General features: G+C 37.9%; 1 long non-coding RNA gene across 3 annotated transcripts; it reads left to right on the top strand.

The window, feature by feature from the left end:
• Window positions 1–35,146: 35,146 nt before the first annotated feature.
• Window positions 35,147–69,515, top strand: LOC125911693 (uncharacterized). 3 transcript variants are annotated; one of them, XR_007454413.1, is made up of 5 exons: window positions 35,147–35,250; window positions 39,003–39,095; window positions 66,543–66,785; window positions 66,882–67,197; window positions 69,272–69,515. It is a non-coding gene; the product is annotated as an uncharacterized LOC125911693 (long non-coding RNA). The 3 variants fall into 3 exon arrangements; XR_007454414.1 differs by lacking the exon at window positions 69,272–69,515 and having other exon boundaries at window positions 66,882–67,721; XR_007454412.1 differs by lacking the exons at window positions 66,543–66,785; window positions 66,882–67,197; window positions 69,272–69,515 and adding an exon at window positions 42,173–42,334.
• Window positions 69,516–72,089: the final 2,574 nt, after the last annotated feature.

Raw genomic sequence — 72,089 nt, 5'->3', positions numbered from 1 at the left:
AAAAAAAATATTAAATATAGATACCAGGAGAAGATGGTGGCGTAGGAGGACGCTGGGCTCACTGCGTCCTGCTGGTCACTTAGATTCCCCCTACACCTGCCTAAATAAGCCAGAAAACCGCCAGAAGACTAGCAGAACGGAGTCCCTGGAGCCAAGCGCAGACTACAAGCGTAGAGGCCTACGGAAGAGGGTAGGAAGGGCGGAGAGGCGGTGCTTGCTACACGGACTGGTGGGAGGGAGCCGGGTTGGAGGGGCAGCCCACAGGCCAAGCAGAGACCTTGAGTCTGGCGGGCAAAAGCGGAGCAGCCAGACGGAGTGTGTTTGGACAGTGAGCGGGACTTAACATCTGGAAGGTTATAAGTTAACAGCTCTGCTCGGAGAGCGGGAAGGCTGGAGGACAATGGGAGGGAGAGTTGTTGAGCCCCGGACGACATTGCTCAGTTTGGCAGGGAACAAAGGTGCTCGCCAGTGCCATCTCCCTCTCCCACCCCCCAGCCAAAATCCCAAAGGGAACCAGTTCCTGCCAGAGAACTTGCTTGCACCCCGCAAACACCGAACACTGTGCTTCTGTGGATCCATCCCTCCAGCGGCGGGTCTGATTCCCTCCCGCTGCCACAGGGCCCCTCCTGAAGCAGACCAGTGAAGGAGAAGTGAGCTAAGCCTGTCCCTCTTGCCCCCGTGCACCTTGCCCATCCACCCCAGCTAATACGCTGGATCCCAAGCACCATAAGCCTAGCAGTGTGCAAGTAGCCCAGATGGGCCACACCACCACACAGTGAATCCTGCCCCTAGGAAAGGGGAAGAGAAGGTACACTCCAGTATGACTGTGGCCCCAGTGGTGGGCTGGGGGCAGACATCAGGTCTGACTGTGGCCTCGCCCACCAACTCCAGTTATTCAAGACAGCACAGGGGAAGTGCCCCGCAGGTCCGCACCACTCCAAGGACTATCCAAAATGACCGAACAGAAGAATTCCCCTCAAAAGAATCTCCAGGAAATAACAACAGCTAATGAACTGATCAAAAAGGATTCAAAAAATATAACTGAAAGTGAATTTAGAATAATAGTCATAAAACTAATCGCTGGGCTTGAAAACAGTATAGAGGACAGCAGAGAATCTACTGCTACAGAGATTAAGGGACTAAGGAATAATCAGGAGGAGCTAAAAAAATCTATAAACGAGATGCAAAATAAAATGGAAACGACCACGGCTCGGATTGAAGAAGCAGAGGAGAGAATAGGTGAACTAGAAAATAAAATTATGGAAAAAGAGGAAGCTGAGAAAAAGAGAGATAAAAAAATCCAGGAGTATGAGGGGAAAATTAGAGAACTAAGTGATGCACTAAAGAGAAATAATATACGCATAATTGGTATTCCAGAGGAGGAAGAGAGAGGGAAAGGTGCTGAAGGTGTACTTGAAGAAATAATAGCTGAGAACTTCCCTGAACTGGAGAAGGAAAAAGGCATTGATATCCAAGAGGCACAGAGAACTCCCTTCAGACGTAACTTGAATCGATCTTCTGCATGACATATCATAGTGAAACTGGCAAAATACAAGGATAAAGAGAAAATTCTGAAAGCAGCTAGAGGTAAACGTGCCCTAACATATAAAGGGAGACCTACAAGACTTGTGACCAATCTCTCTTCTGAAACTTGGCAGGCAGGAAAGGAATGGCAGGAGATCTTCAATGTGATGAACAGAAAAAAATATGCAGCCAAGAATCCTTTATCCAGCAAGTCTGTCATTTAGAATAGAAGGAGAGATAAAGGTCTTCCCAAACACACAAAAACTGAAGGAATTCGTCACCACTAAACCAGCCTTACAAGAGATCCTAAGGGGGATTCTGGGAGACAAAGTACCAGAGACATCACTACAAGCATGAAACATACAGACATCACAATGATTCTAAACCCATATCTTTCTGTAATAACACTGAATGTAAATGGACTAAATGCACCAACTAAAAGACATAGGGTATCAGAATGGATAAAAAAACAAGACCCATCTATTTGCTGTCTACAAGAGACTCATTTTAGACCTGAGCACACCTTCAGATTGAGAGTGAGGGGATGGAGAACTATTTATCATGCTACTGGAGGCCAAAAGAAAGCTGGAGTAGCCATACTTATATCAGACAAACTAGACTTTAAATTAAAGGCTGTAACAAGAGATGAAGAAGGGCATTATATAATAATCACAGGGTGTATCCATCAGGAAGAGCTAACAATTATAAATGTTTATGCGCTGAATACCGGAGCCCCCAAATATATAAAACAATTACTCATAAACATAAGCAACCTTATTAGTAAGAATGTGGTAATTGCAGGGGACTTTAACACTCCACTTACAGAAATGGATAGATCATCTAGACACACGGTCAATAAAGAAACAAGGCTCCTGAAGGATACATTGGATCAGATGGACTTGACAGATATATTTAGAACCCTGCATCCCAAAGCAACAGAATATACTTTCTTCTAAGGTACACATGGAACATTCTCCAAGATAGATCACATACTGAGTCATAAAATAGCCCTTAATAAGTATACACATATTGAAATCATACCATGCATACTTTCAGACCACAATGCTATGAAGCTTGAAATCAACCACAGGAAAAAGTCTGGAAAACCTCCAAAGGAATGGAGGTTAAAGAACACCCTAGTAAAGAATGAATGGGTCAACCAGGCAATTAGAGAAGAAATTTAAAAATATATGGAAACAAAGGAAAATGAAAATACAACAATCCAAACGCTTTGGGATGCAGTGAAGGCAGTCCTGAAAGGAAAATACATTGCAATCCAGGCCTATCTCAAGAAACAAGAGAAATCCCAAATACAAAACCTAACAGCACACCTAAAGGAAATAGAAGCAGAACAGCAAAGACAGCCTAAACCCAGCAGAAGAAGAGAAATAATAAAGATCAGAGCAGAAATAAACAATATAGAATCTAAAAAAACTGTAGAGCAGATCAACAAAACCAAGAGTTGGTTTTTTGAAAAAATAAACAAAATTGACAAATCTCTAGCCAGGTTTCTCAGAAAGAAAAGGGAGATGACCCAAAGAGATAAAATCATGAATGAAAATGGAATTACTACAACCAACCCCTCAGAGATGCAAGCAATTATCAGGGAATACTATGAAAAATTATATGCCAACGAACTGGACAACCTGGAAGAAATGGAAAAATTCCTAAGCACCCACACTCTTCCAAAACTCAATCAGGAGGAAATAGAAAGCTTGAACATACCCATAACCAGCGAAGAAATTGAATCAGTCATCAAAAACCTCCCAACAAATAAGAGTCCAGGACCAGATGGCTTCCCAGGGGAGTTCCACCAGACGTTTAAAGCATAGATAATACCTATCCTTCTCAAGCTATTCCAAAAAATAGAAAGGGAAGGAAAACTTCCAGACTCACTCTATGAAGCCAGTATTACTTTGATTCCTAAACCAGACAGAGACCTAGTAAAAAAAGAGAACTTCAGGCCAATATCCCTGATGAATATGGATGCAAAAATTCTCAATAAGATATTAGCAAATCGAATTCAACAGCGTATAAAAAGAATTATTCACCATGATCAAGTGGGATTCATTCCTGGGATGCAGGGCTGGTTCAACATTCACAAATCAATTAATGTGATACATCACATTAATAAAAGAAAAGATAAGAACCATATGATCCTGTCAATCGATGCAGAAAAGGCATTTGACAAAATTCAGCACACTTTCTTAATAAAAATCCTTCAGAAAGTCGGGATAGAAGGAAAACTTAAACATCATAAAAGTCATTTATGAAAAGCCCACAGCTAACATCATCCTCAACGGGGAAAAACTGAGAGCTTTTTCCCTGAGATCAGGAACACGACAGGGATGCCCACTCTCACCGCTGTTGTTTAACATAGTGTTGGAAGTGCTAGCATCAACAATCAGACAACAAAAGGAAATCAAAGGCATCCAAATTGGCAAAGATGAAGTCAAGCTTTCGCTTTTTGCAGATGACATGATATTATACATGGAAAATCCGATAGACTCCACCAAAAGTCTGCTAGAACTGATACATGAATTCAGCAAAGTTGCAGGATACAAAATCAATGTATAGAAATCAGTCGCATTCTTATACACTAATAATGAAACAACAGAAAGACAAATGAAGAAACTGATCCCATTCACAATTGCACCAAGAAGCATAAAATACCTAGGGATAAATCTAACCAAAGATGTAAAAGATCTGTATGCTGAAAACGATACAAAGCTTATGAAGGAAATTGAAAAAGATATAAAGAAATGGAAAGACATTCCCTGCTCAAGGGTTGGAAGAATAAATATTGTTAAAATGTCAATACTACCCAAACCTATCTACACATTCAATGCAATCCCAATCCAAATTGCACCAGCATTCTTCTCAAAACTAGAACAAGCAATCCTAAAATTCATATGGAACCACAAAAGGCCCCGGATAGCCAAAGTAATTTTGAAGAAGAAGACCAAAGCAGGAGGCATCACAATCCCAGACTTTAGCCTCTACTACAAAGCTGTCATCATCAAGACAGCATGGTATTGGCACAAAAACAGACACATAGACCAATGGAATAGAATAGAAACCCCAGAACTAGACCCACAAACGTATGGCCAACTTATCTTTGACAAAGCAGGAAAGAACATCTAATGGAAAAAAGACAGTCTCTTTAACAAATGGTGCTGGGAGAACTGGACAGCAACATGCAGAAGATTGAAACTAGACCACTTTCTGACACTATTCACAAAAATAAACTCAAAATGGATAAAGGACCTGAATATGAGACAGGAAACCATCAAAACCCTAGAGGAGAAAGGAGGAAAAGACCTCTCTGACCTCAGCCGTAGCAATCTTTTACTTGACACATCCCCAAAGGCAAGGGAATTGGTGCAGCCACTCTGGAAAACACTGTGGAGCTTCCTCAAAAAATTAAAAATAGACCTACCCTATGACCCAGCGATAGCACTGCTAGGAATTTACCCAAGGGATACAGGAGTACTGATGCATAGGGGCACTTGTACCCCAGTGTTTATAGCAGCACTCTCAACAATAGCCAAATTATGGAAAGAGCCTAAATGTCCATCAACTGATGAATGGATAAAGAAATTGTGGTTTATATACACAATGGAGTACTGCGTGGCAATGAGAAAGAATGAAGTATGGCCCTTGGTAGCAACGTCGATGGAACTGGAGAGTGTGATGCTAAGTGAAATAAGCTATACAGAGAAAGACAGATACCGTATGTTTTCACTCTTATGTGGATTCTGAGAAACTTAACACAAACCCATGGGGGAGGGGAAGGAAAAAAAAAAAAAGAGGTTAGAGTGGGAGAGAGCCAAAGCATAAGAGACTCTTAAAAACTGAGAACAGGGGCGCCTGGGTGGCTCAGTCGGTTGGATGTCCATCTTCGGCTCAGGTCATGATCTCGCGGTCCGTGAGTTCGAGCCCCGCGTCGGGCTCTGTGCTGACAGCTCAGAGCCTGGAGCCTGTTTCAGATTCTGTGTCTCCCTCTCTCTCTGACCCTCCCCCGTTCATGCTCTGTTCTCTCTCTGTCTCAAAAATAAATAAACGTTAAAAAAAAAACTGAGAACAAACTGAGGGTTGATGGGGGGTGGGAAGGAGGAGAGGGTGGGTGATGGGTATTGAGGAGGGCACCTTTTGGGATGAGCACTGGGTGTTGTATGGAAACCAATTTGACAATAAATTTCATATATTGAAAAAAATATTAAATATATATATTCTACTGGTTCTGATTTTCTGAAAAACTCTGTTTAATAAAGGAGGAAACAAAATTTCTATTATTTGTATATAATATTTTCTATGTAGAAAACCTAAGAAATCTATTAATAAGGAATTTATGTTTACTGAATTTAAAATCAATATGCAGAAGTCACTTGCCTTTCTATATGCTAGCAACAACGCTGTTAGAAAAATGTAATATAAAAAGCACTAAGACACTGTTATAGGCTGAATTGTGTCACACAAGAGACATGATGAAATCCCATTCCCTGGTACTGGTGCACCTGACCTTATTTGGAAAAAGGGTCTTTCCAAATGTAATCAACTAAGAGGAATTCATTAGAATGGACTCTAATCCAATATGACTGGTGCCCTTATAAGAAGAGAAAAGAGGCACCTGGGTGGCTCAGTTGGTTGAGCATCTGATTTCTTTTTTTTTTTCTTTTCTCTTTTTTTTTTAAATTTTTTTTTAAGTTTTTTTTTTTATTTATTTTTGAGACAGAGAGAGACAGAGCATGAATGGGGGAGGGTCAGAGAGAGGGAGACACAGAATCTGAAACAGGCTCCAGGCTCTGAGCTCTCAGCACAGAGCCCAACACGGGGCTTGAACTCATGGACCGCGAGATCGTGACCTGAGCCGAAGTCGGCTGTTCAACCGACTGAGCCACCCAGGCGCCCCAGCATCTGATTTCAACTCAGGTCATGATCTCACAGTTTGTGAGTTCGAGCTCTGTATGCGGCTCTGCTGACAGCTCAGAGCCTGGAACCTGCTTCAGATTCTGTGTCTCCCTCTCTCTCTGTCCCTCCCCCGCTCATGCTCTGTCTCTCAAAAATAAATAAAAACATTAAAAAAAAGAAGAAGAGAAGAAACACAGAGACAGACAGAAACACAGAGACATACACAGACATTGGAGTGAGGTAGCTACAAGTCAAGGAAAGCAAACGGTCTATAGCCACCCTAGGAAGCTAGGAAGAGGCAAGAAAGGATTCTACTCGAATCTACCAGGAAGTATGGCCAATGCTGACATTTTGGATTTAGACTTCTATTCTCCAAGACTGTGAATAAAGTAGGAAACTACTACAGATACCATTTACACTCATCATTAAAAAGTTACTCAAGAAAATGTAGAAAAACTTATGCACAGTCTCTGTGCAAAAAATATAATACTCTATTAAAAGATGTTAAGGGAGTCATAAATAAATGGAAAACCATACTACCATAAAATATCAATTCTAAATTGACTCAGACTTACTGGAATTCCAATTCAATTTCCAATGCAGTTTTCCTTGGAACTTGATAAGTTGATTCTAAATTTTGGTAAAATGAGCAAAAAAAAAAATATGGAAGTAGTTTCATGATAGCTTTTAAATAAAAATGAAATAAATAAACACAAAACCTTCAAAAGTCTTTCAACAGTAGAAAGAATACATGGATTGCAGTGCATTTAAACAGTGCTATAAAACAGTAACCATGAGTGGGCCACAGTCATGTGCATAATGTGAATGAGTCTCAAAAGAAGAAAAATTATTTCAAAGCAAAGGGGAAAGTCATCCCAGACAAATGATATCAATCTCACTTGTAAAACATTGGAAAACACAACATTTAAGTCAATACATTCTTAAAGGAGTCATCTACAAGTGATAAAATATTATGGAAGTAAATGGAATTATTGCCACAAAAATCATTTTTGGAGTCATATCTGAGAGTGAGAGAGGAGGCCAGTCATAAGAGGGCAGATGATGGATGCTTTGAGATATTAGAAATGTCTATTTCTTAAGGATAAATAGATGTTCAGGCCTACTCTTTAAAATTTACATGTGTGCTCTGTATGATCTTTTATGTATACAGTATATTTTGTAACTGGATAGGGGTCTCTTTCATGAGGAAACATTATGTTGAATTCACATAAACTATTGGTGTTCTTGGGTCCAGCTGCAAAGAACCTTATTAAGCAAATGGTTTGAACCTGGTACTTCGTAGCTAACACTCATTGGCTATAGAACTTCAGGTAAAGTTTGAACCTCCCAAGGCTGGTTATTGATCAATATCTTCCCAACCTTACTGGCTCTGTCATTTACTTTAAAGCCAGGCACCACTGTAATGATGGCTGATTACAGGAGGCCCATCGCCCACAACTTCATTATCACCCAGTTTGCAGGGGGAGCATTTGGTCCACAATGAACTGTAAGGTAGCCAAAGCAAATTTATGACATTGCATACTGTATCGATTTTGATGGGAACAAAAGCAGAGAAGGTCAATAGGATGGCATCCAAAGTCATTACTGGGCAGAAGAGAAGACTAAATCAAAATGAGTGATTAATTTTTTTTAGCCATTTTATGCTATGTTCCTGCAGCCTCAGAAATGATCCCATATTTTGGTGTCAGAGCTCTATAATAAAATGGCAATGCGACTGTGATAGAAAATTCAGATCTAGGGGCAAGAACAAATGAATAAATTCTTTTAAAAAATTCCCTATGAGAATGATTCAAAGAGTTGTGTTTTAACAAAGTCACCTTGTTTGGAAGATGCTTTGTTTCTGGTCCAAACCTGGTTTTCCTTGCCTGAATGCCCTGATTCCTCTGCCTTGCTCTCAGTATGCTCACCACTGAAAAGAGAGGAAAGGAGAGAGAAAGAGAAAGACAGAGAGAGTCAAGGAAGGAGAGAGACAGAGGGAAAGAAGCAGGGAGGGGAGAGAGAGGAAGGAAGGAAGGAAGGAAGGAAGGGAAGAAGGCAGGAAGCAGAGAGGAAGAGAGATAAACGAAAGATATAGGGATAATATAAATAAAAATAATGCAAATAAAATGGACGCTGATAGAATTGGTGACCTTGAATTCTGATGTTTTGTATTATTTTTCCTAGAGGAAAATGGATGACTTTTCAAGGGAATGCTATTTTATTTTATTTTATTTTATTTTATTTTATTTTATTTTATTTATTTTATTTTAATTTTCAATTTTTTATTTAATATTATTATTTTATTTTATTTTATTTTATTTTATTTTATTTGAGAGAGTGAAAGAACATGTGAGTGAGGGGGAGGGGCAGAGGGAGACAGAGAGAGAATCTTAAGCAGGCTTCATGCTCAGTGCAGAGCCCAACTGGGGGCTCGATCCCACAACCCTGGGATCATGACCTGAGCCAAAATCAAGAGTTGGTCGCTCAGCTAACTGAAACATGCAGGCACCCCTATTTTTCTAAATATATAGAAAACAACAGACAAATATGAGCAACGATAAATAATACTAGCCTTAATTCTAATATTAATAGTTATACTAAAACTTATTACCATTCATTGATAATTTAATGGTTAACAGCCACACTGCTTCTCCTGATTTACATCTTACTTAATTCTTGTAATAACCCTGAGATGTAGGTGCTGGTGTCTGTTAGTAAAAGTAAGAAATTTGGGGCTCTTTAAGGTAGGAAATATTAGCTTGATAGCTAATACATAGTAGGTTTTTAACACAAAAGTGCTGGACCTATACAAGCTCGTGTCCCAGAACTGTTACAGTGACTTCTTAGACTCACCATAGAGAAGTGTTGACATCCTCATAGCTATAGTTTATGGATACTTCTGCAGGTAGAATAACAAAAATATTGCTGTTCCCTAAAGGGGACTCCTGAAGGGCTGTCTGAGTCCTATGGTTTGAGTCCTTCAGCTTCCAGGTCACTGTGGCCACCCAAGAAGCTTCTAGCATATGTGATTAGGATACCAGCTCTGCAGCTGTGAGATACCACATGTCTGTGTTCTGCTGTGTTGACTGCCCCCATTGTAGACCCAGGAACTAAGGTTATTGGATACTAATTATCAGATTCAGAACCCCTCCCCAAGATGTCCACTTGCATCTAGGACTACAGACCCCTGCACCACGCTTCCTGTCTGTGCAGTTGCCTCAGGGCCTGTCTTCCCTGTTTTCTGTAGCTTTTCTCTCATTAGCAGCTTCCCTCTCTAACCAATCTCCCTTATGACCGGCCTCTTTCCTTTTGTCTTTTCCCTTACAGTTAGTGTTTTGACTTTCTTGAAACTCTGTACCCCAGAGTTATTGATCCCTTGGCCCTGACCTGGGGCCCGTGCACGTGGTGCCACCATCTTGGAGTGGCTCCATAGCACACTTGTCCTCTCCTCATGGTGGTGTGTAATCAGGGTCAGCATTCTTCCCAAAATTCCTTTCTCAACTTTCCACACATGGGGTTATGGAGAGATGCACACAGGACACACTTCTGAGCAGAAAGTCTACACCATGACTTAATTTGCAGGGTCTCATTTTTTTCTGATCCCAGCCTGTTCTCTTTGCATTCCCCAAAGCACTCACACATGGGCTAGATGCCTCAAAATTCTCATCTCCTGTTTTGTCTCCTCTGGGAAGCCTTCCTGCCTGCCCCAACTTCCTGTAGCCTCTTTCTCTCCTCAGAGTCTTCATAGCTGGGGTTCTCTATTGTCCCCTTCTAACACTTTCTTGGACTTCATGCAAAGACTTGCAGACTTCATGCAAATCAGCCTGGGGCACTGATCCTTTCAGTATCCCCTCCTACTCTCATTCTACAGACAAAGAAAACTATAGAGTCAAGAAAATAAACGATTTGCCCAAGGCCCTACAGATCTTAGTGGTGAGGTGACTAGGAATAATGTCTTCAAGTGTGGGGAAGCAGGGATCTTTCCCCTCCCAAGGGGTTTATAAACAAAGAGGTACTTGTAGTGATGGGTGTTCAAAGAGTACAGATTTCTGGAGGCCAGAAGAGCTCTCAGATCAGAATCCCTGAGGACAAAGCCAGCCCCTTCATGTGACCAGAATCCAGATTTCCCACTTCCCTAGTCTTCATTAAGAACCATTCACTGCTAATTCCATCATAGTCCCTCCCTCATTCACATACACACCAGATCATTTTTGACATGTTTGCTATTTCCCAGGGGGAGGGTGGCAGCCTGCGATCATATCTACACTCAGACACGCAAATACACTGACAATATGAGAAGTTACAGAAAGGGCTCATTAAGGTTATATAAATAAGGTCAAATAAGGTTGCACAAGTGCACACACACACGTATGGTTATATGATCTTATTTAGCTCTTTGAGGTTCTGCAATCTCTCCAAGTGTCAGTTGCATCATTTGCAAATGGGGTTAGAAATCTCATGGTATTATATTTAATTTAAACCTGACCACTTCATACACCACAGAGGTCATCAAAGAGCTTGTTTGAGTAAAAACTCAGTTCTTCCCTACAAGTCAACAACTTTATATGTGGCAATTTCTATCCTTTGCCTTCCTGGAGAAGGAAATTGGCTTTTCCAGATTTATTAAGAAACAGTGAATACAAAAATACTCTGCATTATTGGACTCTAGAAACAACTTACTAGGTAAGAGAAACAACTTTCTCCACTGTAGAAATGATAGAATGTGCAATGTTAAATGCAGGTGAGTGATAAGTACATTTACAAAATGTCAGATAATTTAGGCTCAAGGTAAGTTAATGTTCCAGAAAAAAAACTAATTTTATAAATACATTTATATAAAAGTTTATGTATACTTTCATAAATAAATCTATTATAATTTATATGGAATATATATTATAAATTTATACACACATGAAAATACACATACATGCATACACATGCAGAGGAGTCATCTTACAAGTAGTTTTAGGGAAACAAATAAACATTAAAAGAGACAATGTTGGTGCAGCAAAGTTCCTCAACTCCTTCTGGGTTCCTTTTATTCTCTGTCAAGAAGAATTATCTTTGGATCGAAAAGGGTACAGCGAGCATTTCTGCTGGATGGATAAATTCATGATGGATAAAACGATTCTAAGAGTACACATGCTTGCTTTGCATGAGTTCAAACCTCTGACCTGTCTAAATTACACACCAGAGTCTCAAGAGACTCTCTAAATGAGATAACTGTCATTGATTGTTCATGTTCATGTAAGGACAAAAGCTTCTGAAAGACTGGAGATGGGCAAATTCTATCAGTATTTAAAAAGAAGGAGGTTTATTCCACAAACCACTCATTAGTAAGCTTCAATAGTGACCTGCCAAAGACATTAAAATCCCTTTACACTAAAATTTCCACAGTCTAAGATGTAAGTCTTCCCATGGTTAAAATTGTTTTCTCCTTTTATTCTTCTTTCCTTGTTTTTGTCCCTCCTTCCTTTCTGTCTTTCCTCCCTTCCTTCCTTCTTCTCTTACTTCTTTCCTTCCTCCCTTCTTTCCTTCCTATGTGTTAATAAAATTTTCATTTTAGAACAATTTTTGCAAAGATGGCACAAAGGTAGTACAAAGAAATCACAAAGGTAGTGACAGAGTCCCTAGATATCTTGCAACTAGTTTCCCCTATTAGTAACATCTTACATTCGTATGGTACATATGTTAAAACTAATAAACCAAAACAGGTAAACAGGTTTCCATGCTAAAGGTAGAGTGTTTCCATAAAATCTTTCATGAACAGAAATGGCATAAAGCAAAGAAGCAATTACAGTTAATTTATATGGAAATTTGAGTGTTCCCAGACCCAAAAAATAATCTCTCGGAGGTTTTTCTATTGTAAGTCATACTGCAATAAACATAGGGGATAGATCAATGGAACAGGATAAAAATATCAAAAACAAACCAATGATTATATGGCCAGTTAACCTTTGACAAAGGAGGAAAGAATATACAATGGGAAAAAAGTCTCTTCAACAAATGATGTTGAGAAAACTGGACAGCAACATGAAAAAGAATGAAATTGAAACACTGTCTTACACTATGTGTGCGCGCGCACACACACACACACACACACATACACAAACCTCACAATGGGTTAAAGACTTAAATGTGAGACCTGAAGCCATAAAAATCTTAGAAAAGAACACAGCTAGTAATTTCTCTGAGATCAGCCACAGCAACCTTTTGCTAGATGTATCTCCTGAAACAAGGGAAACAAAAGCAAAAATAAACTATTGGGACTACGTCAAAATAAAAAGCGTCTGCACAGTGAAGTAAACAGTAAACAAAACTAAAAGGCAACCTACAGAATGGGAGAAGATATTTGCAGATAACATATCTGATAAAGGGTTAGTATCCAAAATATATAAAGAACTTATGAAACTGAATGCACCCAAACCTGAGTAATTTGCATCCCCAAACCAAATAATCCAATTAAAAAATGACAGAAGACGTGAATAGACATTTCTCCAAAGGAGACATACAGATGACCAACAAACACATGAAAAGATGCTCAACATGACTCATCATCGGGGAAAATCAAATCAAAACTACAATGAGATACCACTGCACACCTGTCGAATCACTAAAATCAACAGAAACAAGTGTTGGCAAGGATGTGCAGATAAGGGAACATTTATGCACTGTTGGTAGGAATGAAAACTGGTGCATCCACTGTGGAAAACAGTTTGAAAGCTCCTCAAAAAATTAAAAATAGAACTGGCTTATGATCCAGAAATTGTGCTACTGAATATTTACTAAAGAATTTGAAATAACTAATTTGAAATAATATTGGTATCTTATTATTAACTGAAGCCTTTACTGTATTCAGATTTCCTTAGTTTTCACCTATTGTGTCTTTCCTGTTTCAGGGCCCCATAAAGGGTTGTATCATATCACAATTTGTTGCCATGGTTCCTTAGGCTGGGACAGTTTTTCATTTTTTCCTTGTTTTTTGATGACTTTGATAGTTTTGAGAAATTATAGTACAATTAGATATTTTGTAAAATCTTCCAGACTTCAATTTGCCTGACTACCTTGGGATTATGGGTTTTGGGGAGGAAGATCAGTGAGGGGAAAGTGCCATACATAATTTATGTATTTTTTCTTTAATTTATTCTGTTGTTGCTTTCATATCTAAGAAAACATTGCCTAATACAAAGTCATTAAGATTAATATCTGTATTTTCTTCTAAAAGTTTTATAGTTTTAGTTCTCACATTTAGGTCTTTGATTTGAGTTTGTTTTTATAATGGGGTGAGATAGGAGTCTAACTTCATTTACTTGTGTGTGGTTGGCCATTTGTCCTAGCAACATTTGTTGAAAGGACTATTCTTTTCTCATTGAATTACTTTCGAATCCTTACTGAAAGTCAATTGACCATAATGTGAGGATTTTTCATTTCTATTCTACTGATTTGTATGTCTATCCTTATGTCAGTACCACCCTGTCGTGATTAACGTTGCTTTATAATAAATTTTCTAAGTGGGAAGGGTGAGTCTACTAACTTTTTGGCTTTTCTGTTCCTTTGAGTTTTCCATAGAATTTGAAGATCAGTTTGTCAATTTCTGCAACGAAGCCAGCTGGGATTTTAAATGGGATTGTGTTGGGGGTGACTGAGGCTCTGGCGGTTGAGTGACTGACTTTGTTTCACATCATGATCTCATGGTTCATGAGTTCAAGCCCCACATTGGGTTCTGGGCTGAGAGCACGGAGCCTGCTTGGGATTCTCTCTCTCCCTCTCTCTTTGCTGCTCCTGTGTTCATGCTCTCTCTCTTTCTCTCAAAAATAAACATTAAAAAAAATTTAAAGACAAATGGGGGGGTGGTGCCTGGATGGCTTAGTCAGTTAAGCCTCTGACTTTGGCTCAGGTCGTGATCTCACAGTTCATGAGTTCTAGCCCCACATACGGCTCTGTGCTGACAGTTCAGAGCCTGGAGCCTGCTTCAGATTCTGTATCTCCCTCTCTCTCTGCCCTTCCCCCTCACTCATGCTCTGTCTCTATCTCAAAAATAAATAAAAGCTAAAAAAAATTTAAAAAGTAAATAAATGGATTGTGTTGAATTTCTATATCAATTTGAGGAGTATTGCTACCTTAATAATATTTGCATTATTAAGTCTTTGTATTATTAATGTTTGTATTATTAAGTCTTCAGGTACATGTGCATGGAATATGTTACCATTTATTTAGATCTTCTTTAATTTCTTTCAGCAATGTTCTGTAGTTTTCATAGTATAATGTTTGAACTTATTCTGTTAAATTGAATTCTAAACTTTTTGTTTTTGATGCTATTGTAAATGGAATTATTTTCTTACTTTCATTTTCAGATTGTTCATTGCTAGTATATAAAAATACAATTGACTTTTGTATATCAATCTTATATTCTACATTTCTGAACTCTTTACAATAGCTGTTTTAGTGGATTCCTTAGGACTTCTATATACAATATCATGCCTTTTGTAAATGGAGGTAATTATCTGTCTTTCCCTCCTTCTCCAATTTGGATGCCTTTGATTTCACTTTCTTATCTAATTGCCTTGGCTAGAACCTTTAATACAATGTTAAATGAAGGCAAGGAGAGTACATCTTGTCTTGTTTTTATTCTTACAATAAAAGCATCCAGTCATTTACCATTAGGTATGATGTTAGCTGCAGGGTTTTTTGTAAATTTCTTTTTATCGGGTTTTAGAAATTCCCTTCTAACCTGGTTCAATGAACATTTTCATTATGAAAAGGTCAAATGCTTTTTCCATGTCTATTAAGATAATCATGTGACCTTTGTTTCTCATTGGATTTTTTGTCTTTCATTCACTGACAATACTTAATTATTTTATTTATTTATTTGGTGTATTTTTTTACTAAAATTTTTTTAATGTTTATTTATTTTTGAGAGAGAGAGAGAGAGAAAGAGAAAGACCCGGTGCGAGCAGGGGAGGGGTAGAGAGAGAGGGAAGCACAGAATCCAAGGCAGGCTCCAGGCTCTAGCTGTCAGCACAGAGCCCCATATGGGGCTTGAACTCACAACTCACAAACCTCAAGATCGTGACCTGAGCTAATGTTGGCTGCCCAACTGACTGAACCACACTAGTGCCCCTATTTATTTGGTTTTATAACATATATCTTATGTTATATGGTATATAACAATGACTGATATTATTTCACTCATATATGGGATCTAAAAACAAAACAAATGAACAAATAAACAAAAACAGAATAAGATTACATATTTCTATGTAAATGCAGAGAGAAAAAAAAAAAAGAAAGATCATTTCCAGAAGGGAGGGAGGTGGGGGAGTGGGCAAAATGGTAAAGGAGAATGAGAGATACAGGCTTCATGTTATAGATTGAATTAGTCACAGGAATAAAAAGCACAGATTAGGAGATACAGTCAATGATCATGTAATAGTGTTGTATGGTGACAGATGTTAACAACACTTGGGGGCATAGCATAATGTATAGAGAAATTGAATCACTATGTTGTATACCTGAAACCAATGTAACATTGTGTGTTAACTCTACTCAAATTAAAAAAAAAATTAAAAATAGATATTTGGATATTAAGCCAATCCTACATTCCTGGATAAATTCTACTTATAATTGTTCTAACTTAATTGAGTTATGTTTGCTAGTATTCTGTTTAGAATTTTTATGTCTATATTCAAAAGTGCTATTCGTCTATAGTTTTCTTTTATTGTCATTCCTTGTTTGGCTTTGGTACCAGTATAATATTGGCTCCAAGAAATAAGTTGACTAGTGTTTTTTTCTCTTCTATTTTTGAAAGGCTTTTTGAAAAATTGTGTTAATTATTCTTTAAATATTTGGTAGAATCTACCAGAGCAGTCATTGGGACTGGGCTTTTTCTTCTCAGTAGTTGTTGCTGTTATTATTATTAATTCAATCTCTTTACTTGATACACATTTATTCAAAATTTTCTATTTTTCTTGAATCAAATTGAATAGATCATGTCTTTATAGAAACATGTCCATTTTATCTAATTTATGTAATTATTGGCATGCAATTTTTCAAAAATTCTTTCATAATCTTTTTTATTTCTGTAAGGTCAATAGTAATGTACCATTTCATTTTTACTTCTTTATTTGAGTGCCTTTGTTTTTTATTGTCAATCTAGCTAAAGATTTATCAAATTTATTAAAACTTTCAAAAAAACCCCAAAGTTTTCTTATATTAATTTTCTCTATTTCCTGTTTTCTGTTTTGTCAAATCTTGCCCTAAATTTTATTTCCTTGATTTTGTTTGCTTTAGGTTTAGTGTTCTTTTTATTTTTTTTCAGTGATTTAAGATTTAAGTTATTAAGAATATTTCTTTTCTTTTTGACTCAGCCAATTACAGTTACACATTTCTAAACACTGCTTTAGCTGTATTCCATTGTTAGTTGTGTTTCTATTTTAATTCATCTCAAAGCACTTCCTATTTTCCCTTTAGATTTCTTCGTTGATCTGTTAGTTAGGATGTATTGTTTAATTTCCACACATTTATGACTGTCTCAAGTTTCTTTCTGTTATTTATTTATAATTTCATTCCACTGATGTCAGAAAACAAACTTTATATAATTTCCATGTGAAATTTATTGAAGTTTGTTTTATTGCCCAGCATATGGTGTGTCCTACACAATGCTCCATGCGCACATGAGAAGACTTTATATTCTTTGTTTGTGAGATGGACTATTGACACATGTGTGCTACGTCTAATTGGTTATATAATGGTTGAAATCTAATTACATGCTGATTTTTTGCCTACATGTTCTTTACATTATTGAAACGGGTTTTATTGAAAATTTCAACTATTATTGTTGAACTGTCCTCCGTTCTGTCAGTTTTTGCTACATGAGTTTTGGTTCTTCATTGTTAGGTGTATGTATGTTTATAATTGATATATCTTCCTGATGGATCGACCCTTTTATTATTATAAGATGTATCTCATTTCTAGTATTTTTTTTTTTACTTTACAATCTACTTCTCTTGTATTTGTATACCCATTCTTTCTTTCTTGTGGTTACTGTTTGCATGGTGTATATTTTTCCATCCATTTACTTTCAGTCTATGTATCTTAGAATATATAGTGTGCTTCTTGTAGGCAGAATATGATCATAGCTTGGTTTTTATCTGGTCAGACAATTATTGCCTTTCAATTAGATTGTGTAATCCATTTACACTTAATGTTACTATTAATATAATTGAATTTGCTTCTGCCATTTTATTTTCTATATGTTTCATGTTTTTTTTGTTTCTCTGTTCTTACTTCACTCATATTTCCTGCATTATATAAATACATTTTCATTTCTTTGATAATGTTTTCTATATATAGTTTTTGATTTATTTCTTTAATGGCTGCTATATGGCTTACTATATACACTTGAACTTCTCAGAATATATTTCAGATTCATAAAACAATTTCAATTATTTATAAAAATATTACTTGATCTTCCTCTTGTTTTTTGAAGTATTATTATTATATATATTACATCTATATATTTGACAAACTTCAACAATATATTGCTATAGTTTTAACTTTATGAGTATAAAAAAAGCATGTATTTATAGCTTTTTGTTATATTTGCTTTTTTATTTCATGTTTCCTGTTCTGTTCATTTGTCCTATGTTTTCAAGTTACTGTCTAGATTCACTTTTTAGCTCAGCACAGCTTTGTTCCCACTGTCTTCCTTTGCGATGTTCCAGCAAATATATTACATTATGCCCATCAGTATGATCCTATACGTATTATTTTATCCAATTATTTTTTAAAGTCAGTTAAAGGAATAAAATAAAATATGCATTTAAACTATTTTTTATAATTACATAGTTCCCTGTACTAGTGTTCTATGTTTTTTTTTCTGTCAGTTCATATTATTTCCTGGAATCACTTGCTTTCAGTAGGAATAACTTTGTTTAGTATTTCTTATAAGATGGATCCTCTAAAAATGAATTTCGTGTTTGTTTGATTTTGTAAAACTTTGAAGTATATTTTGCTATTATTTTTGCACTTTGCTTTACTGGATGTGGTATGCTTGCTTGGTATTTTTAATTTGAGGACGTTGAATATGTAATTTCACTGCCTTCTGGCCTCCATTATTTCAGATGAAATTTCAGTAGTCCAATCTTACTGGTGTTCCCTTTTATGTGATGATTTGTTTTCACTTGATGTTTCCAAAATGTTTTTTTGTCTTTTGTTTTCATCATCTATATATGATAGGCACATGGATATCTTTGCATTTATCCTAATAGCAGTCTATCAATCTTGTTTAATATATAGATTTTTTTTTCAAATTTGAGAAAATTTCAGCCATCATTTCTTTGAATATACTTTTTTTTCTGCTCTTTTCTCTCTCTCCCCTCAAGCTACTTCCCCCATTATGTATATGCTGGTGCATTTAATAGTGTCCCATCTTTTTTTGAGGCTTTGTTAATTTTTTTCCCATTCCTTTTTCTTTCTGGTTTTCAGACCGCATAATCTGCATTGGTCTCTCTTCAAGTTCTCTAATTCTTCAGCCAGTTCAAATCTACTTTGAGCCTCTCCAGGAATTTTTAATTTATAATTATACTTTTCTTCTTCTAAAGTTAGTATAAAGAACTACTAACTATGGCTTTATATACATTCTCTCTTTGATGAGACAGTTTCATCATACTTTATTTATTTAAGCACGTTTTGCTTTCATTCTCTGAACATGGTCACCTTGAAGTCTATGTCTTTTAATCTGACATCTGTTCACTCTTACATACAGTTTCTATTGCTGGTTTTTACCCTTATACAGAGATCATGTTTTTCTGTTTCTTAGCCTGCCTCAGAATTTTAACATGCCCCCTCTCCCCCCAGTAATATTCTTTTATACCTTAGATGAGATAAGAAGGCTGGAGGAGGTTGAGAGGGGCAGAATGCTCTTCTTCCAGCTAGGATAATGCTGTGGAAAAAATCTTTTCCCCTGGAGGGTATGTCGACCACTTCAGGTATATTTCACAGTGATTACCCTATTCCTCCCCATGTCAGAACCATGGCGGGAGGGCGGATCTTTCTCCGATTGTCAATATGAGAACTGGAGAGGATTACTGGGCATAAAACCACAGAAGTGTAAGGGTGTTACAGATCAGAAGCCTCCAGTAGATTCTCTGTGTCACAGTGGTTCACACTCCACCTCTGGCAATTTGTCAAAGTTATCATTTAAGTGTTCCTACTGGTGGATGGCTCCAACAGCTTCTGTTGGAAGTAAGCATATTTCAACTGTGACTCTCTGGATTCACCTGTTTCTAGATTTTGCGATGGCAGTTTTTACTGAAATCTTCATTCTCTGATGAGTGTAAGAAGAGTCGTTAATTTTCAGTTTGTTCAGCTTGTATTTATTGATTTATTTACTTAATGTTTTTATTTATTTTTGAGACAAAGAGAGCATGAGTGGGGGAGGGGCAGAGAGAGAGGGAGACACAGAATCCGAAGCAGGCTCCAGGTTCTGAGCCACCAGTACAGAGCCTGATGCAGGGCTCAAACTCACAGACTGTGAGATCATGACGTGAGCCGAAGTTGGTCGCTCAACCGTCTGAGCCACCCAGGCACCCCAGCTTGTATTTATTATAAGGATGTGAATAATGACTTCGAAGTTCTTCTAAGTTCTTTAGTCAGTACTGAAACCAGAAATGTTGCACTTTTTTTCTTTCTTTTTTAACTTTCTGACTCATATATAATTGAATTACTCAAGTGTGAATGTGCATATTATCAGTGTCATTTAAGGGAGTGAGGGTCTGTTATCTGTCTGCATGTCCTTGGGACTCCAGTTTTCCTCACTTTGAGCAAGCTGAGAAGTCTTAATTTCAGTTAGCATTACTTTCATGCATAATTCAGCCTCTGCGAATACAGAGATGGCAACTAATTCAAGAGATTTATTTAGTTTCTTGCACATTCTCTGAGAAACTAATTTATATAGTAGTAGCATCAGGTGAGCCTCCTGTTTGTTTTAGATAAACAGAAATCTTAACTTGAAAGCTCCATTATTTGCTTCCCTACCAACAATTCAAGAGATAATTTTCCTGCCCTGGTGACCTTTCTAGGAAAACACCTGGAAGTTTTTGTTGTTTTGTTTTCCTTCTCAATGTTCTCAACAGAGATGCCCCCTAGAGGCTATTACTTCATATGTTCTAAACCTTTCCGTTATTAAATTACTCTTTTTGATGTTTGAAAAGACAAGTGCATAAAACATAAATATTTCATCCAATAAAATGACATAAATCTGAACTTGTTAATTGTAACCCAAGTTAAGAAATAACATTAAATCAGGGCCCCTGGGTGGATCAGTTGATTAAGCAACTGACTTCGGCTTAGGTCATGATCTCACAGTTCATGAGTTCGAGCCCCACATCGTGCTCTGTGCTGACAGCTCAGAGCCTGGAGCCTGCTTTGGATTCCGTGTCTCCCTCTCACTCTGCCAATCTCTCTCTTTCTCTCTCAAAAATGAATAAAACATTTTTAAAAAAATTTTAAAAAGGTAGCACCTGGGTGACTCAGTCGGTTAAGCATCCAACTTCAGCTCAGGTCATGATCTCACAGTTTGTGAGTTCCAGCCCCATGTTGGGCTTTGTGCTGACAGCTGGGAGTCTAAGCCTGCTTCAGATTCTGTCTCGATCTCTCTCTGTCCCTGTCCTGTTTATGCTTTCTCTCAAATATAAATAAACATTTAAAACAATTAAAAAAATTACAAGAAAAAGAAAGAAAATTAAATCGTTACTTAAAATTCCCCTTTAAATCCCAAGTTTCCATTGCCCCTGAAATGTTCATTACTTTCTTCCTTTAAAAGTGTAATGAGTCTTTCAAGATTCAATTCAAGAATCCTTTTCCTCCATGAACTCTCTACCAAAAAGTAATCCTAAAGGAGGATGAGTTTCCCAGAATGTAAATTAATAGATGTCAAAGATGCCTGCTGTTTTCCTCCCACTAGTGCTGAAGGTCAGTTCTTCTAACCAGGATTCTACTCTCGAATTAATTTCTAAAACCATGAAAACCTTGTCTTAGGGACAAAGCGCACAGGTTACCTCCTTATCCTGAATTACAGCACATTATTATCAGCTTTTCTGGAGACTCCTTAGTAATAAAGCAGTGCCTATTTCAGAAAGAATTCACAGTTGACTCTCCAAAGGGGTTCTCAAGGTGATCTACCGAGACGCTGAAAGAAAATGGCAAAATTTCTATTCATATAAAATTTTATAACTTTCTATTTTTCATATATAATGTACATTTTATATTGTGGGTTAACAGTGCTATTTAGAAGATTTATGAATTACAAAATCAATATGTAGAGGACACAAGCACAGAGTATTTCTTTAAAAAATTTTTTTTAATGTTTATTTACTTATGAGAGAGAGAGAGAGAGCAAGCAGAGGCGGAGCAGAAAGGGAGACACAGAATCCAAAGCAGGCTCCAGGCTCTGAGCTGTCAGCACAGAGCCTGATGTGGGGCTTGAACTCACAAACCGCGAGATCATGACCCGAGCTGAAGTCAGATGCTTAACAGACTGAGCCACCCAGGCTCCCCAGCACAGAGTATTTCTTATACAAATTTGGGAGAACACTGATGTTCATTCCTTGGTGCTGTTGACTTCATTTGAGATTCATTTGTCTTGAGATCCATGTTCTTAAAGAAAACAAAGTGGTGTTTTGAGATTTGGGCTGGTTTTCTTCATCCGAGGGAAGCAAACATGAAGGAAACATACAAACCAATGGTGCGCTAAGTGAACGGTTAGTCAGCCATTTCCTACTGTGGTTCTCCTTCTCTTGTCTGTTGGTGCTGAAGTCTTTGAATTTGCCAGGAAGGACCTTGCTGTTTATCGTCTGTTCCTTGGATTGTGATTCTCTCTGTGTCTGGAATACCCTTCATGCTCTTATATTCATATATACACATTCATTATATACACATCTGCTAGTATATAAACTAAATATATATGTATATTTGAATTGATATATCAAATATGCAGAGATAAGCACAGATCATAAATATCCCATTCAATGAACAGAAAGCTAAATCCTTTTGAATCGACACCAATTTAATAAAATTAAAGTATCACCCAAATGTCACTCTCATGTCCCTTCTCACTTACTTTCCGACCATCCTCTCTCAAGTAATAATTTTTCAGAGCTCTAACACTAGGTTCTATGGCCTGGTTTTGATTTATATAAAAGCTGTCATATGGTACACACCTGCCTTCTGTTCCTTAGCCTTGTCTGTGGTACTTGTATATAGTATAGCTATCAATTGTTATTTTTCATTGCTCTATGGTATGCCATTGAATGGATGAATATGCCACAATTTATTTACTTATTCTACTGTTAAGGGGCATTTGTATTATCTCCAATTTGAGGCTATGAATACTACTGTTCTGAATTATTTTTATATGTCTCTTAGTGCACACGAGCAAGCGTTTCTTTGTCAACTATACCTAATTGTGGAATGGCTCAGTCATATAGCATATGAGCATTCACACTTTACAGATTTCCAGAACAACTACTGATGTAAATTCCACAGGCAATGCATAGAAAGAAAACATAGACATAATTATGGGAAATATTAGAGCTTATCCAAAATAATAGCGAAGATGTTTTCATATAACTATCTCAGTAACTAGTAAGATAAGTAAACAAAAATTAATGAAGATATAGATAATTTGAACATTCCTAAGAATATATGAACACATATATATACATATATATATAGGTGTATAGTATATACATTAATAATATAGTAGTATTATTATGTATTATTATTATGTATAGTATATACATAATAATATAGTATTATAGTGTATATATTAATTATATATATGTGTATATATATGTATATAAACACCCATAGAAAATTTTCAAAAATCACTTATCCTTGAAATAATATAGAATATGTTTTCTGACCAGAGTGGAATTAAGCTAGAAATCAATAAGAAAAATGAATTAACATACTTAAAAATTAAGTCCCAGAAAATATCTCAATGGAAATCATATCCCACAAAAAAGTCCACTTTAAGGCTATAAATGAAAAGAAAGACAGTATCAAGTCCTGACAACAATGAAGATTAACAGGATGTCCATTAAAAATATATAACTCCACATTTCAATTTGTCTCCTCCATGAAGACTTTTCTGCTCTTTCCTTCCTCAGCAGAATGAGTACTTTTTTCTTTGTGGCCTGTGTCCTACAAAGCATATTCATTTTCATATATGTCTCTTTCTCTTATCTGAGCTTCATGAAGGCAGATATCTCAAATATTTAGTAAAGTCCCAATGGGTAATAGTAATAAAACAAAGGATTAATGTGGTGGATGAAAACTCTTTTCCTCTATTTATTCTCAGTTTAGGATCAACGGCTTCAAAGTACACAGCGTCAGAGTGGACCATAGACGTATATACAGCACCTGTTTAGAAAAAGAAAGATAAGAAAAGAGTTGCAAGTCCTTTGTAACAAAATCTCAGTTTTCTTAGGTACCAGGCTTCTGATAGAACTATGGATTCTTTCTATTATTCTTTGCTGTCTTATACTATTATTCTTTCTGGACATCAGATAGGCAAGAACTTCTAGCTATATATATGAGAGGGCTGCATCACAGGGAAACTTATACAAATTTATTATCAAGTTTTCTGTCATAAAAAGGAAATAAAGAAAATAAATCAAACCAATACAATTAAAGTTTAAAGCAATGAAAATAAATGTGTGGGAGAAAGGAGTTTGAGGAACATACTACAATGAAAAGATTATTTCATTATGTAAATTTTATATTTCAAATGTATTCTAAAGAGACCTATAATGTTCCAGAAAGACCTCATACTTCCATTGTTTAGAATGTGGAAAGTTAAGAAAAAGCATCCCAGTATGCTAGAGGCTGATAAATAACGTAACTCGGTCTTGATTTTTCTGTGATGGATTGTTTTGCCTCACCCCATGGGCAGAGGGGCTTCAGATTAGCAAAGGGACACTTTTAGATGGAGAAAAATAAATAACCAGGTAACTATAAAATCAATACCTCATTTTGGTTCATTAGTTAAGAGATAGCTTGCTGGTCAAGGTACATTCTTCACAGTCACTGCACTCTTCTGAAGGAAAAGACCACACCTCCCAGCCCTGTTCTGATAAAGCAGCCCATGCCTGTCACTCACTATAACACCTGTTCTTGCCCTTTGTAGCCAAGCTTTTTGGTTGAAAAACCAGCACCAAATTCAAGAATAATTTGTATAAACTGATCAATGACATGTGAGATGTTTCTCTTTGAAAGTTTATTCTGTCTAAGGACAATTATAATTAATTGATTAGCTATTTCTCTTAGAAATTTGAACCAGAGATGTTACGCTTGGTATGTGATGGGGGACTCAGGGAGCTAAAAGCTAAAGAACATATAGTCAAAAAGTGCAGATGAGGAGTAAGGTGGAGTTAGGGGGAGCCATGAATAGGTTAAACTCTCCAAAGATGATGTCAGCAACATTTCTTTCATTGTGTATGGATACCTGCCTTACCCATTAAGAAATGGAATTTCTTCCTACTCTCCTCTTGTATCTAGGTTTGCCTCATAAGTTCCTTTGATAAATAGAATTCCATGAAGCCTGGTTGCCTCTGCTTTTGCTCTTCAAGTGATTTGTCAAGGAAGAATTCTGACTGATGCAGAGATCACCATGATGTGAGGAAGACCAAGCTACTGAGGTAGAAGAGCTCATAGGAAGGAGTAGTGTGATACCAGACATGCAAGTGCGAACTTCTTAGACCTCACAACCTAACCCAACTGAAGGCAGGTAAGACAATGCCACATGGTGCAGGAGAACCATACACCAGAGCCCAGTCAACCCCCAAAACCATGAAAAATAATGGTTGTTGTTTTATGTCACTGAATTTTGGTGTTGTTACACAGCAATAGATAAAGACAAGTAAGAAGACATGATTAAGCAGAAATCAAAACCACAAAAAACATGCCCTGGGGAGAGATTGATTGTTTCTATTGGAGGAGGCAAAAACAGGCCAGGCTGAGACAGAGATGTGCTGAGTTTTGTCCAATGGGTGAGCCCTCATTAGGGACCTCATTGGATAAGGGAGTTATCCGTAGTTGTGAACACCTTCAGTCTTAATCTATTGGTTATTTAAAAGGCTTATGTTTAAAATAATCATTCTTTCTCTTCCCTGTTCTTACTCATGTTCTCCACCTAAAATGTTTGACATCTGTATTTTATAACTGGCGTATACAAAATTAACAATCTCAACACTTCAGGAAAAAATTAATTTAAGGGAAAAGATGTTAAATTAGAACTACAGATGAAATAGTTTATATGGTCCAGTGGGATCTAGATACTCTTTTTGCTGCTATATATATATATATATATATTTTTTTTTTTCCCTCTTAAGTCCAGCATCACATCATATAGTTAGAGAAGGGAGATGGGCTGCTTGCAAAGTGGAGCATCACCGTGGTGTACATTCCAGGAGACTTTTAAAAAACATTATTAAGGTTACTCTTACAATTTTTTCTTTTTGTTTTTTTCTGGCTGTCAGTCAGACTTGCGTTTTTTACCATAAGATGATACCCTTCTTCAGAAAAGATACACCAGGTGCGTTGGTGTTCTTATGACATGGCACCTGGACCCCTTGCAGAACTAAGAATATGAGAGAGAAAAATAGAGTGACAACTCATGGTAGAAAATACAGTCTTATGTAACTTAACCTGGGACTGTAGGAGGAACTACACAAGGGTTTGAATACCAAGAAGTAGGAACCATTGGGAGTCACTCTGGAGGTTCACTACAACACATGTTCATTTGATCTAGGGGGAAAAAAGGTAATATTGCATTAGAATAATATTTAAACACACCTTCTCTAGATACAAATATTAAATTATTTCCAGGCATCATCTTAAAATAATTACTATTTGTTGCAGTAGATGATGAAGCTTAGTCCGCTAGTCTTTGTGTTTTGATTTTCATGTCTTTGTGATAACACTGCGATGTCTCACAGTTGATAGTAAATGTTGACACATACTTAGTGCCTTACATTCTCATCATCAACATTTTTGAAAAATGAAAATTTAGCATTTAATTTTTCATCAAACACACTCTCATTCTTTTGAGCTCATTACTACTGAAAACATTTATTATAAGAGAAGAAAAAAGGTGTTACCACCCAACAAATAGTTGTGCACCTTATAATAAATGACCAAGCCTTTGCAGCAAGACTGCTCAGATTAATCGCAATACATCTCCACAGCAGGATTGCTCAGCTTTTTATTTTTCCACCACATTTAGAGTACACCTAAGTTATGGTTTCCCTTCACTTCCCACTGACACAACCGACTGCGATCCTAGTGGCTTTGTGAATCTTATTGATTATGACACGGACCATGGGAGGTCATCAAGTGGCCATCATGGAGAACTGTGATGAATACTTCTTCACCCACATCCCAAGAGCCAAAAGAATTAGATGTGGCCAGCTGCTCCTGCCTAAAGGCACTTTGTTTTAATGTGTGTCCCCTGCATGTGCTCCTTGGAAGGGTCACTAGTAACCTTGTGTCTGGAAGGATATGGAAAAGAAAGATACATCCTGTGTAATCATCTTTCAGATCTAATCATGCATAAAGCAAGAACTGTTTTCTGCACACATTTCATACATGACTATGGAAGACTGTGAAAGAAGCTTAAAGTAAGTACAAAGTGGAGGCCTAAGAGCCTCCCTTGGCTTATTTTAGTGTAACCATAACAATGATACTTTGTTATGATTCCATTTATATCTAGTTCAAAATCAGGTAAAACTAATCTATGGTGTTAGAGGTTGACATACTGAATCCCTCTGGGGAGATGTCAGCTGGAATGCTCTTGAGGAGTCTGTAAGTAGCTGGAAACCTACAATAGTTGGTAGGTTTCCAGTATCTTCATTTGGGCAGTAGTTACACAGGTGCATACATACGCAAAGCATAGTACATTTAAGGGTTTTAGACTTTCCCGTGTATAATTTATACTTTAATTTTAAAACATAGTTATTGGTGGGGGGGAGGGGGAATATGGGAAGTCAATGGAAAAACACTAAACCAAATGGACCACCAAGACAACAGGCAGAAATCCAGATTGTGTCAACCAAAGGCTAAACCAGAGTTTATACTCATCTTTTCTGTATGCTAAGAGTCAGAGAGTTCTGAAAGGACTTTGTTTTTCCTTCATGGCCTCTTTTAATTTTTCACTACTTGTCCCCCCAAAAAGAAATTTCTGTGATCTTACATGCCAAAAAAAGGTGATTAAGGTCATTATAATCAAACACACAGCAATAAACTTTATATATACAAGTGTGTTTCACAGTAGAAAACCTGGAAACCCCAAAAATAAGATAACAAATTTACAAAGCAAGAATGTCAGGGGCAATTAGAGATTTACCTGCAGCATTACATGGTCATAAGAATTGACAGGCAAAATCGTTGGTTGTTCAAAATCGAAACAGTTGTTCAATGTTTAGTATTAAAATTATACATGAAATTATTATTGTATAGTTAGTGCCTAAACTAAGATACATTTGCAAGTCACATTTGAAATACCACTTGCTAATCCCAAAGACATGTATATTCTAATTCTACAGTTGTTGGAAAGTTAGAAAAACACAGGCTTGTGCTGTGGTCATACTCAGTCATCTTGCCTCTCAAAGATGTGGCATGGTGACAGATCAGGGAAGAACAGTTAGTAATCTTATGAATTGATTGTTTCATTTATATTTCTGTAGGAAAGAGAATAATTTATTAGAAACAGTACCACTTCAACTTCATTTAACTTTCGCAGATAAAATCATTAGTTTATTTTGGAATGAGCACAACGGAAATGATGACTCCCATCAGATGGAAATCTCTCACCACATGGAAATTAACAAGAGTGTATTACCAAATAAAACTTTATACATATCTGGCTCTTTACACTTTTCAGAATTTCTGCATTTTACACTCCCTCATTGATCTTCATAATAAGACCATGTAACAGATAGATGTACAGAGAATAGATGTAATCTCTTCTCCACATGTTTGAGAAAACTAAGGCTGATGTGTTGAGCCTGGAAGGACTATAAGGAGGTTCACATCCTTGGTGATTTCTATCTTGTCAATTACACTTCACAACTGTTTTTGCTGTTTTTGTGTTACTGTCTTTATTAATGACATAAAAATTTCTTTTTAAAAAATAATGTTTATGTATTTATTTGAGAGAGGGAGTGTGCATGTGCACAAGTGGGGAAGGGGCAAATAGAGAGGGAGAGAGAACAAGCAGGCTCTGTTCTGTCAGCATGGAGCCTGAGGTGGGACTCAATCTCATGAACTGAACTGTGAGATCATGACCTGAGCTGAAATCAAGAATCAGTTGCCTAACTGACTGAGCCACTCAGGAAACCCGACATAAAAAAAATGTCTTAAGGGAAATAAAAATTATTACATTTGACAGAAAAAACATAAATAGAATCTTTTGCTAATTTATATTCCCATGTGTATTTGGCACATAAAGTTAAGGTGAAAGTCACAAGATATATTTTGGCTTTAAAAAAAGGAATCTTCTACATTCTTTAGTGACTGGAAGGTTATCATGGTGACCTGTAGTGTCTAATTTCATTCCTGATTCACAGGATGTCTGGGTGGCTCAGCCAGTTAAGTGGCTGACTCTTGATCATGGTCTCACAGTCTTGAGTTTGAGCCCCGCTTCAAGCTTTGGGCTCACAGCACAGAGCCTGCTTGGGATTCTCTGTCTTCCTCTTCCTGCCCCTCCCCCGATCATGCTTGCATGCTCTTTCTCTTTCAAAATTAAATAAACATTAAAAAATATTTAATTTCATCCCTGATTCATTCTTTCACTGCTCTCCCATCAACTTGAAAGTTTACTTCCACTTCTTATAGTGAAGGTGGTCTACCTATGAATTGTTGGAACCCCAGAAACAGAATTCTGAATCTTGGGTACATTATGACTTTGGGAATCTATGGGAGTCAAAGCTGCTTGCCTCCCCACACCACCCCCCCAATTAACACAGATAAGTACACAAGAAGCAGGGTACAGTGCTAATGGCTTATGGCCACCAATTAGTGGTGCAATGAGGAGGTGGACTCCAGAGTCCAGAGGCTGAAGGTTTAAATTCTGACTCCACTTGGGAAGCCCTGATCAATTGCCTGCCTGTCTCAGCCATCTGCAAAATTGAAAATATTAATAATTATTTGCAGGATTGACAGGAAAAATTAAATGTGGAAAATATATGCAAAGTGCCTAGAACACTCTAGAAATGACACCTATTATAACAGGTGGGATAGGAACATTAACTGTCGGAGGTATAAAATAAAAGAACTTCAGGTAATAAAGATAGAGGCTGTTGTTCAAGGACAAAGAGAAGATCAGCTACTTTCCCAGTCTCTCTTGCTACCCCATAATGACTAAATAATCTTTGTTTCCATAATGTCATGTTTGCATAGCTCTCTGATTGCAAGCACCACATAATTGCAAAATGACTGTGTTAATGGAAGATTTAGATCATTTTTAAAAAAGTAAAGTTTTCACATTTTGCATCTAAATTCATTGATTATGCATAAAGAGGTCAGGAAAGCCTTGTGGCTTTATTAAATTGATCGGCATCTAATAACTTAATTATCTACAGAAACAGATGTTACTTCAACTGAAAACAAATTATCTTATACACAGGGAAGAAAATTAAAGCATCGAACACTGTGGAGATCTGTAAAATGACCACATTGAGGTTAAAAGGAGAGAGAAACAACAAAACATCAGGATTCCTGATTCGGACTCCACTTTGTTTAATGTGCTCCAAATGGTTTTCATCTTGAATACTTTTTATATCTCATTTGACTCCAGTTTAGGGGATTGTGCCTGCACATATACGCATACACAAACACACACACACATGCACGCATGCACACACACACACACACACACACGGATTTTTGTGCTATTGAAATCTAGGAGGAGATACTGAGGTATTTGCTCCTTTCAGGTTCCTGACTGAATTGTGTTTCTTGTTCTGGGAGAGGAAATAGCATTGCTCAGCTCTGTTGAGCATTTTGAAAATAAAATCCGCCTAAGAGCAACCCCTAACACAAAGAGTCCCCAGAGTTTCTGTCTTTTCTGATGTTCTGGCCTTTGCTTGAAGCACTCGCTTCCAGGTTATTCTTCCGTTGCCCACTGTCTGGGCCTTAGATTCATTGTTAACTTTGGCCTCCAAGAAACGCATCAGGACAAGCACTTCTTGTCAATCCACTTTCCCCAGTATATCCTTGGCTTTCCTTTGACACCGAGTCAGGCTCAGCCCATGATAGTGGTTTCTCAGTTCACCATGGACAAACACCTGTTCCGTTATGACCTGGGTCCAGAGCTCTTAACCTTGATAATGCTGAACTTCACTTCCATATTGGGGGAACATCTAGTATGTTTGCCTTAGATTCAAAAGGTAGAATGGGGTTATTTTTTAAATGACTAACAGGCTATAGTCATAAATTACAGGAAATTAAAGTTGAAAAAGACCTTAAATAATTCATTAATCATCTAATTAATGTCTAGCTCCTCTATCATGGATGGAAAACTGAGGTTAAATTATGTTAAGTGATGTGTCTCTGAGATCATAGACAGGAAGTCCAACTTTGTCAGAATTAGAACTTGGAAATGCTGCATATGACTGGATTGAGGGCAAGAAGGTGGAGGTGAGAAGGTAGGAAGTCTTCGGAAGACTTCCCCAAGACTAAGTATTGAGGAATGTGCAGATTCAGGAAACAGGGCCAGCTATAAAATTCAAGGTCACTGATAATGGCAAAGATTGACAAGGGCACCAAATGCCACATCTGGGGAGGGAAGCAGTGGGGGTAGAATCTGGAGTTCAGCTGCAGCTAGAGGAAGCAGAGGTACTTGGCCTATCTTTCTCCTCATTAATATTTATAGTAGCTACCACTTATTGAGAAGTTACTGAAGCATTGTTCTAAGTCCCTAATTTGTATTAACTCATTTATCCTTGCAACAACCCTATGGCAAGTATTTTTCTTATCTTCCTTGTACAGAGGAAGAATCTGAGGCACAGACTAGGAGACAGTTTCCCAAGCCTTACAGCATGTCAGGAGATCAGACAGGTCTCATCCCCAGGCATACTAACTGCAGAATCCCAACCCTTAACTGAATCACTGTGTTGCCTCTCTGTATCCCATTGCCAGAATGGGTATCTGGCATGTAATAAACATTTAGGAGCTGTTGTATCTGACATCAGAATGTGCCAGGACTTAGCTTCTGTGATTCTGGAAATTTCACAATGTACTCAAGACCCATCTCCAATCACTGTCCACACCTCTTCTCCCCCACCCTCCCAACTTGTTGTACTATAAATCAGGGATGGGAACATAGTCCAGTGCCATCTAGATTGCCAGCCTGTGAGGCAATTGCCAAAGGCAGTGTAGATAGGTTACTGTACAGCTCATGGATTAAGTGAGTTCACTCTCATTGCTCTAAATGGTGAATGTGGGCTGAAAAAGAGAATTCAGTGCTGAATGAGATTCCTTTTATCATTCCTTTACTTTTATTCCCTTTGCATCTGATTGAGTCCCGATGGCCTTGGCAAGGAGGGCAGGAATCATAACTCTTCCATTTGTGTTTCTTAAGGATGTATTGAAAAGACTATCTGCACTCTACGAATGGCCCAAGAAGGTGAGTGGAGCCCAGATCTCTTACAACTGGGACTTGACACTGAGAGAGAAGCCTCATCTCTCCAGAGGCTAAGAGCTTGGTGCTGGGCTTCTGACCTAATGCTGTAATCCCCTCTACATTCATTATAAATACTCAGGGAAACCACAAAATCCAAGACAAATAAAGTCAGTCTGTTTTCAAAGGGAAAGCACCATTTCTTTTTTTTTTTAATCGTTTTTAATGTTTATTTATTTTTGAGAGAGAGATAGAGAGACAGAGTGTAAGGGGGGGGGAGGGGCAGAAAGAGAGGGAGGCACAGAATCTGAAACAGTCTCCAGGCTTTGAGCTGTCAGCACAGAGCCTGACCCGGGGCTCGAACTCATGAACCCTCGAGATCATGACCTGAACTGAAGTCAAATGCTCAACCGACTGAGCCACACAGGTGCCCCAGAAAACACCATTTCTTTTTTTTTTTTTTTTTTGTAAGCCAAGTACCAGGTTTTATTTATTTATTTTTTTTATTTATTTATTATTTTTTTTAATTTTTTAATATATGAAATTTACTGTCAAATTGGTTTCCATACAACACCCAGTGCTCATCCCAAAAGGTGCTCTCCTCAATACCCATCACCCACCCTGCCCTCCCTCCCACCCCCCATCAACCCTCAGTTTGTTCTCAGTTTTTAACAGTCTCTTATGCTTTGGCTCTCTCCCACTCTAACCTCTTTTTTTTTTTTTTCTTCCCCTCCCCCATGGATTTCTGTTACGTTTCTCAGGATCCACATAAGAGTGAAACCATATGGTATCTGTCTTTCTCTGTATGGCTTATTTCACTTAGCATCACACTCTCCAGTTCCATCCATGTTGCTACAAAAGGCCATATTTCATTTTTTCTCATTGCCACGTAGTATTCCATTGTGTATATAAACCACAATTTCTTTATCCATTCATCAGTTGATGGACATTTAGGCTCTTTCCATAATTTGGCTATTGTTGAGAGTGCTGCTATAAACATTGGGGTACAAGTGCCCCTATGCATCAGTACTCCTGTATCCCTTGGATAAATTCCTAGCAGTGCTATTGCTGGGTCATAGGGTAGGTCTATTTTTAATTTTCTGAGGAATCTCCACACCGCTTTCCAGAGCGGCTGCACAAATTTGCATTCCCACCAACAGTGTAAGAGGGTTCCTGTTTCTCCACATCCTCTCCAGCATCTATAGTCCCCTGATTTCTTCATTTTGGCCACTCTGACTGGCGTGAGGTGGTATCTGAGTGTGGTTTTGATTTGTATTTCCCTGATAAGGAGCAACGTTGAACATCTTTTCATGTGCCTGTTGGCCATCTGGATGTCTTCTTTAGAGAAGTGTCTATTCATGTTTTCTGCCCATTTCTTCACTGGGTTATTTGTTTTTCGGGTGTGGAGTTTGATGAGCTCTTTATAGATTTTGGATACTAGCCCTTTGTCCGATGTGTCATTTGCAAATATCTTTTCCCATTCCGTTGGTTGCCTTTTAGTTTTGTTGGTTGTTTCCTTTGCTGTGCAGAAGCTTTTTATCTTCATAAGGTCCCAGTAATTCACTTTTGCTTTTAATTCCCTTGCCTTTGGGGATGTGCCGAGTAAGAGATTGCTATGGCTGAGGTCAGAGAGGTCTTTTCCTGCTTTCTCCTCTAAGGTTTTGATGGTTTCCTGTCTCACATTCAGGTCCTTTATCCATTTTGAGTTTATTTTTGTGAATGGTGTGAGAAAGTGGTCTAGTTTCAACCTTCTGCATGTTGCTGTCCAGTTCTCCCAGCACCATTTGTTAAAGAGACTGTCTTTTTTCCATTGGATGTTCTTTCCTGCTTTGTCAAAGATGAGTTGGCCATACGTTTGTGGGTCTAGTTCTGGGGTTTCTATTCTATTCCATTGGTCTATGTGTCTGGAAAACACCATTTCTTAAATGTTGGTGATTTCAGTTGGATAAGGTCCTCCAAGAACCCCTGCCCATTTTGTAGGAAGGCGTGCAGGCTTGTTGAAGGAAGCCTGCTCTACAAGAATTTACATTCCTCATGGCCAAGAACACTGGTCTAAACATGATTGGTATGTGATAGGCCTGTTCCTAAGTAGAATTGGGAAGTAAGTGAAGTTGTCTACCATCTTGTCGTCAGACCGATAGAAAGGACTCATTGATGTTCATGTTGCTTATGCCAACATTCCAAACATATTTAAAACCCTTACCAATGAGGATAAAACATACTCATCACATTTCTATGAATTAAGTATTATCCCCATTTCCAGATGAGCCTAATGAGCCTCAAACCTCAGTCACCTGACTCTGAAGTATAAGTCTTTCTCTCTATTCCTCCTCTGCTCCTGAATTGCCATATCTACTCACTGCACTGATGCTGCCTCTCTCTCTGGCTTTATAACTCACTTCTCAGTACATGCTTCCCCTCCCATCCCACCCATTGAACTCATTGCAAGTTGTTGTTCCCCAGAGCTTTCTAAATCCCAACAGCCATCTTGATACTGAACTTGTGTAAGCTGTATAAGTTATTTGTTTAATGAGCTAATTTTAGTATCAAATGAGAGAGAAGGTTACATACACACCACACACTGCCAGCATAAGTGTATCTGTGGGTACAGAAGCTTTAGTTGTGACACATGGTTTTTTGAAAACTCTGCAGGCAGAAATAGCACATAGCCAATCTCTTCCTCTGAACGTTTCTTGAGACAGATAGATAGACACATAGTCCAGTCCTTTGGTTTGGAATCATATAGAAGTATCTTCACTTCAAAAACACTAATGGTAACAGTAAGAGGGGAGCAATCTGGGAAGATTAATAATATGACACTGAAAAAGTATCAACTGTTAATTAATTCAGTTGCTTATCCCTCCAGTCTTTTCCACAAATGATTCTAAATGCCTAACACACCCCAGCCCTGTGCTAGGAACTGTTGCTATGGAGAAGAGTATGATTTTCACTGTCTCATCACCCCCTACTGTGAGTTCACAGATGAATAGGGGAGATAAACATAAACATGTATATCACAGCACAATCATTACTTGCACAAGGAGGCCCAGATGGTCATGGAAACACCAAATACAAACCAAAGGGCCCAAGAAATTTTCTCAGAGGATTGAAAGCAGAACTAAATGTTCTAGGAGGTAAAGGAATTATGGCATTTTTAGGAGAAGGACATTCCACATAGGGCAAATAAATGTGAGAGACTGCTGAAGGAGCCCAGAGTTCAATGCTTATATTGTTGGGGGGTGGTGTAGTTGGGAATGGAGAGTGATAAGACTAGAGAGTGATATTAGCTTGAAAGGTCTCATCAAAGGAGAGGAAGGGGAAAATGCAGAAGGCTTGGTTTCCTGTCCTTGGGGGAGGACATAAAAATTCAACTGTAAGATTAGTGTGTGTCAGTACCATTTCAGGTTTCATTCTATGGAATCAGATGATAAGACACAATGGTGGGTGGGGATATAATTTAGGGATGACCATTTATAAGAGAGCGGGTGAGAAACCAGGACCAGGCAGGAGAAGGTCAACTGTGACACAAGCCTGACAAAGCCTTTGCCAAACCCAGTAGGAGCTTTGGGGTCCATATGGGAACATAGAAGGATAATTAGAGCTTTACTACTTTGGACTAACTTGGTTGATAATCAGTCATTGGATGTGGGTTGCCTGGACAGATGACAGCTCTTGCTGCTGGGGGTAGGGACTATCTGCTGACCACACTCTGAGTGCCTGGGCCATCAAGAGTGTCTGTGCTGCATAGTCCAGGGGCCACCCCAAACTCCTAGTACAGGGAGCTGCAGGTTTCTTATTTCTTTCTCATGACTCCATGGAACTGTTGAGAGTAAGAAACTGAGGTTCATGAGAATCCAGTGCTTATGGTCAGACTGCTCTTGATGACTTTGTGTTTCCCCACTTCTACCACACTTCCCACTGCTTCCTGAAACGTATCAAAGACTTGTAAGGTTTTCCTGATAATGGATTACAAAATTCTAAATATTTCCAGGAAGGAGTAAACTCAGCATGGGTTAAGATGATTTGGAAATTTTCATGAGGTCAGAATTTTATTGGGCAGGGAGGAATACATCTGGCTGTCTTTAAATAAAATGCTTCCAAAGATAGTAATGCCATATTATGGGACAAGGGTCACATAGTCACTCACTTGAGATTAATATCAAAGCTTGGTAATTATTACCAGGGTCAGAAATATAGGAACCCCAGAAAATAATGTCCAAAGGGACTTGAAATTAATTGTTAAACTCATTTAAAAATCATTTTAAAAATAGCAAGAATAAATTCAGAGTACTATTATCACTTACTCAGAATAGTTAGAACTTCAGTGAGACCTAGTCTACAATGACATTTGCTTTTTAGCATACGATTTCCACACAGTTATTTTCTCCAACATTTATCTGCACTTTCTTTTAGCTAGCCTATATGTTACACCACAGAAGACAGGGTCAAATGGATCATAGACTCACATGTAAGAAAAACAGGAACCCTCCAGAGAGCATAATGATTTGTTCCAGCGAGATGGAGTGGGGCAGAGAGAAGAAGTGTTACGGTGGATTAGCTAATGCTGCTCAATAATTTACCAATCAATTAAAATGCCATTATTATTCTCCTCTGCCACTTAGCTTCTGTGATATTTAAAGGTCACATGGGCGCTATTGGGGAGGATGGCTATTAGCAGATACATGAAAATAGCATTTCCAATCTCTGTAACAGGGCGTCAAGGTAATTTGTGTCCTAGTTCAAGTTACACTCATCAGCACACAAGGGCAGATGTTTGACAAATGTAGTATACTAAAGGAAATGAGAAGAAGAAAAAGTACTTGAAGCCCTGATGAGGTATGTATGGATAACCAGAGAAGCAAAGTGGCACATGATATTATGTGATCTTTTGGATCTTTTCAACTGGGCCCAGAAGATTTCTGCCTGAAGGGAATCTTCAGGATCCTCTGTTGAGATTGATTCCGCATCAACATTGGTTACCCAAAAAGTAACTACTTGTCTGAGATCATAAAAAAAATTTAGCTATAATTACAAACAATTTATTAATTACTAGTTATTTATTAAATATTTAATTATTTGGTAAATAATTAGTAATTAAAACATAATAAATGATTATGAATACATAGTTGGCTTTTATTGAGTATTTAATATTTGTTGATAGTTGTGTTAGACACTTTGCATGCATATCATCTATCATAATAATAACATAGGTAATAAAGTACATTATCTCCATTTTATAGAAAATAAAACTGAGAAAGAGATGCTAAGTAGCATGTTTGAAATCTCGTGAGTAATAGGTGATGAAGCTCTGGGCCAATATTGTTAAAACTTCACAGCCCCCTTAATGACTTACTTGGAATTGGTACTTTTATGCTTTCCCCAAATGTGGGCTAATTTTTACTCGCTGTTCATATTATAAATGACTTCTAGAGGGGAGCTAAATCTTTGATGTATGTGTGTAACAAAATAATCAAATTTACACCTACACATGCAACATATGTTTAATAAATGCTTGTAGAGAAGACTACGGGATATTTCAATTTGTCCTTTGAAAGGTCGATCAGTGAAAGAAATGGTGTCATGTCCGCACATTCATATACTACTCCTGTACTTCTTCAGTGTTGATAAAAAATGTTCCCATGCTAAACTATTACTGAACAGATGGCTTAATTTTAAAGTTTGGGGCTATCTGTGCACGAACATCCATCTCAACTCTGGATGACAATATAGTATGATTATTCATCAAAGAGCAAGGCAGCACAGCATAGTCACCCATCATTGTTTAGAATTGTTCTTGACTAAAGGGTCTATCTTCTGGAATTATCTCTCTGTATAGAAACATAACCTGAAATTCCCCTCTTCACTCAGTAAAGACTCACAGGAATGGTGTCTCTGAGTCAAGCACAGTGGGATCGGCCACACTGTTCACCATCAGTGATTAATGAGATGCACATCCCTTCAATGCCCTTATTTTCTAAGTTTCTATTCATTTTCCAACTTACTCCACCAGGACATTCTCTCCACACCAGGAAAATTGAGAAAGGCATCCATGGGAAAGGCAAAAGCTTACCAAAGACCTGGAATTTTGAAAATGAGTATGCGGACCAGCTCTACTATTCCAGGACTTTGTGAAATGGTGCAAGCCACCTACATAGGCTGAATCGTAATTTCCTCCTGGAAATAATATCAGCCTTACAGGTTTTGTTTTTAAAAGATTCAGTGAGAGAAATGAAAAAGATTCTTGTTGCTTTTCCTTATGCACTCTGGATTCCAATCAAATTAAACTAATCAAGTTCCTTTGAGTTACCACACTTTGCCTCCTTGTCCTCAGTCCTCAACACATATCGCTTCTCCTGTCTCTGAGTCCTTCTCCTGCTTCACCTGCTACCAACAGGTCCAATCAGATTGTAAATGAATTAACAAATCTTGGAGAACAGAGGGAGAAGATTAAAACTCTAAAGGATTTTTAAAAAAAAAAACTCTATTCTGTTTCTCCTACACATTAATGGAATGCTAAAAGCATCTAATGGAGATTTTCGTCAAGAAATAATTAGATATTTATCATCTTATATTTCATTAATGGACTTGGTTTTCTTATCACAATATTTTAATTGACATTTAAAAATATCCTCATTACACAGTATTTCAAATTGTGGCTGAAATCGTCTGTGTGGAGTGCCTCTGTCATTTTAAGGTGAAGATAGAAACTTGAAAAACCATTTGAATTTCTAATTGAAAAATAATTGGGTTTGAAAGAAGGGAATTATGATAATCATTAGGTGTGATAAAATGGGGGTTGATGCTGAATTTTCAATTATGAATATAAAGTGTAATCTCAAGAATGTGCTGGAGAGCAACTTTTATGTTCAATGCTTGTGTTTTACAGACCCCCAAAATGAGAGCTTATATGAGAGATCAGACAACAGAAGAAGGCTCTGGGGATTATGGTAACATTTTACCATCTAGAAAATTCTAAAGGGTAAGGATGAAGACTTTTTATTGATCAAAATCTTTTTTTAAGCCTGAAAACAATTAGGGTAATTTCTAATGTCAAAGAGATTTGAAGTGAAGCCCCTGAAGGATACTCCTTCCACTACCGCATTCCCATTTCATGGGGTCAGAACAAGAGGTTGCAAGGCCTGATGTCTTCAGTCCTTCCCTGACCCACAGAATACTTCTCTCTCCTTCACTTTTACCAGATAATAGCTTTATAATTCACATCTTCTGAAATTCACCCTCTGAGGTTTTTTGTTTGTTTGTTTGTTTTGTATATTCACAGAATTGGGCAACCAACACCACTATCTAATTTCAGAAATTTTCATCTCCCCCCAAAAGACACCCTGAACTCATTAGCAGTCCATCTCAATTTGCCCCTCCCCATCCTCTGAAAACCACCAATCCATACTGTTTCTATGGTTTGCCTAGTCTGACCATTTAGTATAAATGGAATCATATAGTACAGGGCTCTTTTGTATCTGGATTCTTCCCTGCAGCATAATGTTTTCAAGGATTATCTATCTTATGGCATATATCAGTATTTTATTCCTTTTGTTTGTTTGCTTTTTAAGTGTAGTTGACACACGATGTTACATTAGTTTCAGGTGTACAACATACATCGATTCAATAACTTTATACCTTCTGCTATGCCATTTTTTTATGTTAGTCATCATAGTGGGTGTGAAGAAATATTTCATTGGGATTTTGATTTGCGTTTCCCTGACTAATGATAGTGAGCATCTTCTCCTCAGATTATTGGTCATTTGTAGATGTTCTTTGAAAAAATATCTATTCAAGTCCTTTGCCCATATTTAAATTGGATTATTTGCAAAAGTTCTTTGTTCTGAAAACTTGTATGATTTGTAAATATTTCCTCGCATTCTGTAAATTGACTTTTCAATTTGACTATTTTTTGATGGTACAGTACAAAATTTTTAAATTTTAATGAGGTTCAACTTACCTATATTTTCTTTGGTAAATATACTCTTAGTGTTGCATCTTAAGGGTCCATAACTTAATCCAACATCCCAACAGCCCTGTTTTTTTTCTAAGAGTTTTTTTAGTTTTGCACTTGCATTTATTTCTATGAGCCATGTTGTTGTTTTTGCATATGATATAAAGTAAGAGTTGAGCTGTATTCATTTATACACAAATATCTAGTCATCTCAGTACCATTTCTTAAAAAGACATTTCATTTTCCTGACACCCTTATTGAAAATCAATTGCCATAAACTTAAGAGTTTATTTATTTTTGGACTCTCAATTATATTCTATTGATCTACATATCTAGCCTTATGCCAGTACCACATTGCCTTGGCTACTATAGCTTTATAAGTTTTTAAATTGGGAAGTATGGATCATCCAAACTTTGTCCTTTTTTAAAGATTGTTCTAGCTATTTTGGGCCCATTGTATTCCCGTATGAATTTTTCATATGAATTTTCACATGAATATATTACTTTCTGCACAAACCTCAGCCAAGATTTTGATAGAGAATATATATATGTTGAATCTGTAGATTAGTGTTGGAGGACTGACATCTCAACAGAATTTTTACTTCTCTTCTAAAACCATGGATGTCTTTGCACTTATTTAAGACTTTTTAAAATATGTCAACAATATTTTTTAATTTTAATTATACAAATCTTGTATGTATTTTGTTAAATATATTCCTTAGTATTTTATCCTTTTGGACATATTTTAAATGTAATTGTTTTCTTAATTTATTTTTCGGATTGTTCATTGCTTAGGTATAGAAATGCAATTGATTTTTTTATTTTTATTTTTTATCCTGCAACCTTGATGGACTCTTTTATTTGTTCTAATAATATATTTTATGGATTTATTAACATATTCTGTATACAAATTTTTGTCTTTTACATAGACATATGTACATGTCAAGGTAGTTTACATTCTCCTTTCCAATTTATCTAATTGCTGTCACTAGAACTTCCAGTAGAATGCTGACCAGAAATGGTGAGAGTAGACAACCTTGCCTTATTCCAGGTATGGGTCAGCATTCCCTATGTCATTTCATATCTCATAACTTTTGTTGAAAAATAGACATTTAATTAAAATGATTTGGCAAATCTCAAAATCCTATTTCTTCCCTCCCTCCAGATTATGTTGTCGTTGCTGCTGTTTCCTGTTTAGGGATTCTTTAAAAATGTTTTTATTTATTTTTAGTTTTTGAGAGGAGAGTGTGTGATGCATGCTTCTGTGTGTGCATTTGGGGAGGCATAGGAGAGGGGCAGAGAAAGAGAGAGAGAGAATCCCAAGCAGGCTTCCTGCTGTCAGCACAGAGCCTGGTGTGGGGCTTGCTCTCAGGACTACAAGATCATGACCTGAGCAGAAATCAAGAGTCAGATGCTTAACCGACTGAGCCGCCCAGTCACCCCAATTGTTTAGTGACTTTTGAATTGTTTGTATTGTTTGTATTGTTTTTCATGTGTGATTCTAGGTTCTGCTCAGTTAACTTAAGGTCAATAAATTAACAGATAGAGATTTCATTAAATTGCCTTGAACCAACAAATCTCTTAGCTTTGCTGAGGGCCTTTGTGCTCATATTAAGGCTACTGCAACACGCTGGTGGCTTACAACTCCGTCTTCAGTCTTCACTCCCTGTTTGCACAGAACCTCCACGTCACTGAGTATTGAGAGCTAGGGCTCTTCCCCACTCATGCACACAGCCCTAAGCATGCACACAGTCCTATGCATGTTCCTGTTTTTCTAGACTCCCAGGAGTGTCTCAGAACTTTTCAAACCCCACTATGGATATGTCATTCCCCAGGTTTCTCTTAAGTTTTTTGGTCATCCTTTTATTTTTCCTAACTTTTATCATGACCTCAGATTATTGTAATATGAAACAATTTGAAGCTGTGTTTTGAAAAAAAAAGTCCCATGGAAATAGCTGTTCTCCCTGAACAAGTTCAGAGTCAGGACATGTACAGAAAAATCTTGAGTAGGGAGTTTCTGGGGAGCTGCCAGATAGGTTAAATAATGATAGTTTGTCAGGAATTGTGTTTCTTTTGGAGTGCCAAGTCCTTTCTTCTCATTCCAGCTGCTGGTTTCCAGAGCTACTCTGATTAGGAAGCTGTTGGTTTTCAGATAGACCATGGAACTGGGATGAAGTGTCTGGGAATATGATGAGCTAACACACCAAAAATCTTGCTGTTCTTACTGAGATTCAGTCACCGTTTTTAAATAAATGTTACCCAGATTATTTTATAATTTTGTTAATTTCCAGAGCTCTGAAAAAGCTTGACAATTTTTCTATTGTTTTTGCTACTTTTATGGATGATCAGGAGTTTGGAAATTCTTACCCCACCATTTCAGAATTGCTTCTCTCCCAACCAAGATTTTAACATCACGTGATGATCTACATTCTGCATTAGCTTTTCTCTCCCTCCTGTAGGGATTTATGTGAGATCATGTCTTTCTGGATAAAATGCTGGATGCATGAAAAGTAGTGTGTATGGAGAAAATACTGGATGAAGAAATATCCAGGGTTGTTGAAGAATGCTTTTGAAGATGGTCTTGAAAGTCAGATATTTTAATGAAGATGTCAAGTCTTGAACACATCTTCTGAAATGCAGTCAGAAAAATCTTCACTTCCTGTCTCTTTGGTTAATAGCACCAGGTATTTATGGTAGCATAGGAGTTGCAATGTTGATGGAGACTTGCCAATGTGAAGAACATCTTGAGTGGAAATTGTAATGATATTCACAAAATCTCACTGAAAGGTTTTCTCTATATTTTTTACTTGATTCTGTATCAGTCACCTTCTAGGTACCAACACCATCAAGAAGCCAGTAAAAGCTGCTGAGATCTGAAATGCAAATAAGTCTTAAGAACTCCATGGGATTACTAAAGAGCCATATCATTAACCAGGAAAGTAGTACCTGCAGGTTACTGAAGCTCCATGACAGAGAAAAGCTTGAGCTTCTGTTGCTCACCAGCTACATTTCCTGGGCCTCTGTATCACTATTTGCACAATGACTATCTGACCAAGCCTCCAAAAATTTTCATCATACTGCTATTTTTATTATTATATTCTTGTTATAACACTGGTATATATCAAAAATAAATTAAAAAGTCCATTAGAGTTTCTGATAACCATGGGACAATTGTTAGGGAAAAATCAATGGCACTTGCTAGAGATGGCAAGGGAGACTTTGTTCAGGACCATCATGACAGGTATAGAGACCACTGCAGTGGGATCTTACAGTGGGGGACAGATTGAGCTCAACTGTGAATACAGCACAGGCAAGTGGAAATTTTAACCAAAAAGCAGGGTAGAAGGCTGTGGATGGAAAATTTGTAAGAGGAGACATCAGGGGTAAATAGGGGTTCTGGCTAAATTGACTTAACAAGGTTCTTGCTGAAGATAGTCCAGGGTGTTAAACTTTACCTGTGGGAAGGTGGAGGATGAGGAACCTGATGAAATATTGAGGGTGGGGGTTCTGGTTAAGGTTCTTGCCCAAACAGGATTTTATAAGGAAGTGCACATATGAGCTAGAGAAGATAAATCTGACGTTGTAATGTTTAGTCCAGTGAATAGTCTTTGTCACAGCCTCTGCATTCCTGATGTGTGGGACACCAAGAAAAGAGGACATTGACCTTCTACCTCTCAGTACAAAGACTATTCTCAGCACTGCATCTCTGATTCAATGATGAGGTTGCATTGTTTGTTTCACAGGAACTCTCTTCTCCCTGAACCCCCGTTCATTCCTCCATCTTGATCGTTCTTGAAAATCTTTCACTCTAAAAGCTTTGGCAACACATAATTTAGAAGTCCCCTTTCCTGTCTTGATCTGTGTTACTTGGGGGCAGAGTCAACCACTGTCCGTCTTAATGCGTGCATTTTGTTTTAGTCAGGTGAAACTCTCCTGATTTAAACCAGTAGTTGTGTTGGAGCCCTGTTGTGTGCCGGTATCCAGCTCCTACACCCCAGGTGGCTGCCTTGCTGGACTTCAGACTCAGCCTGTTTGGCCAGAACTGTCATTTCTACTTCCATACATTCTCATCTGTATCCATTCCTGCTTCAGAGCTTTGGCATTCATCCAGTCATAAGCCAGAAGTCCACAGGTTGTCTGGGACTCCTTCCTCTCCCTTTATCTATCTAGGTCAAGAAATCTGAGCCATATGGTAGCATTATGAATAAAAGGAACAACATATGCAAAGATCCTGTGGCAGGAGGGAGTTCAGCTTTTTTGAAAAACTAAGTGTGACTGGAGTCAAAAATTGAGGAAAAGAATGCCATCAAAGAAAGCTGCTTCTAAACTCAGAATTTTATTGTTGATGTTATAAATTCAGCCCATGAAATAAGAAAACACACAAAAACTGAAATTTAATCCAATTCTTCTGGTTCAAAATGAAGGTGGTACAATAATATCCCAACAGTCATGTTACTATATATATATATATATATATATATATATTCCCTTATTCCATCATTTATGTGGATAATAGGTCAACAGCAGTCCTTATAAGGGAAGTAGATATATCAATTACACATGAGGAAAGAGAAAAATGATTACATTTTAAGTGTTTAGGAAAAGTTTGTGTTTTAGCAAACACACATCTACAAATAAAAATAATAAATAAGTATAAGGTACCTAAACAGCCAACCAATTCAGACCTTCATATCAAAACCACGCAGGACAAGTTGAGAAAAGCAATTATATTTTCCTTTAGGGTGCTCTTCAAAGTGGAGAACTCATCTGGAGACATGCTACACTAGGGTCTCCAGTCAAGGTTGAACAGAGTGGGGCAAAGTCTCCCAAACTACATTTATTTTCATAAAAATGCCAACAGAAAATAAGCTCCAGTGATAAATCTGTGTTCGTATTATATTATAAGTGGAAAACAGTCAGTTTCACATCTTGTACCAGCACTTTCAATCACCTTTTATGGCCATGTAGTTGCCTTGTTTGGCAATTAAAAAATTAAAACGTAGATTCCAATAACAATCCATGAGTATTGATGTTAAGATTGTTTGTGGTGCCTAATTTCATTCAGGGCTGAGCCAAGGCAGGTGGCTAAAGGTCATAGAACGCTGCGTCTCCTCAAACTGCACTTTAAAGACATTACTGAAAATGCATTCTATTTAAATAGCTATTTGGATAATTAGATACGTCCAATCAGTAGGAGAAAACCACAAAAACAATCATTTGATGAGAAAATGCCCACATTTAAAATGCACTGGTGTCAGAAAAAAAGAGAATGATTTTATTTTCAAAGCAACTGGAGTTTGGGGAAAAGTGCTGAAGAATCAATTTATTTTCAAAGGAATGGGCTAGACTGATTATGCATTTGTTAGTTCCATCGGCACTGTTTGGATACAATATAGATGCATTGATTTTCATGCATATGCGATATGTCTTTTTCTTACACAGAAAATATGGTGTTCACAAAGAAGAGATGAGATTTTTTTTGGTGGCTATAATAATAAATTCAACTTTCTGTCTTTGTCTTTTTAAGTTATTTGCCTTTTGAGCTTAATAAATTATTTGTGACTTATTATATGGAACACTTGTCCAAGATAATTAATTTCAACAGAGGGTCAGACCTGAAACCCCTCATTTTACAGCTTTGTCTTTAGAGGCAGTTTTGGGAATGGAAACAGAGAAGTCACTGCACAGACAGGCTTTTTTTTTTTTTTAATGGAGGGTCAGACTGGGAGACTGTTGAACATTCTGATTCTACAGAGAAGGGGAATATTATTTGGTTCCCTCCATATTCTGTTTTGAGGCATTCCAACAGGACCTGGTGCCCTCCCTGTACTCGTCCCCAGACCACTATGTGCCCTGGATTTCATCCTCACCTCGAAGAACACTAGACTTATCTTGTAAAATTCTCACCCTGGGAACCTCATGTTGATTTGACTAGTCATTATCAGGTGTGCCTGTGTGCCTGTGAAGCAGAGTTGCCTAGGAATTAGTTTAAAACGAAGATCCCATGACAACATTCAATACCTAACAAATAAGAATATAATAGATGTAGGGGAGAGGAGGACGTGTCAAGTATGGTCTCAGAAACTGCTTTTTGAAAACCTCCAGTTGCTTATAACATAATTTGCCTTTGGATTTCAGGATTTCAGTGGATTTGTTAGATAAAAAAGGTGTCTCTAGAAGGCTTATGTTTGTTAAAATCTTTTTTTAAAGGTTTATTTTGAGAGAGAGAGCAAGAGAGAGCATGAGTGGGGGAAGGACAGAGAGAGAAAGGAAGAGAGAATTCCAAGCAGGGTCTGTGCTGTCAGTGCAGAGCTGACACAGGGATGGATCCTATGAATTGTGAGATCACTACCAAAGCCAAAATCAAGAGTCTGGCACTTAACCAACTAAACCACTCAGGCATCCCTAAAATATATTTTATACGCTTTATGGTGTCTTCATTCAGTTTAATGCTTACTTGAAAGGTCCCCAGGGAGTGGGAAAAAATATGGTTACTTGATTCAATATAATTTCTTTATGTTGATTTACCCAATCCTCAAACACTACCACTATGTATGTAAATTTGAAGATAACAAGGTCTTTGCAGAGATCCTGACATATTAAGAAATGTTTTTGTTTGGTTGCCATTGAGAGAGTCTTAAAGATTCTGGCTTCTCTAGTCACACAAGAAATTTATCCCTTTCCCTGTGTCTTGCTGTTGAGAATGCAGAGGTTGTAGATTTGAAAATTCATGGCTAGAGACAATTTGAGCTGGACACAATTGCTATCAAATATTTTAATAACATGGAAAAAGATTTCTTATACGTTTTTTGTCATTTGGCATTCACAGTAAGTCTATAAGGTGGACTTCTTTTGTATTTCTATTATGTAAATGTCAGAATGTTTTTCTAAAACTACTTAGATATCAAACTGACTGTAGTTAATTCTACCTATCTGTGGTGGAAATGTCCTGTGTGACATAATACACATCAGTGGGAAAACAAATCTGGGCTACTCTCTTCTACATACAGAGATTAATGAGATTGAGTTTTGAAAGCTCCTATGTGCTGCTCATGACTGAGCCTAGGGAAAGAGGCACATCTTAGAGTCTGAAGTATGTAAAGATAGATCTACAAGTAAGAAATGGGTATTAAGTGTTTTTCTCAGCAACTACCATTTTTGCTGCATCATCCTATTTACAGATGATATGACTGTTCATGTAGAAAATCCTAAAGAATCTACAAAAAATGCCTAGAGCTAATAAATGAGTTTAGCAAGGTCACAGAATACAAGGTTAACACAAAATAATCAATTTTACTTCTATATACTAACAATGAATGTGTGGAAACCAAAATTAAAAACACAGTATCATTTATAATAACTCCAATGAAAATGAAGTGCCTAGATATACACTTAGTAAAACATGCTGATGATCAGTACACTGAAAATGACAAAATCCTGCTGAAAAAAATCAAAGAAGACCTAAATAAATGGAGACACATAACATGTTCATGGATTGGAAGACGCAACATAGTAAAGATGTCAACTCTTTTTGAATTGATTTGTATGTTTAATCTACTTCCTTTGAAAATCCCAGGAAGTAATTTTGTAGACATAGACAAGCTTATCCTAAAATTGATATGTAAGAACAAAAACCCTAGATAGCTTTAAAAAAAAGTCACGAAAGGACAATAAAGTGGAAAGAATTGGTCCACCCAACATTAAGGCCTACCCTATAGCTAAAATGATCAAAAGTGTGGTATTGGTCGAGAGACAGGCACATAGATCAGTCATACTGAATAAAGAACCAGAAATAGGCCCACACAAATACATCCCACTGGTTTTGGATAAAGGGGCTAAAGGAACCAATGGAAGAATTCTCTTTACAAAAAATGGTGCTGAAACAATAGACATCCATGGCCCAGAAGTGAACCTTAACTTAAATACCATACCTTATACAAAAATTAACTAAAGGTGGATTATGGACCTAAATATAAAATTTAACTTTATGTAACTTTTAGACAAAACCCAGGAGACAATCTTTAGTATCTAAGCTGAAGCAAAGAATTCTTAGCCTTGACACCAAACACACAATCCTTAAATGAAAATTTATAAAATTGGAAATATCAAGTTAAAAGCTTTTGCTCTGTGAACAACCCTGACCAGGGGATGAAAAGAGAAGCTGCACACTGGAGGGAAATATTTACACATGGCATATCTGACAAGGGGCCCATACAGAATATAGCATACAAACCTTAAACTAAACAGTAAAAATTCAAATAATCCAGTCCGATAATGGGCAAAAGACATGAACAGACATCTTACAAAAAAGGCTGTACAGATGGCAAATAAGCAAATAAAGAAGTGTTCAACCTCTTTGGGCATCAGGGAAAATGCTTATTAAAACCCAAATCAGATAACATTACACACCTACCAGAATGGCTAAAGCAAACAGTGCCAATACCAAATGCTAGAGAGGATGTGGACAACATAGATTACTCATGCGTTTTGAATGGGAGTAGGAATGGCTCAGCCAGTCTGGAAATGTTTGGTAGTTTCTTTTACAACTAAACACACAACTGCCGTATGTCCCAGCAATTGTGAACTTGGTCATTTATCCGAAAGGAATTAAACTATATCCACCCAAAAGCCTATGCAAAAATGTTCATAGTAACTTTACTCAAAATAGTCAAAAACTGGAGAAAACCCAACTGTGCTTTAATAAGTAGACACTTAAACAAATTATGGTCCATCCACGTCATGGAATACCACCCAGCAATAGAAAGGAAGGAACTATGATACACAGAGCAACCTGGATCAGTCTCCAGAGAATGCACGCGAAAAGCCCATCCCAAACGCCTACATACTGTATAGCTCCATTTATATAAAAGTTTTAAAAAACAAAATTGTAGACATTGAGAACAGATTAGCGGTTCCCAGGGGTTAATAACAACAGGGGAGTGCAAATGTAGGTGTGTTGATGGAATTGTTCTTTATCTTGACTGTGACAATGCTGATGTCCTGGTTGAAGCATTCTGATTGAATTTTGCAGGACATTCCTGATGGGGAAAACTGAGTAATGGCTAAATGAGACATCTGAGATGCCTCAATTTTATTTCTCATACCTGTATACTCAACTATATTAACCCCAAATAAACTGTTAATTAAAAACAAAAGAGGAAGAAAAGTTGATTGCCCATGGTCACGTCATCAACTTTCAGCCATTTCCTATGGCTGTGGGTAGGCTTTTCTAAAATCCTCAGTCCCATTTTGTAAAAACACTAACAATATTAACCCTCTCCGTAATTTATCGAGGTTTGCTATGAGCTATGTGGTTTCCACACATTCTCCCTAAACAGCACAGCAAGCCCTAAACATTACAAAGCTCTAAGGCACCACATAGGGTTGTCCGTACTTTACAAATGAAGAGTCCTGTGCTTCAGCAATGCTAAGCCACTTACCCAAGGTCACAGGGCTGGGAAATGCCACACTAGCAATGAGTCCCAGTCTGTCTGTGTCTGAAACACATGACCTGATCCTTCCAGGTCAGCCTGACCTCAGAGCCAGTACAGATATGGGTCAGTGTCCTCATGCCAGACCACACATCCCCTTGCAGGAATCAGCCAGGTGGTACATTAGGAAGACACTGGTGTGACTTTCAAGGTAGATGAACTCATAAAGCATTCAGTTTGTCAGGCTGGAGTCTCTGCCTTGTTTGGAAAGCACAAGATAAATTTCAGCAGGCTACAGTTTGTTTGAGGACGCTGGGAATAATCTAATCTGCTATTTCAAATATAATTTAGATTTAAGAGGTGTTTTACTGTTCTATTTCTAGAGTGCCTGAGGATCCAGCTGAGTGTATTACACATCACATTAGATTAAGGTCAATTAACAGCATTGCCAGGGATTTTTCCCTTTCATAATAAGATGGAGCGCTGAAAATTTGTGATTAAAATCCTATATGTTCGTACAGAAAAACAGAGGGATTTTAGACAAGCTCCAATTATGATTAAAGCTGCAGCGTGGGGTCTGGGGGGTCATGCCATGTCATAACTCCCTGAACTTTCTGATCAGCATTTATTGAATAGCTTTGTACTTGGAGTGCAGTTGGCCAGAGGTGACTATTGTGCTGAGTGTCACATATTTGGATTCAGGATTTTGGATTTAAGTGTGTTGAAAGCAGCAGAGTTCACGTGGAAAAAAAATGGCTTTTCCCACAGTGCTGTTATTTGTACACATGTGCTTCCTGTCACGGTAAGGCAGGAGGAAGCCACAGGGGTTCACTCAAGGCCGGGGAATGGCAGAGACAAGAAATTAGGGAGCTTATGTCATCAAGAAGGAAGATGGGGACAGACCTGGGTGCGGATATCGACTTTGTCACTTATAAATTGTGTGAAATTGGGCAAGTCACTTAAACTGTGTGAGCTTCTCTTTCTCAGCTGTATGGTGGCGATGACACTTTGTTTCTTCCAAAATTCTCCTGCAGGTGGGGTGCCTGGGTGGTTCAGTCTGTAATGCATTTGACTCTCTATTTCAACTCAGGTCATGATCTCATGGTTCATGAGTTTGAGCCCTCAGTCTGGCTCTACACTGACAGCACGGAGCCTGCTTGGGATTCTCTCTCTCCCTCTCTCTCTCTGCCCTTATGCTGCTTGTGCGTGCATTCTCTCTCTCTCAAAATAAATAAATAAATAAATAAATAAATAAATAAATTTAAAAACAATTCCTGCAGATGAAGCAAGGTGAAATATCTAAGCAGCTTGTACATGTAGGGGCTTAAAAAGTGGCAGACATCATAAGAACAAAAAGTTACAATTTCAGCATCAAAAGGAACAGTGATTGTCACCTAGCTCATCTCCCTAATTTCAATTCAGCAGGGAAGTGGGGGTGACTTTTACAGTAGATGGCTGTTATTCTCTGTGGTTGACTGAAAATGTTATCTAAAATTCATTCCTTCAGGGGGGTCCTGGGTGGCTAAGCACCCAACTTTGACTCAGGTGATGGTCTCGCAGCCTGTGGGTTCGAGCCCTGCATAGGGCTCTGTGCTGACAGCTCAGGGCCTGGAGCCTGCTTCAAATTCTGTGTCTCCCTCCCTCTCTGCCCCTCCCCCCTTCATCTTCTGTCTCTCAAAAATGAATAAATGTGGAACAGAAATTATAAAATCAATTCATTCAGAAAATACTGATTGAATACAGATTATTGTAAAATGGACAACAGTTACTCATTTGAAGTTCTGGGAGTGAAGCAAATCCTAAATGGCTCACTGACTGAAATAAGCCCCAGAGGTATACACAGGCATCCAGGTCTCCCAACATACTCAGAAGGTGTTTGTAAGCATGGGTGCTGCAGAGAGTTACGTGAGCTCTCTGAGCCTCAGTTCTACTGCCTGCAAAGTGGGCAGAATGATTCCAGGATGTTTGTGAGGACTGAAAGAGGGGATATTTAATATATTGTGTTAGAGAGCCATCAGAGAGTAACCCCCCAATACTTAGTGGCTGTGGGAGTGACAAAGAAACCTGAGCGGCAGCCGTTTCATGACTGCAGGTGACACATCTTCAGGAAATCTCCTCGTATGCCTCAATTTTGCCTCATCGAAGATCACATCAGTCCTTCCCTTCCAGAGTACACTCCACCCATGCTACCCACAGATTTGGGTTGTTTTGGCTCCAGTCTTGGTCTGTGCTTATTGATTTGGCTCTTTAATTTCACAGTTCCCAGCTCTGATTATCAGAAGACTGTTCTGGAAGCTCCTTTTCTCGTAGGGTGTGCTGTCTCTGAGTAATATTGATGGTAGGGATCAGGAATTTTGACAGTCATTTTTGTAAAGCATCGGTATCTTAAAATTGGCTGTAATAAGGAATTTACACCATGGCCATCTTCAGATACTACAAATCAGGGCTCCCCCTCTGACAGCCAAAGCTGGTAAGGCTTTGCCAGCATACTACTGGTTTAAGTTCACTCTTGGTCAGTTTAGCCATGGTTTATAACTTCGCCTCACATGCATACATCCATTTCCATTTGGATTTGGGGCTAACGTTAGCTTATTCATTGTTAAGACTCATGGACTCTAAACACCAGGTGAGGTGCACTGTTGGTCCCAAGAACAACTTTTGGGAACAGAGGGCACTGATAGGGATAATGCTTGCTCCAAGGGAAAAAAAAATGAAAGTAAATGTTAAGCCAGCTGGAGACTATGCAGTGATCCTAAGGGACACCCTCCACCACACCCTCTTGTCTCCAAACCTCCTAGCTCTCTATTTTCAGACTCTATCCCTTGTTCCCTCTCTCTTGTATGTTCCCTCTCTCACTTTGTATGATTAGGCACTTTCAGTATACTTCCATTTACACATTGCCTTGCCCAGTATGCTTGGGACAGTCTATAACGCCCCAAGCCACGTGAGGCTGATCAATGTCCCAGTTGCATCAGTGATGAAGCCATGGGTGGGGGTCTAATAGGGACGGTCCAGTTAGTGTCTGGGCACTGAGAGTGACAGGCCATTTCCCCATCCCTATCTATAGATGGCTGGGAACAACAGCCAGGGGAATGGTCATGAAAACATGGCTTGAAAAATGGGAAGGAATCCAGTCATGGAGGACAGCCTGATACCATATAAATGCACTTGGATTTTGTCTGGAAGGAAAAGAAGAACTGGTTAAGGGTGTTCAGCATGGGCTTTGAGATTTGTGTTTTAGAAGATTGTTTAGAGTTTTTAAAGGATTGCTTTGATGAAATCAGAGAATAGGCTATATCCCAGAGAACTGGAAGGCAGAAAATGATTGCATCAACAGAAAATGAGGCCCTGGAATTACAACCTGAGGCTATTAAAATGAAGAGCAGTTGGTTTCTAGAGTTTTCTTTGCTTTGCTTGTTTTTGGACAGACTACTAAAATCTCTCTTGAGATTTAATCTGTTTTCCAAGACCCCAAAGCCTTGTTGCAAAATAGTTGATTATCAGTCTATAAATAAGTGAATTTACTTCCATCACCTTCTGCTTAATTGTAACAGCTCTGGTGAAATAGGTTTCCTTCCATTAAACTCTTACAAAAGTGAAAGGCACATGATGTGAGCAGAGGCTGTATTTACATGGTACATCTTTACTGGGACCTGATATCCAGTCAATTATCTTATTCATTGTCATCACATCCCTTTGAGACAGGGACAAAGAAAGTATCATTATCCTCATTTCACAGATGAAAAAAACTAAGGCCTAAGCAAGCTGACTTCTACTTTCTTGGTGCTTTTGAAATGGATGCAGATAACTTCTATTCCAGGGAAACCCAAGGGAAAGAGAAAAGTAATTGACTAAGCTTTAGAGTAATCACATAGGAAAACCACAAACTAAAATAAATGATAAAGATAAACAGTGTCATACATCCTAATTAATCCCATCGCTTGTTTAGAAAGAGCCACATAAACTGCAGGAGTAGGCTCGCTGGCTTAACACATCACACATGCAGCAAAAAGTCACCATGGTACCACCACCAAGACAAAGGTGATAGGCAGACCTGCTAAATTCAGTTCTTAACAAGGAGGAAGGCCCTCAAGCTGTGCTGTTTATTCACCAATTTTTGTTTGTCTTAATGATCAAACATATATATGTAGACATATGCATGTATATATGTGCACATATATGTAGATACTTATATGTAAATATATCTGCATGTGTGTATATATGTATGTAAATATCTGCATAGATATATGTGTATATGTTTATACATACACACACAATTTCACATAACTATATTACCATGATCATCTCGTACCATGATCATCTTGTAATAGGGGGACAAGTACAGCTTTAATTGTTTTCTTCAAACTTTATGCTTGCCTACTTATTTACTCTCCTTCTAGTCTTCACCAGAAGACCTACTTTGTCAATAAACCAAATTTATAGGCTAAAAATAATCAAATAAGTCTTCCATACTTTCTATGTATTTATATAATGTTTTATATACATATATACACACACAGGATTCTTCTTCTGCCCAGTATCATTGTTTATTCCATAAAAATGACATCTTATGCATACTTTTTTCTTAATATTCTAGAAATCCTTCCAAGTCAAATGGTATGATTCTAATTTATCCTTTTTGATGGTGTCTTAACCTTCATGCTATAGATATACAATATTTTATTCAAATATTCTCTGCTGACAGAGTCCTTTTTGCACTGTAGTTTTTATTTCTACAGGACAGGTTTTCAAAACTGTATTCTCGGAGTCAAAGGGAATCTGCATTTTTAATTTTTACAGTCTTACAAACTATACCTCAAAAGTGGTAGGATTACTATAGCAATGTGTGGGTGCCCTATTCCTCATCTATCTGCCTCCAGTAAGTATAATCAGACCTTTTAAAAAGAAAAAAAAATGCTAGATTGATAAATATAAAGAAATATTCATTGTTACTTTAATTTGCATTTCACTATAACTATTGTTTTTGAGCATCTATTCACATTTGACCATTGGGATTTGCTCCTGTGTAAGTAGTCTTATCTAAATCTTTTAAATCTATGCACATTTTTTACTTCCATAATTTGTTTTATTCTTGTAAATCTGTAAAAGATATTTGTCTATTATTAATAATGGGCATATACATATTTTGTTAATTGCAAATACTTTCCCAAATATTTATGCTGTCTTTTGTGTTTTGACTTATCTCTTACCACATATATTATTTTTTATATAAATTCAAGTAGATTCATATATACTCTGCCTTGAGAATGTCCATAGACTCAGATTTTCTTGCATTTTTTACATTTAAGTCTTTAATACGTTTTGTTTTATTTTTAACATGATGTAAAAAGGAAGTCCAGCTTTATATTCTTCCAGATGGATAGACAGCTGTGCCTGTACCACTTACTAAATAATCCATCCTTTGTCATTGAATTAAAATGCCATCTTTGCCATTTATAACATTCTGACATACAAGGTAATCTGCTACCTTATTCTCTCTTATAGCTCACGGATCTATTCATGTACTCATAGGCCAAACCACAGGCATATAATTCCAGTAGCTCTGTAGTACTGATTTTCTGTAGGAGCAATGCAAAATTCAAAGGAACTTTCAAAAGGTCCTCATCTATTCTCAAGACTTTCTACTTTCATATAATGTTTCGAGTACTTTTATTCAGTGTTTCCATAAATTATTGAAATTCTAATTGAAGTTTTATTGTATTTTGGGGGAAGCATTATATTTTGGTGAATGTTATATATCAAAGTCTATCTATCCAATGATATGAGTCTTATAATACACTTTTTTTTGCAATCTTATTTGATACCTTGAATTTGAGCACCTGTGTCCTCAGCAGCTGGGAAAAGCAGACAGAGAACAGTAGGCAGCAGAGAAGATGACAGTCCAGCCAGGTCACTGACTTCCAAGATTCTCCTCCTGCCCTTCTTTGTCTGGCCCCCGTGAATCCCTCTGAGATATCATGTGCCTGTTTTCTCTTATATTATTTCCACATCCTTCTGTTCCTGTGTCACAGGAAACTTCATTTGCTGGCAGCTCTTGCCCTCTGGCTCCCTGCTGTATTCATTCAATAGGAGATAACGGAACATTTGAAGAGAGAAGAAGTGAAGAGAGAGGCTATGTCTATGTGATTTTTTCCTCTGCTTCCACCAGGATCCCTAGAAGCCATTTATGGAAAGTTTCCAACTGCCACTAGGTAGTCTCTGCCATGGTTTTAGCTCTTGTGGATGGCTTTGGGTTTTAACCCTGCCGGGTGCCATCTCCTTGTTAAGCCCCTCCAACCCTAGATTATGAGGGCATGCTTGCTGTTTCTAAATTGAGGATTCCCTCACTGTTCTCTATATGGCATTCTAATCCTACCAGCCCTCAGCAACTAATTCTTTGCATTAAATTATTTCTATTTGAAACACCTAGAGCATTTCATTTGCACTTTCCTGTTGGGATCATGACATTTTCCAAACATATTTCTTGTCACTCACTGCCTAACACCTTGCCCTTTCTTGCAACACAACAAAAAATGAGATTTTTCTACCTTTCGCACATTTTCCTTTATGTGGAGATTCTTTCTGAGCAGGTTATGCAGTTATAGACGCACCTACCCCTCTCCACTCCTTGCATTTCATTCATGCCTCCAAAAATCACTTTCCAAACTAGTTCTTGAAACACTTGAGGGCAACAAGCATGCATTTTTTTGGTTCCTAGTGCCTATGAGGTAACTGGGTGGTAACTGTAGGTGCTCTGTCTATGTGTCTGGGGAAAAAAGAAGGTGAGAAGGAAGTTTGCTAGTAAAGGAGACTCTTTTCATGCTACAGGATAGAAAGGAAATTTCAGAGACCACGAGGGATAATTAAATTTGGGTCATGATAGAGTCAAATAGAATAGTGCTTTAATGGGAATAAATAACTTTATTTTTAAATAAGTGCATGAATGCATTTTTAAGTGTTTTTTTTATTTATTTTTTTTTGAGAGAGGGAGAGAGAAAAAAAGAGAGAGAGAGAGAGAGAGAATGGGGGAGGGCCAGAGAGAGGGAGAGAAGATTTGCCAGCACAGAGCCTGACATGAGGCTCAAACTCACAAAATAATGAGATCATGACCTAAGCTGAAACCAAGAGTCAGACCAACTAACCCATACATCTGACCCAGGAATAAATAACTTTTTATAAAATAAAATGTGATTAATGTGAATTAATACTACCGATATGCTAACGTTTCTGAACCTCAATTTCTTCACTTTACAAGGGTAATACTAATATCTACTGTGTGATATTATGAATTTAAAACATGATTATATATGTACAAAAATCTAATAGTAAGTCTATAATTTATTCATTTAAAAGTCACTTGCCTAGAGTAACTGAGTGCAATAAGGCTAATAATAATAATAAGAAGAAGAATGATAACAACAGCATACAGTTTGGAAAGCAAAAAGTAAAATTGCCTTTGCTTATAGTCTACATAGAAAATCTTGTTACCTACTAAAAGCTACTAGAAATAGCAAGTGACTTCAGCAAGGTTGCAGAATAAAAGGCCAGTATACAAAAATAAATTGAAATTCTACATATGTGCAGTGAACAATTGGAAAAAGAAATGAAAACATTAGGGTAATTCACAATAGAAATAAAATTTGAAGTACTTAGAGATAAATAGATTAAATAGTGTGCAAGAACATATACTGAACACTACAAAACATTGCCAGGAAAAATCTTAGATGATCTAAATGAATGAAGGTACATTGTACAATCATGAATCAGAAGACTCAATATTATTATGCTATAACTGGCCTACAGACTCAATGTAATCCCAACCAAAATGCCAGCACGATATTTACAGAAACTGATGATACTTCTAAAATGTATATAGAAATGCAAAGGACTTCTAATATCAAAAACAAGAAGCACAACAAAGTTAGAGAATTTATACCACCTGGTTGGTTTAAAGATTCACTCTAAAAGTTAATAGTAATCAGGACAGTGTGGTACTGTTTTAAGATCAGATATTTGGAGTAATGGAGAACAATGCGGAGTCCAGATAGACCCACATGTAAAAGGTCAATTGATTTCCAGCATAAGTGCCAAGGCATTTTAATGTGGGAAAAAATAACACTGACAACAATATTTCCAGCAAATGATGTAGGGACAATTGAATATCCATATTCAAAATAAGTAAATAAAGTTCAGCTCTTACCTCACACCATATAGAAAACTAACATGAAATGGATCATAGACATAAATGTAAAACCTATAACTACAAAGCTTTTAGATAAAAAAAGAGGAGAAAATCTTTGTTAACGTGGCTGGCTTAGGCAAAGATTTCTAGAAAGGACACAAAAAGCATGTATCATAAAGAAAAATAAGGGTAAGTTGCACATTGTCAAAAGTACATCTCTTCTGTTCAAAAGCCAATTAAGAAAATGGAAATACAAGCTCCACATGAGAGAAAGTATTTGCCAAACATATAGTTAGACAAAAAACTTGAAGCCAGATCATATAAAGACTTTTTATAAATCAGTAATAAGACAAATGGCTCAATTTAATAAATGCAAAAGAAAATATGGATGGGCCTAGAGGGTATTATGCTAAGTGAAAATAAGTCAGAAAGACAGACACCATATGATTTCACTTCCATGTGAAATCTACAAAACAAATTAACAAACAAATAAAACAAACAGACACTTCATACAGGTAACAAACTGGTGGTTTCCAGAGGGGAGGGGGGTGGGGACATGGGAAAAATAAAGAAGATTAAGAGGTACAAACTTCCATTTATAAAATAAATAAGTCATGGAGATGAAAAGTCTGCATAGAGAAATAGTAATATTGTGATAATGTTGTGTGGTGACAGATGGTGACTTATGCATGGAATTGTTGAATCACCATGCTGTATACTAATTTAACATTGTGTGTTAATTATAGTTCAACAGAAATCAATCAATTAATTTAATTTAACACATTTTTAAACTGTCAAAACATATGAATGGACCCTTCACCAAATAATGTATATAATGGGCCAACAAGCATATAAAAAGATGCTAATCATTACTCTAAACAATACAAGCTGAAACTAATTGAGATACTGTTATACACTTCCTAAAATGGCTAAACAAAAAGCAAAAACTGGCAATACTAAGTACTAGTGAGGATTTGGGACAACTGAATCTCTCACTTTGGAAAATAGACAATTTCTTTCAAAGTTAAATATGCCCTTACCATACTACCTAGCAATCCAAATCCTACTTATTTATCTGTGAGCAATAAAAACACATGTACACACAAATATCTGGACGTAAATGTTCACAGTTTTATTAATCACAGCCCCAAATTGAATACAACCCAACTGTGCACTAGCTAGTGAATGGATACACAGGTTGTGGTGGTCCATACAATGAGATATTCCTCAACAATAAAAAAAAATGAACTGTTATACTTTCAACAACATGGATAGATTTCCAAGTATTATATTAACTGAAACAAATCATACGCAACAACTACATATGGAATGACTCCATTCATATATGATGCTCTAGAAAAGATAAAACTGAGGGACAGAAAACAGATCACTTGTTGCCAGGAGTAGAAGTAGAAGGGGCTTTTGGGGATGATAAAACTATTCTATAGTTAGATCATAATGGTGGTTGTATGACTGCATTCACTTAGGACTTATCCAATTGTACACTTTATTTTTTTTTAATTTTTAAAAATATTTATTTATTTTTGGGAGAATGCAAGTGGGGAAGGGGTAGAGAGAGGGGGACAAGGGATCTAAAATGGGCTCTGCACTGACAGCAGCAAGTCTGATGTGGAGCTTGAACTCATGAACTGCAAAATCATGACCTGAGCCCAAGTTGGATGTTTAACTGACTAAGCCACCCAGGTGCCCCCAACTGCACACTTCAAAAAGGTGAATTTTATCATTTGTAAATTATACCTCAGTTAAAAATAATTTAACTGTCAGTTTCCATCTACATGTATATTCATATTATTTTCCCCACCAGAAAGCACATAATGTACTGAAAAAAACTTCGCTTATTTTGTACTGTTAGAGAATGACAGTTAAATTATAAAAATCACCCCAAATAATAGAAATCAATATATTTTGATGGCATTGGAAATATTTATTTTTTCCTAAATGTTTATTTCTTTATATTGAGAGAAATAGTGGGAGCTGGGGAGGTGCAGAGAGAAAGGAAGAGAGAATCCCAAGCAGGCTCTGTGGTGTCATGGGCTTGATGCCATGAACCAACAGATCATGACCTGAGCCAATCGGGTTGGATGCTTAACTGACTGAGCCACCTAGGCACCCTGGGAAATATTTCTTAAGAATGTTTTGTAAATCATTGCATACTAAAACACTGTATAAACAAAGTAATTTGAATTGCTAGTTGTGGCACATTGGTATCACCATGACCTATGGGATTTGGATTGAGATACACATGAAATGTGCATGGGGGCAACTGACTTTGTCCCAAATGTTTTCTTTGCAAAGTGGCAAAACCAGGTTATAAACACGAGTCCATTGGACACTAATGCCCATGCTCTGTACACAGGATACATTGTTCCTGAATCCTAATCATTGACGGAGTCTCCATGTGGACACTGTGAAATATAGAAATTACAATCTGGCGTTTTTAATAAATAAAGTTGGGGTTTTAAATAAGTATGTTCAACTGAAGGTATTTTATTTACTCCAAGTTTATGTCTTTGTGTGTGTATGTGTGTCAAATGTTTTTTGTTTCTGTCTCCTTGTATGTTCTTTGTATACTGTTTCATGACAGTATATGATGGGCAAGTGAATATTGTTAGGGGGATAAAATATGCAGCCCAAGTAGATCTGGATACCAGTCTCTTTGAGTTCATAGTACTACCTAACAATAGTCTCAGTTATTACCTTACTACCCTTTAGCAACAGAGCACTTTGAATATTCCACCGACACAATTGCCCAAAAGAGAGCCATTGTAGTGTCAAGTACACTCGGGTGAAAATACAATGTAGTAAAGAACATTATAAAGAGAGGAATATACTGGACACCAGAACCTGACTGCAAGTTTTAGAAAAGGTCTTCACTGACCATAAAAATACTTAGAAAGGCAAATTAAGGACTTTGTGATTTCATTAAGAAGACTTAGTTGAGTATAATCAGCTAATAATATGGAAATGAGAAATTTATATAATTTATGGTTTCTCAATCACATATAAGAACGTACTCCAAATAATATAGATTGTGTTCTGATGTAAATATTTATTTCTTCTTTAAAAGCAGTCCATAGAAACAGTTGCAGTCTTTCTGATTTTTAATATTTTTCAACTTCTTTCCTATCTCCCGTTATTATATTGGGCTTATAGCACTCAGTTTAGGGTGGCCTCTGATGCAGACTCAAATTCATTTCTGTTTCTCACTACTTACAACTATTTAAAACTCAGCTCCAGAACTATTTTGTTTTTAGCTGATTCTGAAAGAGTCTTCCAAATTTGTTCTGTACAGAAGCCATTTGCTTTACTTGTCACGCAAGGATGAGTCCTCTCTTCTGTCCCATTACTCAGGACAACGTGTGTTCTCTTTCTATCACACTACAGTGGAGACCTTTTTCCATTCTCTCAGATAGGAAGAACCACTTCTAGAACAGAATGCAAGCAAAAAGAGATTCTATCAATGGGCAGGAAGAGGTATGCATGCTGTTTGTTTGTTTTAACCTGTCATGTCTTATTTCACACCATTGAACTGAACGTCTTCTCTGGAAGTCGAAATTAACATGGCATAGGCTACAGGGAAAATAAAATCCGGATTTGTAAATTCTCCTGAGAACACAGGCTTGTGTGTAGAACATGGTCTCCTTTTCCCAGGCCGCCATACCCGAAATGATTTTTTAAATATTTATATCTGCACAGGTTTAATATTTCTTTTAATTAAAAAACACAATATATGCCAACAAAAATATCATGCAAAATTAAATAACAATGTTAAAGTGGGCTGTGTCTCCACATTGGCAGATTGTTTTCCCCCCAAGTGAAGTTGTTTCAGTTAAAAGTCAATCAACTGACCACCTCATTCCTTTATCTAGAACAGCATTTTCCAATCCGTATTTTGTGGAATACCACTATCTAAATGTGATGTTAATTGATGGTCTGAAAGGATTTCAAGGTCAAATCATTTCCAGAAAGGTTATGTAGTACTCACAGAGATCATTACCCTTAAAGAGCCTCTGAGATTTACTGAGTCGAGAAATGTGTTTAACATTTTTTAACCCCGTTTTTCTCTTATTTGAGTCAAACATTTGCCCTCCCATTCTTACCACTACATACATGTCAATATTTTTTGTTGGCACATGTAAGGTGCCATGTACCCCAAAATACAAAATAGTGGACTTAAAAAATAGGGCAAGATCTATGTCTACAGTTACAGAAGATGAAAAAATATATTTCAGTGCTTGAAGTCACTATTTTAGTTTACCTAATAGATGGTCTCAGATTTCTTTGCATTAAACTGTGATTAACAATTCCCAGGTAGGAGTGCCTGGGTGACTCAGTTAAGCGTCCGACTTCAGCTCAGGTCATGATCTCACAGCTCATGGGTTCAAACTCTGCATTGGGCTCTCTGCTGACAGCTCAGAGCCTGGAGCCAGCCTTCTTCAGATTCTGTGTCTCCCTCTGTCTCTGTCCCTCCCTTGCTCATGATCTATCTCTCTCAAAAATAAATATATATTAAAAAAAAAACTCCTGGGTAATGGCTTTTTGTGAGGATTAAGAGGGAAAACTGTTGTTTAAAACTCACTGCATGGTACCTAGTAAGGCTTCGACTATGGTAATTATTTCTATGACTAGTATTAATATTATTCACTCTTGAGTTATATCCTTTATCTCTTAAGCACTATATCCCTTTATCTCTTATTATAAGTAGAATATCTTATTAACTATTTGTTGAATGGGTGAGTATTGGAGATTACATTATCTTTTTACTGCATTTATTCTGTGTGAATTCAACTCTGTTCCACGGTGTTGTTTTATGGTGTAATATTAGTATACAGAGACCGATGATGATATTACAGCTTATGGAACACCCCATATCTTTTAATTATCTTTCACTGTTTAACAAACTGCCCCCGAAACTAGTGGCTTAAAGCAACAATATTTTACTGTTTTTGTTTTCTTGTTTGTTTGTTTTGTTTTTGTTTTGTTTTGTTTTTCCAGAATTCTGTTGATTCACTGGTATTGGCTGGATCTATGTGGTGTCAGATAGAGTTACTCATTTGTTTTCTTGATGTTGATGTCTGGTCTGATCTAGAAAGTCAAAGAAGGCTTCACTTCCATGTCCAGAGTCTTTGTTTCTCCACATAGCCTCACCACAGAGTGTCCCGGGCTTCCTCACAACATGGAAGGTTCTGGGTAGTTGGATTTCCTAAATGGTGTCTGATACACAGAGTGATAGCACATGCTGCAGAGCCTCTTCCAGACCAAAGCCCAGAAGTGGCTCAGTGGCACTCCTGCCACATTTCACTGACCAAGGCAAGTCACAAGGCCAACCCAGAGTCAAAGAGAATTGGAAACCCAGGCACATGAGGTCGAGTGGCATACCCATCCAAAGACAGAAGGACCCAATGACAGCATTCTTTGGCAGCTATCTATGCCAACATCCCTTACCAATTTAACCTCACCCTCCAACCAGCCTCTTCCTGACTCTTAACAAATGTGTTCTGGGCCCAGATCCTCACACAACTTAAATCCTCAATGTACACTTGTTGAATACATTCTTCTTCACTTTGCCACATATCTCTGCATGAAAGAAACCTATTCTTTGCCAGGAACTGTGCCAGCCCAGGCACAGCATCGGCAAAATCTGCCTCGGCCCCTTCATCTCTCCTGAATGAGATGAACAACACAGGCTGGGTAGTTTTCAAAATTCAGGCCCAGATGCACAGCAGCAGCAGCAGCAGTAGGGAACTTGCTAGACATGCAAATTCTCAGGCTTCCCCCAGACCTACTGAATCAGACACTCTCTGGTTGGAGACCAGCATGCAATGGATATGGAAGTTTGAGAACCATAGCTTGAGACAGCAAGAATAGTGCACGAAAGCATCAGGTCTGGGAAAGCATGATTTCCTCTAAATTTTCCCAGGGGAGAAATAAGTTGATCAAAATTACATCAGAGTGAGGACTTGCATGGCCTCATTTACAACTCTTTCTGGAGAGTTTCAGAATGGTCAGTATTACTGCTTTAAGGTCTAGATGAGAATGATGTACAAAAGGATATAACCAAGACAGAAATTAAATAAAGAACCATTTTCTCACAAGGTCAAATGAAACCATGGAGCCAGTGGATTTATAGGAACTCTGAAAACTATAAAACACTATATACCTGCTGGGAATTTTAATGTTGATATTACTATAAAGCATTTATAAATTGAAGCAACACCCTCTTTTGCCTTATTTAGTTGTAGGTGGCTGCATGCATTTCAAAGACAGGATCCTATATTAAATGTTTCATATCTCCAGTTACTACAGTATAATTTTAATTTGTTGTTCCTGAACAAATAAGTGTTAGATAAATAGACTTTCAAAAGGGCTGAATGAGGACTCAATTGGGAGCTACACTACCCTAGTATAATCTTACATTTTAAATAACTTGCTGTGTGAGCTTGGGTAAACCACTTAACTTCTCTGAATCTTGGCTTCCTTATCTAATAGGAACCTGGATTCTTTGATCTTTTAGTTATATTTTGGTTCTAAAATTATATGATAAATCTCATTATCCTTTCCAAACAGAAAAAACAAAAGCAAAAACAAAACCACTCCCCTCTCTCTCTTTTTCTCTCATTCTCCCACTCCCTTCTACTTAGAAAAGTAGGTCATCTATTATAAATTCAGCTAGAAAAATATTTGAGCTTTGAGATGAGATTTGATTGGAATACTTTTTAAGGGCTATTCCAGAGAGAAGGGAAGATAAACCGGCAAACCACAGCAGAAGACGGGGCTAATGGAGGGGACATCTGTTTGATTAGGTGTTTAGATTCAAGTTTCGAAGGAGCTGAGAGGTCAGGAAAGAGAGTTTATATATGTGTGTGTGTGTGTGTGCACACACATATATATATGTGTGTATATATATATCCAACAACCTTAATATATATATATATATATATATATATATTATATATGCTGAATTTTGTTATAGCTGAAATGATTCAGTCTGGTGAAGAATCAGAAACAAAAAATTCTGATGATTATGGGATAAAGCGGGAGATCAGGAAGGGGGGCACACAGAATTGAATTATTTGGAAACATAATAAGGATGCAGGGGATTCACAGGATTGGGACACCTCAAAGATATAAATAAGAATAAATAGTTGATGATTGGCCCGGTGGCTAATTATTTAGCATATTAAGTATAATATAATTTCTTACAATTTAGCTCACCACAAAAATTATTGCCATTTTGATCCCTATAAATGCAATGGAACATATATTTTATTATAGCATTAAATCTTCTGTAAAAGGGTATTTGATTTTTTTAAGAAGTTTTCTAAATGTGGTCTTCAAGATAGGCAAACTTTAGAATTCGCAGTTGGAGGAAAACATATGCTAAAATTAACTCCTGCCTCCGGATGTTTTGGGCATTCTAAATGCATTTGTTGGATATCATTAAGAGCACATTCTGTGAATACCTACTGCCTGCCAGGCCCTGGTGTGGGTGTCGAAGACATAAACCCTCGTGGATTTCAGACCTGCCCCAAGAAAATGCACAGTGCCTTCTCCCAAGACTTCTTTTGTGTGCTATTTGGAAGATGTCAGGGAAACAGGACTCGAAAATAGGGTCTTCAGGACAGAAGGCCCTAGGAATACAGTGTGCCAAGTCTCTCTAAGGGGCCACATTTCCTCACCCCTGCCCAAGAACTCCTGGAATACAAAGCTGGTGAGGAGGAAAGTCAAGTGAGAAAAAGCAATCATAGTTCCTTTGAGAATGACACAATAGGTTTTCCACCCCAATTCCAAGCTTTTCTATCTGCTTGCAGCTATCTAACAGGGCAAGGGACCTTAAATCCCTGCCTCCTCTCCCACCAGTTAACCATGATAGCTGTGGGTTAGCTGTTACGTTTTCTCAAAGCAGATTCTATCTGTGAAGTTTAGTGGTGATGGTGGCGGGAATGTCTCTATTGCCACAATGTGAAGGAGGGAATACTCTTGGGAAGGAATCTGGCCAACTCTGTACACTGATTTAAGGCACATCTTCCACAGGAGGCCAGTATAGGGGCCAGAGGCTCTGAGGAAACCCTGTGGATTCACAATGGGAAGCCTAGGTTCCTAGGTCAGGGATGGGGGTCCCAATGCAATTCTTGCCAACAGACCTACCTAATTCCTACCCAGATGAGAACAGATGGCAGGGGATGTTTCCCCTGGGTGACCCTTCCTTGGAAGCCAGACAAAGAAGTGCCTGTAGGAGAGAAACTATGATGTTTCTAGTTCCAGCTCTGTTCTTTTTTAGGCAGTTCTCCCCTTAATGCTCACTTCTTCTCTGCCAGAGTCCTGGTTCTATGCCTAAAATGCTGAATGTTTTTGGGAACGTGTCCTTCTCTGGCCTTTATTTCCACAGTTTTTATGGTGAGCATGAGAATAGGCTGGAAAACATTCTCATTTTGTATTTCTCTGGAAAACAGCAGTATAAGGGATTGAGGGTTGAGGGAGGTAGCCAGGCATGGATATGGTTAGTCAGTGAGGGGATTATAGCATTTCTATCTGCCAGAGTCCCAGAGAGAATAGACATCATAACTAACATGATTTAACTGAATAGATTTTTAAGGAAAGACCTATTTACAAAGGTCTAAGCAGGGCTAATGGAACAAATAAAACATGCTAAGTTACCCAGATCTAGTGACAGTGGGAATTCATTAATACTCTTGATCTGATAGAGGATGGGAGGGATCCGTGTCACCAGCACTTGGTCATAGTTGTAGCCGTGTTAGAGTAGCTGCCTGAGAAAAACCAATAGGGAGCATGAGGCTAACACCTTCCTCCTGTGTTCTCCTTTCTGCTTGTTTTCTCTAGGACTTTTACCTTCTAGTTTGCTGCTGATGAGTCCTGTTGGCTAAAGTCAACCAAAAGCTGGAGAGAAAAGGAGTCCAGGGGATGCAGTCTATAGAGATAGCCTCTATGGGTACAGAGCAGGGCCCAGAAAGTCCGAGTATGGACCAGAGAGCAATCGAACATCACCAGCACTGTAGGGTGGCTGCCAGAAATCAACCCGATGTGTTACTGTCCAAGTACAAGAGAAGTCTATTTATTCCTCAGGTATTATTAGTCCAGAATGGATTTTCCTGCTTGACAGATACCTCTAATCTACTCAGTGATTCAAAGACTCTGGTTTATGACTCTGTCTTCTCCTAGGACATCAGCAGTGTTGGCAACCTACCATCAGAAGAAAAATGGCACCAGAGTGCACCTGTGGAAGATATCTTATGGGCCATGCCTAGATTGACAAGTATCATTCATACTCACATTTCTTTATGGGAAATTTGATTATATTTCCACAACAAACTACAAGGGATGCGAGGCAGTGGAGAGTCACTTGTGCCCCAAAGAGGAGGATCATTCCATAAACAGCTAATAACCAGGAGAGGGTGCTATGTAACCCAGCATTCCAAGTCCTCTGAAAGATCATTTTTCAACATCTTGGACTAGGAACTCTGAGAGTGAAATGATGGTGAGTTAAAAACACTAGACCCACTCCCAACCCTACATAACAAGAGAAAACTCTCAACTGGATGTCCAGCCCCTGAGCACATGGGAGCAAAAGTCATGAGGTGGTGACTATTTCACTTTACGCTCCAAATTGATACGCAGTGCCCATATTTCTGTCACCACTGAGTCTGTCAGTGTTAACATATTCTTACCCCTGTCCTGTGGATTACTTCTGTACTGAGCTTCAAAAGTTAACTTCACCCACAATCTATCTCAGTCTCAAGGACCCTGTCTGCTACATCCAACATCCTGTGGGATTGGTCTCAAACGCTGGGACTGGAAGCTAGTTGCAGTCCTCAGGATCAAGTGATTAGCCCATTAAACATCCAGCTTTGAGACACCAACCAGAAATTGACATGACACATTAGACCTTGAAATCTTGATGGATGCTTTTCCCTCAATGACCATGAGCCTCAAACCATCATAGAAGCTGTGATATTAGGTGGGGGGCTGGATAATGCACCAGAACATACTGCACTGTTTGAAGCTTGGTTTCAGTGCATGATTTTCTTTACACTTCAGCTATAATGATTTGAACTACAGCAGACCCTTGTCATTTACGAGAAATGTGCACAATATTGTACATTTCCCAAATTTGCATACACTGTAGCATGTAATTCCAACCTTAGTTGTAGTAAATATAACTAGAAAATGTAGTTGAACCCTATAGGCCCTGAATTGTTCTATAAATATAGAACCAAAGTAATTTATAAAGCTATTTTCTGGCTAGGAATCACCCCTTTCTCCTCATTGCCACTGCAAGCATTAGCAGTTGGCTTTCTTTTCAGGGTCATTTTCTGCAAAGAAATGAAGTCTTCATACTTTCACCACAGTTTGTGCTTAAGCAATGAGGAGAATAAAGCTTCACAGCCCCGTTGAGAGGCTAACTCAGCAACTCTTGCCTGCTAAGTATCCCAGCCCTGAGCAAAATTATATTTTGTTCCACAGATCCAGATTTTGGGTATTTGAAGTGCAGACTTCCCAGAAGGCCCTGCCCTTGTCTCTTGCTCTGTTAACTCTGGGCAAGTATTAAGAGTCTTTAAAAAACTTTTCTTAGCCTCTGGCATAAGACCAGTGCTTGTGTGGGTGTATGGAAAATCCTGTGTTTTTTCATATTGGGGGCTTTACTCCATGTGCATGTTTTCTTATCTATCAGAGTCCTGCATTAGACTTAAGTTCCCTGACCAGGCACCACGAACCCCAGAATCACACAGCTCTTGGATACTTTCCTTGAATAATTTCCTTGAAAATTGTGTGGAGATACTTTTTCAACTCCCACAATACCAAGTGGTAGGTGTCAGAGCTGGTATTTGCCCCTAGACTCCAGAGCCCAGGACTGTCCAGTGCATCTTCAAACTAATGGAGACGTGGGTTTCAAGAATCAGTGAGGACCTACAGCCTCTACATAAACATTTATGGGTGTAGGAAGTCACTTCTCTCAGAGGCTGTAGAAATCCAGCCTTAGGAAATTTTATTGAGATCCTCCTGGGATAGAAACAGGCACCTACTGTCATGAAAGATCAAAACCTAACACAAATCCCATCTCATATTTAGGCAAACTAATTTCAATATTATTTACTCTATTTTCTTTCTCTGAGGTCTACCATCACATCTTACTGCCTTAGCCTTGTTTCTGGATTCCACTTCAAAATTTACACCTCTCTCTCTTTCAATATTATGGGCTGGTAAATGTTTGTCACCTAGTATGGGCCAGGGGAGAGCAGGAAGCCCTTGGGTTTTTACTGCTTATCAATTCCAAGCTAAAACATTTGCTCAAGCATTTCAAAGACAAGGGCAAGACAGTGGATGGTGGATTGAAATTATGTGAAGAGGCAAGAATCAAGATTACAGAAGAAGTATAAATAACAACTTCAACTATGAGCATTTGGAATAAGAGATTGAATTAGGCTATCCTGAGAGGGCATTAGTGGGAGGGTAGGGATACAAAGGCCAAGACAAGTAGAGAAGGAGTCCACCAGTGGACACTGCTCCTCTATTTTTGTGTTGCTTTGTAAGTTTGTATTACTTTCTGTTAGTGGCTGCTTGACCCTGTTAGTTCATGCACAGGAGAAGCCACGGCTGGGAGAGTGCATGCAATGATGAACGCATCCATGGTGAGGAGGCGAACAAATCTTGTGAGCTGCTTACTTTTATTTAATAAAACAAAACAAAACAAAAGAATGGCAACTCTGTGAATTTTGCCCCAGAGAGAAAAAGAAATCCCATACGGTTTCCTAAAACTTATTCTTCATGAAATCTTTAAGATGTTCTTTTCTTCAAGCAAAACCATTAGCTATGAGAGTAGCTATGGGCAAACCACCAGAAGAAATGCACGCAGCAATTTTGAAGGAAGTCCTTTATGGGAATTTGTGAATATGAAGCATCTGATTATTTTCTCCCTCTGGGAGAAACAGCTTCTAATAGAGACAGGAAAAAAAATGACCAAATGTTACTGGAAATACCTGTCAATAACTTGTATCCTCACAGACTGTGCCTTTAGAAGCTCATTACTATGTGTGATGTATTCCCATCTAACATCTGCAGTATAGTTGGGCATGGGGAGGTGAGCACTGCAAGGTCATTCATGTGGGCAATCCAAGGATCGCCATGGGATTTTATGGCCTGAAATCCCATCATGCATACGTCTCTGGAGGTTTGCTAAGGATTTTCATTTGTCAAGAGCCTCCATGTAAATACCTTTAGAAGGCATCTTTTTCAGAGGCACTGTTATCAGCAAACGCCCTAGGTAGCACACTGGTTCTCCACCGCAAGTGGGCATTTTAAATCAATCGTGGAACAATTTTTAACAAACCAATGTCTAGACTCCTTCCTTGGGATTTCTGATTAAATTGGGAAGATTGGAGAGGTCTGGGACAGAGCCTGAGCATGGCCAGCTTATAAAACCTGAAGGAATGGGACTCCTGTAGAGCAGAGTTCTTCTTGGGTAACTTCTGAACAAGATCCACTCTGCTCCAGGACTGATGTGATTTTAAAATCAGGGCTAGTCTTACCCTAGCTGAAGCTGCGGATTGTTTATATTGTGGCCACTTGGGGGACCCCCCAAGTCATATATTCCAGCTGACCATCTTCTTGTGCAATAATTCCTCTTCCTAAATGCTCTGCATTCTCCACTTTCGAAACCACAGAGGAGTGAGACAAGGGATGCTTAACTTGGCATTGTTTTGCATGTGACCTCAAAGAAATTGCAGTGATTGTCTAGAGTGCTGTGCTGCAAAACAGAGTCTGCATCTGACCCTAGCAGTAAAAGCTCCATCATCAATTAATAATGTCTGCATGGGTGCTGAGAATGAGGAAAGGTAGAGAAGGGACACATTTTACCATCTTTGAATAACCCACTAACAAGGAGAATAATCTTCAGATGCCCTTTATTAATCTATGCACGTATAATAGAGAGAGTGTGCTGTTCCATTGGCATATTAGGGTGTATCAGGTTACCTACGTAACCACTGTCTTAGAAGGCCTTTTAAACCCATCACAGAAAATAAACACTGGGGAAGTAACTAGAGGTTTGTTTTTGGTTTTGGTTTTGGTTTTAATTTTTGTTTACTCTGCTGTCACAAAATACCATGGATGCAGAAAACATATCATCATTCTCGATTGTAAGAGGCTCAGTCTCGCTAGAGAGATAAAGTATATATGCAAGCAACAATTAACGATCTCAGCATTATTCATTGTGACAGAATTATGTCCTGATATAATAAAGATGATGAAGAGAGTAAATCCTTAATTATGGAGTCTGATGAGCAAATGTTAATTCCACAGTATACCAGGTGCTGCACTGATCAAAAGGGCATTGGAGGCAAACAGTTTCATACACACACAAAGCAGAGCTGGACTCTCTCACAAACCATCACAGCATAGCACAACACAACACAATACAACACCACACCACATAACAAACAAACAAACAAACAAAATAATGAAGGGCACAAGCGTGCTACCTTCTCAGCATTGTACAAAGAGAAAGGGTCCAGACGTTGGACACACTTAGTTGGCTTTGCTTAGATCTTGACTGACTGCGTGGCCTTCAGATTCAGAGAGTCTGCGATGCCAATCCCTGCTCCCACCTACAAGGTGGAGATGCTAAAACCTCCCTTGCAGAACTATTTTAAAATTTATGAAGAGGTGTCTGCAATCTGATGCTTAATAGGCTCTCATTAAATAGCAAGACTTAACAACATTATTTCTTCGATTCTAAAATGACATTGATTTTAAGATGCACCCTTGAATTAATAAAAAGTTTTCAGTAGGGGAAAGAAAAACCCTTCATCATAATGTACTTCTCAGTGTAATATGAGTCTGCAGTTTAGAAATTGTAGAATGTGAATAAGAAGTGCTTCACAGTGGGGCGCCTGGTGGCTCAGTCGGTTAAGCACGGACTTCGGCTCAGTGGTTTGTGGGTTCGAGTCCCACATCGGGCTCTATGCTGACAGCTCAGAGTCTGGAGCCTGCTTCGGATTCTGTATCTCCCTCTATCTCTCTCTCTGCCCCTCCCCTACTCATGCTCTGTCTCTCTTTCGCTCTTAAAAATAAAATAAACATTAAAAAATTTAAAAAAAAAGAAGTGCTTCACACTGGGTGAAGTGGCATATCATAGGGTCCAGCATGGACAGACAAAGACAAAGAAGCAGAGGAATGGCAGCAAATGCTTCTCTGGAGCTTACCAGAAGCCAGGCACTGTCATCAAACATAATCCTTGGGGCACCTGGGTGGGTCAGTTGGTTAAGCGTCTGACTCTTGACTTCGGCTCAAGTCATGATTTCATGGTTCATGAGTCCGAGCCTCCTGTCAGGCTCTGCTTTGATAATGCAGTGCCTGCTTGGGATTCCCTCT

This window comes from Panthera uncia (assembly GCF_023721935.1).
Source record: "Panthera uncia isolate 11264 chromosome C1 unlocalized genomic scaffold, Puncia_PCG_1.0 HiC_scaffold_3, whole genome shotgun sequence".
Classification (NCBI taxonomy): Eukaryota; Metazoa; Chordata; class Mammalia; order Carnivora; family Felidae; genus Panthera; species Panthera uncia.
This window is presented reverse-complemented; position numbering and strand designations above follow the sequence as displayed.